The sequence below is a fragment of the Bos grunniens genome, chromosome 19, assembly GCF_055505025.1.
Source record: "Bos grunniens cultivar Pamir isolate PY7600 chromosome 19, Bosgru_T2T1.0, whole genome shotgun sequence".
In the NCBI taxonomy this organism is placed as follows: Eukaryota; Metazoa; Chordata; class Mammalia; order Artiodactyla; family Bovidae; genus Bos; species Bos grunniens.
In genome coordinates this window covers 54222248-54292534 of record NC_141183.1, presented here as the reverse complement: position 1 = coordinate 54292534, position 70287 = coordinate 54222248, and the positions used below count along the sequence as shown (strand labels likewise).

The following is a 70287-nucleotide window of genomic DNA, read 5'->3' as shown; positions in this document are numbered from 1 at the left end:
AAATGATAGTATGCTGCCCACAAGCCTGGAGACTCCAGAGCAGTTGGACCTGAAGGCTCATGATGCTGACTCCTACTTACCTCACCACCAGCCCATCAGAAGAACCTCCAGGAGCTGATCATGCCCTCTTTGAACAATTACTATAAAACTTACTATCTTCCCTAAGTGTGGACACATGGTTTTGAGGGCATTCGCCCACTGTAGCTCCCTTTCCCTGGCATAATAACAAAGCTATCCTAGTCTACTTCACCTGAACTCTGTCTCTGAGATTTGATTTGGCACCAGTATACAGAGAAGTTGGGCTTTTGGCATCAAATTTGGCACCCAACTTGGGGCTGACTCAGAGACAGTCCCAGGGAGGGATCCCTAGAGGCCAGATTGTCTAGGACTCTTGCTTGAAAGGCTGAGCCTTAGTCATACCAATCTGCTATCCTGGCAGCTGGAACTCCAGGGTGGAGGAGGGACCACCCTACCAGCTGCCAAGGCCCTTTTGCCTTGAGGATATTCCTCTCTTCCTCTAGCTTGAACAGCCCTGGACTTCCTACTCTGCAGAATTACTTTGAGAAAGCAGAAAAGATAGTGTCTGACATCCAGACACCTCTACCAGAACCTGGTAAATCCCAGGAGTGCACTCTCAGGCTCCTTCAACCTTGTCCCTTTGAGGAAATTTTGGTTCTCATTTGGGATTGTTCATTTCAGAAAGGAGATCCCGTCTGTAAGGCTCTGCTTGGACTAAGGTCACAGGCTTAGTGGGACTTGGAAGCAGCCACTCTGAGCTTTGTGCTGTCTGTTGTTTTCTGGAATAAACAGAAAACAACATCTTCCGTCTGCTGGCAGATTTTGTTTTGTTTTCAGTCCACTAGTGAGGGTTTTTTGATCAGTATGGGAAGTGCTTCTTCAATCAATATGGAAAGAGCTTCAGTTTCATCTGATAGCCCCCAGGGGAAATTTTTCACAGCTTGGATGACCTATAGTTATAAACCTATGACTAACAAAAGAAATTGTTTCCAAAATTTTTGGAAATTTTTTTCCAAAAGAAAAAAAAATTGTTTCCAAATCCAAGCTTGCTCTGCTTGCCACACAACAGGCCAGTGAATCAGAGAGACAAGGTGTGAGGCAAGGAATAAGCTTTATTCAGAAAACTAACTGACCAGGAAGGTGGCAGACTAATGTCTCATAGTAACCATCTTGTCAGGAAAGTTCTCTTATAGAGTAGAGACAGAGAGAAGCGGTGAGGAAACATAGTCAAAAGGTAGTATACAGAAGAAGAGGTAGAGAGGAAGTAAAGTAAAAAGGGTCTTCAGTCTTGCAAAACATCTCCTGGAAGGGTCAGCTTCCCACGTAATTTAACATACCAAGTGAACTTCATTAGGTTAATATCTTCTTTTGGGGTGTTTCACAGGCTGTTTGAAGCATCCCAAAGTTAGATACAGGTAATTTGGCTTGAGAAGTTTTGTCAGAAGAACTTAAAAGAAGTTTTTATAAACATAATGGAATCATAAGTCACTGTGAAATAGTTATTTATTTAGCCAAAGTAACAATAAAGGAGTTCAAAGGCAAATACAGAGCACTTAAATGGTAAAGAAACTTAAAATCTGTTATCAAAGGCAGTTTAGCATCTTCAGAAAACTTGGCCATTTTAACAGAAAGAAAAGCCAAATTTGTATTTTGCACTAGCTTACTTTTAAAGTTCATTTACTCAACCAAACTTATTTTAAAGTTAGTCAATCCTGACTGATCATGGGGTCCATTTTCCACAAACCTTTCATCATTTAACTTATTTTAGCACAATTTCGGAGAAGGCAATGGCACCCCACTCTAGTACTCTTGCCTGGAAAATCCCACGGATGGAGGAGCCTGGTAGGCTTCGGTCCTTGGGGTCGCTAAGAGTCGGACACGACTGAGCGACTTCACTTTCACTTTTCACTTTCATGCATTGCAGAAGGAAATGGCAACCCACTCCAGTGTTCTTGCCTGGAGAATCCCAGGGACAGGGGAGCCTGGTGGGCTGCCATCTATGGGGTCGCACAGAGTTGGACACGACTGAAGCGACTTAGCAGCAGCAGCAGCAGCACAATTTTAGCTTGTTGTAGAATATCTGGAGAGATCTTAGAACATATATTTCTAAAAGTTCACTCAAAACTTTTTTCTCATTTGTATTTTCTTCCCTTAAATTTCTTTATCTAAAAAACTCTTATTTCATTTTCACTTCTTTAAAAGTTTCTTTACCTTGAGTTGGGCCACCACTCACCTGTGGGTGCATCAATTACTTTACTCATGTGTTACAAAGAGCATATACAGAGGCTCAAGATCTAGTGGAAGTAGACTAGTCCACCATCTTGGATCTAGTTGCTTATAAACAGCCTTTGTAATATCCCTGGATTATGTCATCCTTTCAAAGGTTGTACCCTGCCCACTACACTCCTATTTCATTTCCACCCTCAGAGGTTTTACTCCCATAATCTTCTGGGAAGCAGAGGAGTGATGGTCTATCTTTTGTAACTGCTTCAAGGCCGCGTAGGGCCATAGACCCTGCCTGTCAGGGAGTAAAAATCTCTAGATACCTGGTCTAGGGGCCCCAGGGGCAGGACAGCTCCTTGTTTTAATCTGTATGGGCTGGAGTCCTCACCTATTCGCATTTTGAAAATGAATCTTGAATTTGAAAATTAATTTTCAAAAACGAATTTTGAAAATCTTCACCCAACATCATTTTGATGTTGAACTATTGTAACTGCTTCCATATTCTTCCTATGAATCTCCTTGATAACTAAGACCTTTTTGTAACAGGATCAGAGTACAAAAGTATCTATAAATGACAAAAGAATCATGTTAAATATCTGATTAATTGATAAAGAAACTTGGACAATAATTATTCCTTAACCAAAAAAAAACCAGACACCTCAAAAGCAAATACAAACTACTTAAAGGCAAAGAAGCTCACAAAATCTGTTATCAAAAATGGCAGTCCAAGAAAATTTTTCTCTGAACAGGAAAAGAAAAGCCAAATCCAACTCTTAGTTAAATGATGAAAAGTTTGTGGAAAATGGACCCAAAAAGGGTTTTGTTCATAGTCAGTCAGGATTGACTAAGTTTAAAATACGTTTTACATGCTAGCAAAGTAATGCTCAAAATCCTTCAAGCTAGGCTTCAACAGTACATGAACCAAGAACTTCCAGATATACAAGCTGGATTTAGAAAAGGCAGAGGAACCAGATATCAAATTGCCAACATCCACTGGATCACAGAAAAAGCTAGAGAATTCCAGAAAAGCATCTACTTCTGCTTCATTGACTGTGCTAAAGCATTTGACTGTGTAGATCATAAGAAACTGTGGAAAATTCTTCCAGAGATGGGAATACCAGACCACCTTACATGTCTCCTGAGAAATCTGTATGCAGGTCAAGAAGCAACAGTTAGTACCAGAGATGGAACAATGGCCTGGTTGAAAATTGGGAAAGGAGTATGTCAAGGTTATATATTGCCACCCTGCTTATTTAACTTTTATACAGGGTACATCATGAGAAATGCCAGGCTGGATGAAGCACAAGCTGGAATCAAGATTGCTGGGAGAAATATCAATAACCTCAGATATGCAGATGACACCACCCTTATGGCATAAAGCAAAGAGGAACTAAAGAGCCTCTTGATGAAGGTGAAAGAGGAGAGTGAAAAAACTGGCTTAAAACTCAACATTCAAAAAACGAAGATCATGGCATCTGGTCCCATCACCTCATGGGAAATAGATGGGGAAACAGTGGAAACAGTGACAGACTTTATTTTCTTGGGCTCCAAAATCACTGTGGAAGGTGACTGCAACCATGAAATTAAAAGACACTTGCTCCTTGGAAGAAAAGCAATGACCAACCTAGACAACATATTAAAAAGCAGAGACATTATTTTGCCTACAAATGTCCGTATAGTCAAAGCTGCAGTTTTTCCAGTAGTCATGTACAGATGTGGGAGCTGGACAATAAAAAAGGCTGAGCGCTGAAGAATTTATGCTTTTGAACTTCGGTGCTGGAGAAGACTCTTGAGAGTCCCTGGGACTTCAAGGAGATCAAACCAGTCAATCCTAAAGGAAATCAACCCTGAATATTCATTGGAAGGAATATTCAGGGAAGGACTGAACAACAACAACACATTCCTAAAACAATTATTCCTAAAGTGTTTACCCAAAAGCTCCTAACTCACTTGCATTACTTAACACTGATGACTCTAAAAATGGCTATGTTAATCAAACCAACAATCTTAAACCACCTTCAATAACACATATCAATTCAGTACTGAATATTTCCCAGATCATGTGCTCCTAAAATTGAACTCGGCCTATTCTCTAGATGTGCTCAGTCATGTCCAACTCTTTGTGGTCCCATGGACTGTAGCCTGCCAGGCTTTCTCCTCCCACCTTCAATCTTTCCCAGCATCAGGGTTTTTTCCAATAAGTCGGCACTTTGCATCAGGTGGCCAAAGTATTGGAGATTCAGTTTCAGCATCAGTCCTTCCAATGAATATTCAGGACTGATTTCCTTTAGGACTGACCAGTTGGATCTCCTTACAGTCCAAGGGACTCTCAAGAGTCTTCTCCAACACCACAGTTCAAAAGCATCAATTCTTCAATGCTCAGCCTTCTTTATGGCCCAACTTTCATATTCATACATGACTACTGGAAAAACCATAGGTTTGATTATACATACATTTATAGGCAAAGTAATGTCTCTGCTTTCTAATATATTGTCTATGTTTGTCATTGCTTTTCTTCCAAGGAGCAAGCAAATGTGTACTGAAGAATAATCTCTTTAGCTACTTGGTAGCTTAATAATTAAAGATAAATGGTGTAGGTTTATTGAATCAGTGAGTCATTTCCAAGTCAAATAAGGTGCTGAAACAGTCATTTGTGAATATTGGCTCCCCCCCCCCACCTCTTTTTTTAAATCTGACTTTTTTCTTCTTTGAAAAAATTTTTAATTTATTTATTTTAATTGGAGGCTAATTACTTTACAATACTGTAGTGGTTTTTGCCATACATTGACATGAATCAGCCATGGGTGTACATTTGTTGTCCTTCCTGAACCCCCCTCCCACTTCCCTCCCCATCCCATCCCTCTGGGTCATCCCAGTGCACCGGCCCTTGGCAGAGAGAGACTAAAGTATTGTATTTAGGAAACAAAGAGTTTGGTGCCATACTGAGCTATTCTCCATAAGAAAGCCTGTGTTTTTAGAGTTGTGCATGATCAGAATTTTCTTGTTCAGTCGCTAAGTTGTGTCTGACTCTTTGTGATCCCAAGAAGGCACACCTTCTTGTCCCTCACTATTTCCCAGAGTTTGCTCAAGTTCATGTCCATTGAATCGGTGATGCTATCCAACAATCTCATCCTCTGCCTCCCTCTTCTCCTCCTGCCCTCAGTCTTTCCCAGCATCAGGGTCTTTTCCAACAGGTCAGCTTTTTCCATCAGGTGACCAAAGTATTGGAGCCTCTGCTTCAGCTTCACTTTCTGCCATTAGAGTGGTATCATCTGCATATCTGAGATTATTGATATTTCTCCCAGCAATCTTCATTCCAGCTTGTGCTTCATCCAGACCAGCATTTTGCAGGATGTACTCTGCATATATGAGTACATATGCACATATGAGTTTGAGCAAGCTCCAGGAGTTGGTGATGGACAGGGAAGCCCGGCGTGCTGCAGTCCATGGGGTTGCAAAGAGTCGGACACAGTTGAGCGACTGAACTGAACTGAACTCTGCATATAAGTTAAATAATCAGGGTGACAATATACAGCCTTGTCGTACTCTTTCCTAATTTGGAACCAATCCATTTGTTCCATGTAAGGTTCTACTTCTTGCTTCTTGACGCACATACAGGTTTCTGAGGAGTCAGGTAAGATGATCTGGTATTCCCTTCTCTTTAAGAATTTTCCACACTTTGTTGTGATCCACACAGTCAAAGGCCTTGGCAAAGTCAATGAAACAGAAGTAGATGTTTCTCTGGAATTCCCTTGCTTTCTCTATGATCCAGCGAATATTGGCAATTTGATCTCTATTCCTCTGCCTTTTCTAAACCCAGCTTGTACATCTGGAAGTTTTCAATTCAAGTATTACTGACACCTAGCTTGAAGGACGGAGAAGGCAATGACACCCCACTCTAGTACTCTTGCCTGGAAAATCCCATGGATGGAGGAGCCTGGAAGACTGCAGTCCATGGGGTCGCTGAGGGTCGGACACGACTGAGCGACTTCACTTTCACTTTTCACTTTCATGCATTGGAGAAGGAAATGGCAACCCACTCCAGTGTTCTTGCCTGGAGAATCCCAGGGACGGGGGAGCCTGGTGGGCTGCCATCTATGGGGTCACACAGAGTCAGACACAACTGATGTGACTTATCAGCTTAGCAGCAGCAGCAGCTTGAAGGATTTTGAGAGTAACCTTACTAGCATGGAGGAGAAGGTAATGGCACCCCACTCCAGTACTCTTGCCTGGAAAATCCCATGGATGGAGGAGCCTGGTGGGCTGCAGTCCATGGGGTTGCTAAGAGTCTTAGCAGCAGCAGCAGCATACTAGCATGGAAGTGAGGGCAATTGTCAGATAGTTTGAAACATTCTTTACCACTGCCCTTCTTTGGAATTGGGATGAAAAGTGACCTTTTCCAGTCCTGTGGCCACTCCTGGGTTTTCCAAATCTGATAACATATTGAGTGCAGCACTTTAATAGCATCATCTTTTAGGATTTTAAATAACTCATCTGGAATTCCATTATCTCCACTAGCTTTGTTTGTAGTAATGCTTCCTAAGGCCCAATTAACTTCACACTCCAGGATGTCTGGCTCTAGGTGAATGATCATACTACCATGGTTTTCTGGGTCATTAAGACCTTTTTTGTATAGTTCTTCTGTGTATTCTGGGCTTCCCTTTTGGCTCAGCTGGTAAAGAATCCGCCTTCAATGCAGGAGACCTGGGTTTGATCCATTGGGAAGATCCCCTGGAGAAGAGAACGGCTACACACTCCAGTATTCTGGCCTGGAGAATTCCATGGCCTGTATAGTATAGTCCATAGGGTCACAAAGAGTCAGACACAACTGAGCAACCTTCACTTTCATGTTCCCTTTCTGTGTATTCTTGTCACCTCTTCTTAATCTCTTCTGCTACTGTTAGGTTCTCACCGTTTCTGTCCTTTAGGTGCCCATCTTTGCATGAAATGTTCCCTTGGTATCTCCAGTTTTCTTGAAGAGATCTCTAGTCTTTAACATTCTATCATTTTCCTCTATTTCTTTGCATTGTTCATTTATAAAGGTCTTTCTATCTCTCCCGCTATTCTCTGGAACTCTGTATTTCCTTTCTCCCTTGCCTTTCACTTCTCTTCTTTTCCCAGCCCTTTGTAAGACCTCCTCAGACAATCACTTTGCCTTCTTGCATTTCTTTCTCTTTGGGATGGTTTTGGTCACTGCCTGCTATACGATGTTATGAACATCCATCCATGGTTCTTCAGACACTCTGTCTATCAGGTCTAATCCCTTGAATCTATTCATTACTTCCACTGTATAATCATAATGGATTTGATTTAGGTCATACCTGGATGGGCTAGTGGTTTTCCTGACTTTCTTCAATTTAAGTCTGAATTTTGCAATAAGGAGTTCTTGATCTGAGCTACAGGTAGCTCCAGGTCTTCTTTTCACTGGCTGTATAGAGCTTCTCCATCTTCTGTTACAAAGAATATAATCAATCTGATTTTGGCATTGACCATCTAGTGATGTCCATGTGTAGAGCTGACTCTTGTTTTATTGGAAGAGGGTGTTTGCTATGAACCATGTGTTCTCTTGACAAAACTCTGTTAGCCTTTGGCCTGTTTCATATTGTATTTCAAGGTCAAACTTGCCTGTTACTCCAGATATCTCTTGACTTTCTACTTTCGCATTCCAATCCCCTGTGATGAAAAGGACATCTCTTTTTTTGGTGTTAATTCTAGAAGGTCTTGATTCATCGAACCAGTCAACTTCAGCTTCTTCTGCATTAGTGATTGGGACATATATTTGGATTACTGTGAGGTTGAATGGTTTTCCTTGGAAATGAACCAAGATCATTCTCTCGTTTTTGAGATTGTAACTAAGTACTGCATTTTGCACACTTTTGTTGACCATGAAGGCAACTCCATTTTTTTAAGGGATTCTTGCCCACAGTAGTAGATATAATGATCATCTGAATTAAATTCACCCATTCCCTTCCTTTTTAGTTCACAGAATCCTAAGATGTTGATGTTCATTTTTGCCATCTACGGTTTGACCACTTCCAATTTATTTTGACTCATGGACCTAACATTCCAGGTTCCAATGGAATATTGTTTTTCATAGCTTTCTTAGCTTTCATAGTTTACTTTCACCACCAGACACATCCACAAATGAGAGTCATTTCCTCTTCAGCCCAACTGCTTCCTTCTTTCAGGAACAATCAGTAATTGCCCTCCACTCTTCTCCAGTAGCATGTTGGACACCTCCACCTAGCGGGGCTCAGCTTCTGGTGTCATATCTTTTTGTTTTTTCATATTGTTCATGAGGTTTTCATGGAAGAATACTGGAGTGGTTTGCCGTTCCCTCTTCCAGTGGACCATGTTTTGTTAGAACTCTTCACTATGAGCTGTCCATCTTGGTGGCCTTACACAGCATGGTTCATAGCTTCATTGAGTTATGCAAGCCTCTTCTTCACCATGACAAGGCTGTGACCTATGCTCTAGTAAATTGCTATCAGTCATAATTCTAGTTATTTTTAAATGTTGCACATAACAACAATAACTCATTTTCTTTTGTCAAATTGTGACCAAATGCTTAACTGTGACATTTTAAGTCTTTCTATGATTTATAGAGAGCTATTGTTGTATTATTAAAAATCTCAGGTTATGCTGGGGAACAGGTAAGGAAGAAAAAAAATCTTAAGGAAAAATGTGATAATTTCATTTAAAACAAGTTAACAGAAGGATTAAGAGGACTGGTTACTAAATGGACTGGTGAATATGGTTATAATTTTATGGATTTTGCCTGAAACATTACTGGTTTTGATCTGTGTTTTTCAAATATAGGGAAGCCCTTCCCCTCAAGTTGGTTATGATTTACAACAATTTGGTAAGCTAGGACTCTGTGAGTAAAACTGAGATATTTTTCTTTTCTGTCTATTCCCTTCAAAAATTAGAGATTCGTGGGTTCCGAGCAGCCTTAAAAGGAGAATGAGAAAGACTATCTCCTGGCGTGTGTTTGGGGGACTTCTGACAAAAGAAATCCACCTAGGCAAAATCTGATGGCATGCCTTTTGGAAATTTAGTCTGAGACTCCTTCAGAGGAATTACACTGGAGTCCATGTGGAAGAACATACAGAGTCAATGGACCAAACTTATTTTAAAAACAAATTAGTCTTGGCTGTACTTGATGAATGGCTTCCCAGGTGGCGCTAATGGTAAAGAACCTGTCTGCCAATTCCAAGAGACTTAAGAGATGCGAGTTAGATTCCTGGGTCCAGAAGATCCTCTGGGGGAGATCCTGGCAACCCACTCCAGTATTCTTGCCTGGAGAATCCCATGGATTCTCCTCTGTCCATGAGTCTTATAGACTCTGTCCGTAAGGTTGCAAAGAGTCAGACACAGCTGAAGCAACTTAGCACACCCACACGTATTTGATGAAAATGTGGGTAACTTTAGGAAAACTAGGTTTCACAATTTTAAATTCTAGTTTTGTTAATAAAGTTCTGTGTTTACCAAGACCCACTTTCCAGATAGTTCCTTGCTGTTATGTTATGCTGTTACAAGATTTTATTAAATTGTCAGAAGAACACTCCAAGTTTGTTTCTGAAACCTAACTTTGTAATCAATCTTTGGATAAAGATCAGATGCTGCAGGAGATTAACACCAAATTATGATCATCTAAATTTAAAGGCTCCCTTATGCTGGGGACAATTAAATCATTGTTACTGTTCAGTCACTCAGTCATGACCAACTCTTTGCAAGCCCATGGACTGCAGCATGCCAGGCTTCCCTGTCCTTAGCCATCTCCCAGAGCTTGCTCAAACTCATGTCCATTGAGTCAGTGATGCCATCCAACCATCTCCTCCTCTGTCATCCCCTTCTCCTCCTGCCTTCAATCTTTCCCAGCATCAGGGTCTTTTCCAATGAGTTGACTCTTCTCATCAGGTGGCCAAAGTATTAGAGCTTCAATTTCAGCATCAGTCCTCCCAGTGAATATTCAGGATTGGCTTCCTTCAGGATTGACTGATTTGATCTCCTTGCAGTCCAAGGGACTCTCAAGAGTCTTCTCTAACACCACAGTTCAAAAGCATCAATTCATCAGTGCTCACCCTTCTTTATGGTCCAACTGTCATATTAATGCATGACTACTAGGGAAAAAAAACCATAGCTTTGACTATATGGACCTCTGTTAGCAAAGTAATCTCTCTGCTTTTTAATACACTGTCTAGTTTTGTCATTGCTTTTCTTTCCAGGAGCAAGCATCTTTTAATTTCATGGCTGCAGGCACTGTCCACAGTGATTTTGGAGCCCTCTTAAGAAAATAAAGTCTCTGTGTTGATTTTATATCCTGCAACTTTACTATGTTCATTTAAACACATGAAAAGATGCTCAACATCACTCATTATCAGAGAAATGCAAATCAAAACCACAATGAGGTACCATTTCACGCCAGTCAGAATGGCTGTGATCCAAAAGTCTACAAGCAATAAATGCTGGAGAGGGTGTAGAGAAAAGGGAACCCTCTTACACTGTTGGTGGGAATGCAAACTAGTACAGCCACTATGGAGAACAGTGTGGAGATTCCTTAAAAAACTGGAAATAGAACTGCCATACGACCCAGCAATCCCACTACTGGGCATACAAACCTAGGAAACCAGAACTGAAAGAGACACGTGTACCCCAATGTTCATCGCAGCACTGTTTGTAATAGCCAGGACATGGAAGCAACCTAGATGTCCATCAGCAGATGAATGGATAAGAAAGCTGTGGTACATATACACAATGGAGTATTACTCAGCCATTAAAAAGAATACATTTGAATCAGTTCTAATGAGGTGGATGAAACTGAAGCCTATTATACAGAGTGAAGTAAGCCATAAAGAAAAACACCAATACAGTATACTAATGCATATATATGGAATTTAAAATGATGGTAATGATAACCCTGTATGCGAGACAGCAAAAGAGACACGGATGTGTAGAACAGTCGTTTGGACTCTGTGGGAGAGGGAAAGGGTGGGATGATGTGGGAGAATGGCATTGAAACATGTATAATATCACATATGAAACGAATCGCCAGTCCAGGTTCGATGCATGATACTGGATGCTTGGGGCTGGTGCACTGGGATGACCCAGAGGGATGGTACAGGGAAGGAGGTGGGAGGGTGGTTCGGGATGGGGAACACATGTACACCCGTGGCAGATTCATGTTGATGTATGGCAAAACCAATACAATATTGTAAAGTAATTAGCCTCCAATTAAAATAAATAAATTTTAAAAAGAAAAGAAAGTCTGTCATTGTTTCCATTGTTTCTCCACCTACTTGCCATGAAGTGATGTGACCGGATACCATAATCTTCATTTTTTGAATGTAGAGTTTTTAAGCCAGTCTTTTCAGTTGCCTTTTTAACCTTCACCAAGAGATTTTTAAAAATTCCTCGTTGCTTTCTGCCATAAGGGTGATGTCATCTGCTTATAAGAGGATACTGATATTTCTCCCAGCAATCTTGACTTCAGCTTGTGCTTCATCCAGCCCAGCATTTCGCATGATATACTCTGCACAGAAAAGCAGAGTGATAACATACAGCCTTGATGTACTCCTTTCCCAGTTTGGAACCAGTCTATTGTTTCATTCAGGTACTAACTATTGCTTCTTGACCTGCAGACAGTTTTCTCAGGAGGCAGGGAAGGTGGTCTGGTATTTCCATATCTTTCAGAATTTTCCAGTTGGTTGTGGTCAACACAGTCAAAGGCTTTAACATAGTCAATGAAGCAGATTTTTCTGGAATTCTTTTTTTTTCTATGATCCAAGAGATGTTGGCAATTTGATTTCTTGTTCCTCTGCATTTTCCAAACCCAGGTTGTACATCTGGAAGTTCTCAGTTCACGTACTGCTGAAGCCTAGCTTGAAGGATTTTGAGCATTACTTTGCTAGCATGTGTTCAGTTCAGTTCAGTTGCTCAGTCGTGTCCGACTCTTTGAGACCTCATGAATCGCAGCACTCCAGGCCTCCCTGTCCATCACCAACTCCTGGAGTTCACTCAGACTCACGTCCATCAAGTCAGTGATGCCGCATGCGAAATGAGTGCAATTGTGCGGTAGTTTGAGCATTCTTTGGCATTGCCTTTCTTTGGAATTGGAATGAAGACTGACCTTTTCCAATCCTGTGGCCACTGCTGAGTTTTCCAAATTTCCCTGGCATATTAAATGTAGCACTTTAATAGCATCATCTTCTAGGATTTGAAATAGCTCAACTGGAATTTCATCACCTCCACTAGCTTTGTTTGTAGTGATGCGTCCTACTCCACACTCCAGTATGTCTATTGATCACACCATCGTGGTTATCTGGGTCATTAAGACCTTTTTTTGTATAGCTCTTCTGTGTATTCTGGCCACTTCTTCTTAATCTCTTCTTCTGATAGGTTCATACCATTTCTGTCCTTTATTGTGCCCATCTTTGCATGAAATGTTCCCTTGGTATCTCTAATTTTCTTGAAGCCATCTCTAATCTTTCCCATTCTACAGTTTTCCTCTATTTTTTTGCATTGTTCACTTAGGAAAGTGTTCTTATCTCTCCTTGCTAACCTTTGGAACTCTGCATTCAGATGGATATATCTTTCCTTTGGCTTTCACTTCTCTTCTTTTCTCAGCTGTTTGTAAAGCCTCATCAAACAACTGTTTTCCCTTTCTTTTTCTTAGGGATGGTTTTGATCACAGCCTCCTGTGCAATGTTACAAGCCTCCATCCATAGTTCATTAGGAACTCTGTCTATCAGATCTAATCCCTTGAATCTGTTTATCAATTTCACTGTATAATTGCAAAGGATTTGATTTACGTCATACCTGAATGGGCTAGTGGTTTTCCCTACTTCCTTCAACTTAAATCTGAATTCTGCAATAAGGAGTTCTTGATCTGAGTCACAGTCAGCTCCTGGTCTTGTTTTTGCTGACTATATAGAGCTTTTCCATCTTCGGCTAGAGAAAATGTAATCAGTCTGATTTTGACATTGACCATCTGGTGATGTTCATGTATAGAGTCTTCTCTTGTGTTGTTGGAAGAGGGTGTTTGCTATGACCAGTGCATTCTCTTGGCAAAACTCTATTAGCCTTTGCTCTGCTTCATTTCGTATTCCAAGGCTAACCTTGCCTGTTACGCCAGGTATCTCTTGACTTCCTACTTTTGCATTCCAGTCCCCTATAATGAAAAGGACATCTTTTTTTGGTGTTAGTTCTAGAAGGTCTTGAATTCACAGAATCATTCAACTTCAGCTTCTTTGGCATTAGTAGTTGGGGCATAGATTTAGATTTCTGTGATATTGAATGGTTTTCCTTGGAAATGAACTCACAGAAAAAAATCATTCTGTTGTTTTTGAGATTGAACCCAAGTACTGCATTTTGGACTCTGTTTTCCATGAAGTCACTCCATTTTTTCAAAGGGATTCTTGACCACAGTCATAGACATAATGGTCATCTGAATTAAATTCACCCATTCCCATCCATTTTGGTTCACTGATTCCTAAAATGTTGATGTTCACTCTTGCCATCTCCTGTTTGACCTCGATTCATAGACCTAACATTCCAGATTCCTATGCAATGTTGTTCTTTAAAGCGTCAGACTTTACTTTCACCACTGGACACATCCACAACTGGGCATTCTTTCCACTTTGACTCAGCCTCTTCATTCCTTCTGGAGCAATTTCTCCCTTCTTCTCCAGTATCATATTGGGCACCTACCAACCTGGGGAGTTCATGTTTCAGTATCATATCTTTTTTGCCTTTTCACACTGTTCATGTGGTTCTTAGGACAAGAATGCTGAAGTGGTTTACCATTCCCTTCTTCAGTGGACCACGTTTTGTCAGAACTCTCCACCATGACCCGTCTGTCTTGGGTGGCCCTACATAGCATGGCTCATATTTTCATAAAGGCTGTGGTCCATGTAATCAGTTTGGTTAGTTTTCTGTGATGGTGGTTTTCATTCTGTCTGCCCTATGATAGATGAGGATAAGAGACTTATGGAAGCTTCCTAATGGGAGGGACTGGCTGTGGGGAAAACTAGATTTTGCTCTAGTGGGCAAGGTCATGCTCAGTTCAGTTCAGCTCAGTCATTCAGTCATGTCCGACTCTTTGCGATCCCATGAATCACAGCATGCCAGGCCTCCCTGTCCATCACCAACTCCTGGAGTTCACTCAGACTCATGTCCATAGAGTCCGTGATGTCATCCAGGTATCTCATCTTCTGTCATCCCCTTCTCCTCCTGCCCCCAATCCCTCCCATCATCAGAGTCTTTTCCAATGACTCAACTCTTCTCCTGAGGTGGCCAAAGTACTGGAGTTTCAGCTTAAGCATCATTCCTTCCAAGGAACACCCACGACTGATCTCCTTTAGAATGGACTGGTTGGATCTCTTTGCAGTCCAAGGGACTCGCAAGAGTCTTCTCCAACACCACAGTTCAAAAGCATCAATTCTTTGGCTAGTTCTGTGTAAAATGCCATTGGTAATTTGATAGGGATCGGATTGAATCTGTAGATTGCATTTGGTAATATCAGTTCAGTTCAGTTCAGTCGCTCAGTTGTGTCCAGCTCTTTGCGACCCCATGAATCACAGCACGCCAGGCCTCCCTATCCAGCACCAACTCCCAGAGTTCACTCAAACTCATGTCCATCGAGTCAGTGATGCCATCCAGCCAGCTCATCCTCTGTTGTCCCCTTCTCCTCCTGCCCTCAATCCCTCCCAGCATCAGGCCATGCTCAGTAACTCTTTAATCCCATTTTCTGCTGATGAGTGGGACTGTGTTCCCTCCCTGTCGTTTGGCCTAAGGCCAAACTGTGGTAGGGATAATGGTGACCTCCTCCAAAAGGATTTATGCCAGCATGCTGCACCTCCCAGTACTGCAGTCAGCGTCCCTGACCCCATAGCAGGCCACTGGTGACCCATGCCTCCACTGGAGAATCCCAAACACTCACAGGCAAGTCTGGCTCTGTCCCTTGTGGGGTCACCGCTCCTTTCTCCTGGGTCCTGGTATGCACAAGGCTTTGTGTGTGCCCTCCAAGTCTGTTTCCCCAGTCCTATGGAAGTTCTGTAATCAAATCCCACTGGATTTGAAAGTCAGATTCCCTGGGGGTTCTCAGTCCCCTTTGGATGCCCAGGTTGGGAAATCTGGTGTGGGCCTGGAACTTTCACAACAGTGCCAGAACTTCTTTGGTATAATTGTTCTCCAGTTTGTGGGTCACCTGTTTGGTAGCGCTATATAGGGGCTAATGGCAACCTCCTCCAAGAGTGAAACAGGAATCCCAGCTCTTGGCAGCGCTGAAGAATGGAACCCACGAACACCCAAACACTCACTGTAGCAAGTGAAAAGGGTTTATTAGAGGGGAGGAAAGCACAAAGATCTTGGCAAAGACACTAAGAGGGGGTAAAAAGTCCCCCAAAGGTGGAACTTACAGCAGTTTTTATAGCTTCAATCTGTAGATTTTTGGTTGGCTCCTGTCCTTAAATCATGTTATTTTTAACCAATCAGCTTAAAGGTCAAGATGCTTAACTTAAGTCTCTGTGGCTTCTCTTGATACTCAGATTAAGTCACCACCCTTTTTCATGCTCCCTGGCCACTTTACAATGGGCCAAATGTATAGGATTAAGATTAATGAAATAACACCCCAAAAGATGTCCTTTTCATTATAGGGGACTGGAATGCAAAAGTAGGAAGTCAAGAAACACCTGGAGTAACAGGCAAATTTGACCTTGGAATACGGAATGAAGCAGGGCAAAGACTAATAGAGTTTTGCCAAGAGAACACACTGGTCATAACAAACACCCTCTTCCAACAACACAAGAGAAGACTCTACACATGGACATCACCGAAATCAGATTGATTATATTATTTGCAGCCAAAGATGGAGAAACTCTATACAGTCAGCAAAAACAAGACCAGGAGCTGACTGTGGCTCAGATCATGAACTCCTTATTGCCAAATTCAGACTTAAATTGAAGAAAGTAGGGAAAACCACTAGACCATTCAGGTATGACCTAAATCAAATCCCTTATGATTATACAGTGGAAGTGAGAAATAGATTTAAGGGCCTAGATCTGATAGATAGAGTGCCTGATGAATTATGGAATGAGGTTCGTGACATTGTACAGGAGACAGGGATCAAGACCATCCCCATGGAAAAGAAATGCAAAAAAGCAAAATGGCTGTCTGGGGAGGCCTTACAAATAGCTGTGAAAAGAAGAGAAGTGAAAAGCAAAGGAGAAAAGAAAAGATATAAGCATCTGAATGCAGAGTTCCAAAGAATAGCAAGGAGAGATAAGAAAGCCTTCTTCAGCAATCAATGCAAAGAAATAGAGGAAAACAACAGAATGGGAAAGACCAGAGATCTCTTCAAGAAAATTAGAGATACCAAGGGAACATTTCATGCAAAGATGGGCTCGATAAAGGACAGAAATGGTATGGACCTAACAGAAGCAGAAGATATTAAGAAGAGGTGGCAAGAATACACAGAACTGTACAAAAAAGATCTTCATGACCCAGATAATCACGATGGTGTGATCACTCACCTAGAGCCAGACATCCTGGAATGTGAAGTCAAGTGGGCCTTAGGAAGCATCACTACGAACAAAGCTAGTGGAGGTGATGGAATTCCAGTTGAGCTATTTCAAATCCTGAAAGATGATGCTGTGAAAGTGCTGCACTCAATATGCCAGCTAATTTGGAAAACTCAGCAGTGGCCACAGGACTGGAAAAGGTCAGTTTTCATTCCAGTCCCAAAGAAAGGCAATGCCAAAGAATGCTCAAACTACCGCACAATTGCACTCATCTCACACGCTAGTAAAGTAATGCTCAAAATTCTCCAAGCCAGGCTTCAGCAATATGTGAACTGTGAACCTCCTGATGTTGAAGCTGGTTTTAGAAAAGGCAGAGGAACCAAAGATCAAATTGCCAACATCCGCTGGATCATGGAAAAAGCAAGAGAGTTCCAGAAAAACATCTATTTCTGCTTTATTGACTATGCCAAAGCCTTTGACTGTGTGGATCACAATAAACTGTGGAAAATTCTGAAAGAGATGGGAATCCCAGGCCACCTGATCTGCCTCTTGAGAAATCTGTATGCAGGTCAGGAAGCAACAGTTAGAACTGGACATGGAACAACAGACTGGTTCCAAAGAGGAAAAGGAGTATGTCAAGGCTGTATATTGTCACCCTGCTTATTTAACTTCTATGCAGAGTACATCATGAGAAACGCTGGGCTAGAAGAAGCACAAGCTGGAATCAAGATTGCCGGGAGAAGTATCAATAACCTCAGATATGCAGATGACACCACCCTTATGGCAGAAAGTGAAGAGGAACTCAAAAGCCTCTTGATGAAAGTGAAAGAGGAGAGTGAAAAAGTCGACTTAAAGCTCAACATTCAGAAAACGAAGATCATGGCATCTGGTCCCATCACTTCATGGGAAATAGATGGGGAAACAGTGGAAACAGTGTCAGACTTTATTTTTGGGGCTCCAAAATCACTGCAGATGGTGACTGCAGCCATGAAATTAAAAGATGCTTACTCCTTGGAAGGAAAGTCATGACCAACCTAGATAGCATATTGAAAAGCAGAGACATTACTTTGCCAACAAAGTCCGTCTAGTCAAGGCTATGGTTTTTCCAGTGGTCATGTATGGATGTGAGAGTTGGACTGTGAAGAAAGTTGAGCACTGAAAAATTATGCTTTTGAAGTGTGGTGTTGGACAAGACTCTTGAGAGTCCCTTGGACTGCAAGGAGATCCAACCAGTCCATCCTAAAGGAGATTAATCCTGGGTGTTCATTGGAAGGACTGATGCTAAAGCTGAAAGTCCAGTACTTTGGCCACCTGATGCAAAGAGTTAACTCATTGGAAAAGACACTGATGCTGGGAAGGATTGGGGGCAGGAGGAGAAAGGGATGACAGAGGATGAGATGGCTAGATGGCATCACTGACTCGATGAATGTGAGTCTGAGTGAACTCCAGGAGTTGGTGATGGACAGGGAGGGCTGGCATGCTGCGATTCATGGGGTCGCAAAGAGTCAGACACGACTGAGCGACTGAGCTGAACTGAACTGAACTGATGCAGGACATTACAAAGCAAGAGAGACGATTTAGAATAAAAGGGTCAAAAAGCAATAAGAGTAAAATAAGGCTTCCAATGAGGACCAGGGGTTTCCACAAGATGGAGGCTGATTTCCAGCTCCATAAGCCAGTCCCAAAAGGAGGAGTGGAATCAGCCATCTCCTGGACTTGACTTTTCATATCTTGAAGAGAATCAGACACATTTTGTGAGTAATCATGTATATGTACACAACATTCTGTATGAATTATGGCACGGATTCCTCCCTGTGCAGCCATTAATATATCTAATGCCATTCTATTTTGGAGTACAGCTTTGCGCAGTAAAGCTTGTTCTGAATTTAAGGCAGCAATCGCCATCGTACTATCATTTAAAGCTTGTCTTGTAAAATTAGTCAAGGCTTCTACACTGAGCCTTATGTCAGTGGTGCCAAGTGACGGCACAAATATTACAGCTAGGTAGTTATAGTGGAACCAAGATCGTGTCCAAAGGGCCCAGATAAGTATCTCTTTTAACGCAAGATGCTCAGACACATACTACCCTATTTTGTTCTTCTTAATGTAATAATGACCTCTCAAATGCCTTTAGATTGGACACAGGATAATGTTTTCATTTCATGGGCACATTATTATGCAATGTTCCAAAACTGGTCAGACTCTTGGGTCTGTAGAGCCCTACCATCATCCTCCATTCACGGACTGCCTTGGTTAGTGTCACCCTTAGATGGACCTAATTTTCAAAAGGTGTGTCATTCTATTCAAGAAGATCAAGCCAAAAATTTAAATGTCCTTAACATGACTTTATTGACTTGGTATAATAATATGAATGGACTGGGACACAATTTTCATTTTTATTATGGTCAAACAGAAAGAGATACTTATAGCTATTATATAAAAGAAACAACCAATACTAGCCATGCCCACAGAGAAATTAAAACTACACGATATATTGCCCAACAAATATACCAAATTTGGCACCAGGATATGTGGATAACTCCAGAAAAGGGACGATAAAACAGCTCCCATTTGCTGGGGACAAAATAATCATACCAAGTTATATCCTGACAGTATTAAACCTTTAGGATTCTTACCAAAGTCTTTATGTAATCAAGCAATAATAGCAAATCACATGAGCTCAGCAGATTCAGTCATATGGCCAGGGACCGATTGGGTCACTGTAGAGGACTCATGCCACTCACTGTGTCTCCCAGGGCTGCTGCTGCCGGAGGCCCAGTCCCTGCAGTAGGCCACCTCTGACCTGTGCCTCCGCAGGAGATCCTCAAACACACAAAGACAGGCCTGGCTCAGTCTCTGTTTTGCCTGTTTTACAAAATTACTGCTTATTACATAACCACACGTGTGACTGAGCTTTTGATAGAATGATGACATATAGTTCCATATGAGATCAATGATTGTAATAGTGTAACTCTGGCCATGGGAAGAAGGAACAAGAGGGAATATTTTCCTGGACCACAAGAGGCTAGTGAGACAGGTGGTCTGGAGCCTTTTGACAGTGTTAATGAGGCCTAGTCTAATATTAGCAGCATATTGAGTGGCCTATCAGGGAAATCTTTGCCAGACCTGGGAATAAGCATTCTTAGCACCGTGAAAGGGGTGAGAGAAATAAACAGTCAAGAGCAGCCTTGGGGCAAAGCCCTGGTTCCCCATCACTGGATAAACACATCTTTGACCTATTCTGCAATACTGAAACCCTCTCCGGGTAATGGTTAAAAACAGTATGCTGCCATAGGCATGTAGACCCCAGACCAGTTGAACCTAAAGAATGACAGTGTAGACTGCTGCTTCCCTCACTACCAATCCATCGGAAGAATGCCCATGAGCTGATCACACCCTCTTTGAACAATTACTATAAAACTTCTCACTATCTTCCCCAAGTGGGGACACGTGGTTTTGAGAGCATTAGCCCACTGTGGCCCCCTTTGCTTGACAAAACAGTAAAGCTATCCTTTTATACTTCACCCCAAACTCCATCTCTGAGATTTGATTTGCCACAGCTGTACAGAGAAGCTGAGCGTTTGGCATCAGGTATTTCCTGATGCTGCTATTACTAAAATGTCTTGAACTCTCTGTGCTGACGTATAAGAAACTGTTGGCCTTTTTAGACTGGACTACTTGTCTTCCTGTCTCTATTTCTCAGGCCAGTTCCCTGATGGGGAGGCATCTAACTGTGCTAAACCAATATAACTAGACTGAGATAAGTCCATGAACACATGTCATCACATGTCAGCAAAGCTCTGAAAATGCTAATTAGTCTCAGGACAGTTAAAAGTCCACTGTGATGCCTCCAGGTCTGCTTCACACCCAGAGCAAAAGGAGGACCAGCTCAGTCTGGAGCTGACAATGTCCCATCTCTGCCCATTCCAAAAAAATTCAAACCTAAGACATATCGCATCATAACTTGACCAAGAGCCAGGGACAGTCAGACCTGTAACCCTGACTCCAGTAGCTCACTATATGCACATAGGAAGATAGTGTTATCCTACACAGTCTTCCAGAAGGAATTTCCATCTTGTAATTGTTCAGAACCAACTACGTCAAGATTCACCTACAGATACAGCTTCATTAATTCGTAAAGCATGAAACCCAAAGGTGAGAGCCTTGAGAATCATGCACCAAAGTTCAGGGAATGGTCAGACAAAGAAAAACTTGGCTGAAAAGCAGAAATGTCTTTCAAAGAAAACAAGAAGAGCCTGCAGGCCCTCACTTGCCTTTCCTGGACAGCTGCCTTCTTTTGAGATGCCCAGCTCATTTGTCTAGATTCATCACAAGAGAAGCAGCTTCTAACTACCTTGCATCAGCCAGAGAAAAGGAATATCACTTTTTGGAAGGTAAATTCAAGGGACTGGTTTTGGGGTGATGAATTCCTGACAGTTCCCTAGAGTATTTCCAATGCTAAGTATAATTTTATAAAGAAGTTTATATTTTAATTTGTCTGTCTGTAAAATCCATTTTCATGAAGTTTTGTATTCTTTAAACCCTCCTGTTTCATTCCTATAATGATCTAATGAACTGGATGGTGTATAACATTATAATCGGGCTTTAAATCAATAATGCCTTGAATATTGGTGTTTTTTAATGGCTCAGCCTGTAGAAGGTATGAAGTCATAGAATCCTAGGAATCATCTAAGCCAACCACTGGTTTTGCAACTAGAGTATACAAGGAAACAGAAGGTGAAGTGACTAATCCAGAGCCACACAGTGACAGAGACAGGAATTTAATCTACCCCTGACAACAAGTCCAGGGCTCTTGTCACTTCTCTGGTGGCCAAAATGGGACTGTATTTTGAAATTTTGACCATCCAAAAAGTGAACATTTGAAAACTATTGTAAACCTCAGAGATGAATCTATTGGCTTCCACAATGATAGGATGAAAAGTAAAAGAGAAATCAAAAGGACAGTGGATAAAGGAATGGGGAATAAGCCATTTAATTGTTCCTAATTTTAAGAGCTAAAGTGACAAGCCTGCTCAGAGACTGGAGTTTTGCCTTCCACGACTGCAGCAGGACCACATAGTTAAACTGGAAAATGAGAAGAGGGTTTGTCTCATCCAGGGTCAGTGACAGTGTACCAGCCAATCCCTGCCACTCAGCAGTTTCCTCCTGCGTGAGCCCGGAGTCCCAGGGTGTTTCCTGCTGAACCTGAATCTCCTCCAAGCCACATGCCAGCCCCTCAAAATCTCTCTTTCTGGGCCTTTCCCTGAAACTAATTCCTGATAGATGGTATAAAAGACAACCAAACCCTGCCATTTGGCAGCTTCCTCGTGCATCTGTCTAGAGTCACAGGGAGTTTCCTGCTGAACCTGAGTCTCCTGCGAGCCGCATCAGCCCCTCAGAATCTTTCCTTCTGGGCTTTTCTCTGAGATTAACTCTTGATAGACGGTATAAAAGGCCGGCTCCTCCAAGCAGAGAAACTCCCTCTGGCTGCCACAGGAGGCCAAGGCACTCAATAGGTAAGACTCATTGACTTCAATTTTTCCTGGTGTCTGCAAAGTCGATGATGAAATTTCCTAAAGGCTTCTCAGAAAGCTTGGTACAGTAAGTCTCCTGCATAGGAACCTTCAAGTTCTGAACTTTCAGAGATGGGAAGGTGCGTGTTATCAACGGCAGGTGTTAGTGAACTTGCCCCTTGCCCTCAATCTCCTCTATGTTGGCAGTCCTTCAGCTCTGCCATCTCCCACCTCCTCGCCCTCCTCCGGTGAGTAACTCTTCTTGCCTGTTCACTCGGTGCCAGTCATTGCATGCCAGCTGTTGTACTGTCCCGCTGTGCTTTTCAAGGTACTGTACTGTAAGGTTTCGGATGTTCTATTGTGTTTGCTTTTTATGTGTTATTTGTGTGAACAGTGTTATAAACCTACTAGAGTACAGTGTCATGTAGCCGATTGTGTTAGTTGGGTACCTAGGCTAACTTTGTGGGACTTATGAACAAATTGGACTTACAAATATGCTCTCAGAATGGAACTCATTCGTGTACAGCGGGCTTATAGTACTGAATTTGGACTTGTCATCATCCAGCATTTTCTAGTGCCAGATTCAGCTGCCACCCTGAAAGGTCATCCCTGTTCAGTGTAAGGGAGAATATTATTGAATTCATTGTGGGGAAAAGAGGCCTTTCTGAGTCTAAAAACAGAGTCATAGAATTGTAAACTTTTAGGGCTTGAAGGTACCATATTACTCTCATCCATCCTGTTTGGGAAATAAAGCCTAAGAGAGACCATGTGTCCCAGACACTCAGAAAGTTGGGGGGAAATAATACAGAATGATGCTTCATATGGTATTCTTGAGACTGATGCAATACAATATGATCTATAGTGAAAATTTTGTGGTGTATAAAGTATTGTCTATCATAGCCAGGCATATCATATCTTTATCTTATTTTTAATCGGTATTATCTCATGCTATCTACAGAAGACCTGAACATCTAGTTAACCCTGAATGTCTGCTTAAGTGTCTCCAATGTCCTGTGGACACTTGGTTGTTAATCAGATTTACGAATTGCAGCAGTATTTAAATGTGTTTCATCTGGGGAGAATACAGAATGGTTGAATCATATTTTTTTTTATGGAATTGGGTAACCCTGGACTTCCCAGGTGGCTCAGTGGTATAGAATCCACCTGCCAATGCAGGAGATGGAGGTTCGATCCCTGGATAAGAAAGCTCCCCTGGAGTAGGAAATGGCCACCCACTGCAGTTTTCTTGCCTGGGAAATTCCAAGGACAGAGGCGCCTGGTGGGCTACAGTCCATGGGGTTGCAAAGAGTCAGACACAAAAGAGTGACTGAGAAGGCAGGCACATAACCCTATGGCTTAGGGGGATTTTTTCCTGCTGTAGAGAGCTTGATAGAGCTCTCTCTTTTCCATTTTCCTCTTGATACTGGAGCCGCTCAAAAGATCAAATAGAGTATTCCTGGGGGTGATGGGGAGTCTGTTGGTTTTCCTTCTGGCTCATCCCACCACCCTCAACAGAGCACTCACCATTCCTTTCTCAGGGCTTCCTGCAGCCCTTTTGGTGACTTCCCAGCAAAGTCTGAGAGCCCGACTCTGGGAGGTCATGGTACTCAGTGTGGTCTGTAGACCAGCAGCATTGATATCACCTCCATGCTTGTTGGAAGTGCAGGCTTTCAGGCCCCTTCTGAGTTAGAATCTGCATTTAACAAGGTCCCCCAGTGATCGGTAGCCACATTAAGGTGGGAGGAGCCTATTAAGGGACCACCACCATCCTCTCTCTCTGTACCATCCAGATGCTGAACTCCTCTGCCCTGGGAATTTCATTCATTCAGTGTGTACGCAACACCTATTACATGCCAACGTTAGGCTTGGGCACTGAAAAAACAGAAGACAGTTCTTGAGGAGCCCGAGGTCTGGTAGGGGAGACACATGAAAACAGTGATACCAAATGTGAATAAAGTACTCTGGGAAGACAGAAAAAATGACCTCACTTTGCCTGGAGAAATCTGGTACACTTCACAGAGAACGTGGCTTTTGGCCTGGGTTTTGAAGGATGAATAGTTTATTTGGCCAAGCAGACTTTGCATAGGAAAGAGTGTGAGTAAGAAGCAGGGGACTGTGGAAGCGCCTGGCATTTTAGAGGCAGAGGTTGTGGTTTTGTCTCCAGATAATGCTTCATGTCTCAGGAAAAGCTTTAAGCTTTGATGCAACCCAAGGGGCCTGGAAAATGATTTCTTCCTTGAGCATGATGATAAGAACGTGGGTAAAAATCCAGATGTCCCAGAAGCCTCTTGGCTCTGGCTGCAGACAGTGTTCCTCTGGGACCTTTCTGCACACCCGTTTCCCAACGGCATGACCTTGTGTTTGCTGGGCTCGGTGTTCTCTCCCTTGTGCTTCCTTCACACCTACCAGGAAAGATGATTCAGAGATGAAAAATAACTTAGCTTTGGCTTTGAGGTTCCTTCCCATCACTTTTGCTGGCTTCCTTGGTGGCTCAGACGGTAAAAGCGTCTGCCTACAATGTGGGAGACCCGGGTTCAATCCCTGGGTCAGGAAGATCCCTGGAGAAGGAAATGGCAACCCACTCCAGTATTTTTGCCTGGAAAATCCCATAGATGGGATTTTCCATCTATGGGAACCTGGTAGGCTACAGTCCATGGGGTCGCAAAGAGTCTGACACGACTGAGTGACTTCACTTCACTTCACTTCCCATCACTTTTCAGTGGGGGGAGTATGAAGGGGGTTTCAAGGAAAGGAGAGGAGAAATGAGTCTCTGAGGACTTTTCCCTGTTCAGATTTCTCAACTTTTATTTCTTGGCCTATGATATTTTTCTTCCTCAGTCTATCTCAGCTGATGCCCTTTTCCACAGGCTAACCTTTCACTTTTTGTATTTGATATCATGACACACATTAGTCATTGAAAGAATAATATAATGAATACTTGTATGTGCCTCAGCTCTCTTTAAAAATCAATGATATGGTGGCTGCCAGGGCCTGGGAGAAAGGGGGATGGGAGAGTTGGTGTTTAGTGGGTACAGAGATTCAGTTTTGCAAGATGAAATAGTTCTAAAGATCAGTTGTACGATAATGTAAATACATTTATCATTACTATACTCTCTGGTTAAAATGATTAAGGTGGTAAATTTTATGCTATGTGTTTTTACCACAACTTAAAATAATATCGATGATGCTTTTACTCCAAATCATCACCTGTGTTTGCCTGAAAAGGCAGATTTCTGCTGGCTCAGTGGTGTCCCTGAATCACAAAGAGGAGGACTGCGTTTCTTCTCAAGGCCCCAGAGGTGTAAGGACAGGAGCCCCCTGAGGAGTCTAACTGTTTTTCTCTTGGGAAGAAAACTGTGCCAGGGAGAATCCTGGCCAGAGAGGTATTTAGTCATACTTTGCCCTTTCTTTTCCTACAGTTAGCTTACAGAAAGCACATCCAAGATGAAAATCATCCAGGGGATCATCCAAGGTCAGAGAGAAAGAGTGACAGAGTGTAATGGAGGCTGAAACTTACCTGTACAGATACATGGTTCATCTTTTCTGGAGATTATCTGGAGGCAGTGCCTGGGTGGTCTTTCAGGCAAAGCCCCAGAACCACAATTTCTCTTGGGGAGCTTTGAGTAGACACGGAGTGGGCAGCCAATCTGAGGTCGTTTCTGGAGTCTGTCTGTTGAATGCAGACTACAGGGAGAACTTGTGCACTCTTAAGAAGAACAGAGTCTAGATACATGATCGTTCCACCTGGACACCATGGGTGCCTCCCAGGCTGGAGCTAGAATCTCCTCAAATGATACTCTGGGTCTGTTCCACAAAACCTAATAAACACTCTGAGCCCCAAAGCCCCTTATCAGCAAACAAAGCTGCCCGATTTTAATCTGATGACTTAGTTTAAATCATGAGTTAAAGTTCATGATGAAGGCGTTGATCTAAGAGCAGGAATCTCTCCAGGCAACCTGGGACACAGCTGTGAGCTCTGCCACAACTTTCATTCTCATGCTCCATCAAGTCAGTTCTTGAGGGAGGGTGAAGCCCTGCCAGGCCCTGAAGGAAGGAACTGGGTGTCCTCCTCTGAGGCTCACTCCCCTGGGGCTGGGCCAGAGCAGGATGGCTTCCAGGGAGCAATACATCCTGAGGGGACAGAGGAAGGGGACTCCAAAGATGTGTTTTAGGCTTGGTAACAGCATGTGTTACTGGTCACAAGACGGGTTCAGGATCTTGGGTCAGAATCAGACATCCTGGATCACCTGGTCCAACCGTCTCACTCAATTGGGCCAGGGGCCCAGAGATGTTAAGTAACCTGCCCAATATCACAGAGCTAGTTAGGGCAATGCATAAGTACAACTCAGGCCCTTCTGACCCCAAAGCCTAAGTCCTTTTCCTTCTACTATGGCCCCTTTTATCTCCCAGTACTTAGCATGTGCTGGGCTGTGCTTAGTCACTCAGTTGTGTCCGACTCTTTGTGACCCTATGGACTCTAGCCCGCCAGGCTTCTCTGTCCATGGGGATTCTCCAGGCAAAAATACTGGAGTGGGTTACCATGCCCTTCTCCAGGGGATCTTCCCAACCAAGGGATTGAACCCAGGTCTCCCACATTTCAGGCAGGTTCTTTACCGTCTGAGCCACCAGGGCAGCCCAAGCATGGGTCTGCACATATTGTAAAAAAAACTGCCTGCCAGTGAAGAAGATGCAAGAGGTGAGGGTTTGTTCTCTGGCTTGGGAAGATCCCCTGGAGAAGGAAATGGCAACTCACGCCAGTATTCTTGCCTGGGAAATCCCATCGACAGAGGAGCCTGGTGGGCTACAATCCGTGGGGTCACAAGAGTTGGACGTGACTAATGACTAAACCACAACCAGCATGGTCCAGTGCTTAGTTAGTTACTATGGTTTCCCCTCCTTTGCTCTCATGTTAGGGTGTCTGGTGTTCTCTGGGCTTTCCCTGCTTTCTCATCCTCTTTCTCTGAGTCAGTCCTACCCACAGGGATCCTGCAAGGCTCACACCCTCATCTGGGGTCTTGTTTCAGCGATGTGGGTCTGTCTCCAACTTCCAGTCTTTTTGGCTTCCGTGACCTTATTCGAGGTTGCAGCATCTGACACAATTGGTAAGTGCCACCCTGCACTGGTTTCCTGGGGCTGCGGTTACAGAGGACCACAGTCTGGGTGGTTTAAGACAAGAGATTTCGTCTCCTCCAGTTCAGGAGGCTAGAAGTCCAAAATCAAGGTGTTAGTGGCCCATGCTGCTCTGAAGGCTCAAGGGGAGAATACTTCCTTGCCTCTTCCTGGTGGCTCCCAGCCATCCTTGACTTACAGCTGCATCACTCCAACACAGCCTGCTTCTCTGGGTGGGTCCTCTTGCGTGTCCTTGCCCCTTGTGATAAAGCCACTAGTCAGCGGATATAGAGCACCCTCTAATCCCGGGCCCTTATGACTTCTTCTTAAAGTCACATTCTAAGGTTTTAGATGGACATGTATTTTGGAGGGACACTATTTAAGCCACTACACTCCCCTTGTTCAAAGACTTCATCCTGATTCCCCCACCACTCCAGACCCTAATAGGAATGCAAAGAAGGAAACCCACCTCTACTCTAAGCCATCTCCTTCCCTATCTCGGGATCCTGATGATTAGCTAAGCCCTTTGAGGGATTTGTGTATGGGTCCACCTCACCAAGAAGCAAACAAATCCCACAGTCCAGTATCCAGATCCAGTCTGAGTGGTCACACATCTTAATCCCATCACTGGATCCAGCCAGCCCTCTATCCGCAGGTTATGCATCAGCAGATTCAATCATCAGTAGATTGAAAGTATTTTATTTTTAAGATTCCAAGGACTTCCCTGGTGATCCAGTGGCTAAGATTCCATGCTCCCAGTGCTGGGGATCTGGGTTTGATCCCTGCTCAAGGAACTAGATCCCACATGCTGCAGCTAGAAGTTCAAATGCCGCAACTAAAGATGCTACGTGTTGCAACCAGCACAGCCAAATAAATAAATATATATATATATTTTTTTAAGATTCCAGAAAACACACCCTCAAAAAAAAATGCACTCTGGCAGCTATTTACATGAAATTTACGTTGCATTAAGTATTATAAGTTATCTAGAAATGATAACTTATGATTTAAAGTATATAGGATGATGTGATAGATTTACAAATACATTTTATATAAAGGACATGAGCATTCTGGGGGTTCCTGGAACAAATCCCCTGCGGATACTGAGGGATGACTGTATTCTAGTGGACTCCTAAAGAGCAACATTGATAACCTATTGAGGATCAGAGAATATTCTTCTCATTCTTGGCTTTTCCTCCGGAGGAATGTTTCCTAATCTTGACCTCTTCCTGCTCAGATTTGAAGAGTGGGGATAATAGCAGAGAAAGAGGGGGACAGAGCAAAGGGCTTCTCCAAAGAGTGGCGTCTGATACCTTATTCCTTGTTTCCCTCTCCAAGCACAGGCCGCGAGCACCACCACCATCTCTGATGCTGTGAGTAAGGTCAAGATCCAGGTCAACAAGGCCTTCCTGGATTCCCGGACCAGGTGGGTGAGACACACACACCACGCACATTCCTTCCTGGGCTTCCTGTTAAGGACAAGTGGGTCTAAACCAGTCCTGACAGGCCAGTAAGCCAAAGCAGTTATACAGCCTGCCCTCCCACCCCTCGCCTGCGAGCAGGGGCCAAGCAGGAGTAAGAGCCCGCGGCTCCTAAAATCCTCAGCCTCGAAGTTTCCTCGAAGGGGATGTCTCATCTGATCTCATGAGCACTTTCTTTCCTGTAGTTAAGTGATTCCTTGGGTCGTGCCTTCCAGAGTCTCAGAAAACCGGTCAGTAGTTTTTTGTTCATTCAGCATGACTTAGATCAAGCCCTTAGAAACAGAAGCTAAGATCTGCATTCACATACGGGTGACTTACCGGGGAGCACTCTCAGGAAGCTCTAGTGGAGCAAAGGAGTGAGGCCAGATGGGTAAAAAGAAGGCCGACAAGCAGGGATGTGGTTTAAGGCCCAGCCCCAGCTGACCCTGCAGGGAGATCCAGAGTGTGGGCTGCATCTCAGAGCCTGTCCTACCTTGAGCAAGGCAGCAGAGCGTTCACCTGCCAAAGGTGTCCTTGACTCAGCCAGATGTGCTGCAAGCTTGGTACTGGGGCTGGGGTGGGGTGTGGGGGCGGGTAGAGCGTATATCCCACTGTGTGACTCCCAGGCATTCAGACAGGCAGCTCCCCTGACTCAGAAGCCATTGCCCAAGAAAGTTAGAGGCACGAGCCATCAGCTGCAGCTGCACCCGCAGCAGCCAGGGGAGGGGCCCAAAGGCCACTGGGGGAACATACAGGACACTGGCAGAGTCAGCTACCTCCCAACCCGGGGAGGGGCTGGGCTTCCCAGAATAAGCAGTGCAGACTGTGTCCCTGCCCTCAGAAAGCACATGCTTTAGCCAGAGAGGCAGACAAACCAGAGTAATCACTTCATGGAGCTGAAAACCACATTGCTCATTCCTCTTGCTGTCTTTTTACTCATCTTGGGGTTTCACTCCCCCTTGGCCCTTTCATAAACTCTCAAGAGGTCCCCCAACTTCTTGGCTGACTTTTAGAGGACAAGATGTGCTCTGATCTCTTCTAGTCCCAAGAACAGCATCCTTTCAGGAACTCAAATATCAGCAGAAGAAGATGAAGCCCCGAGCCTCTCACTTTCCTCTGCTCAGAGCTGTTGTAGACTTCAGAGAGAAGGAAGGGTCCACAGTCTGTCGTCCCTCTTTCCCAGGCTTCTTGCCATCCCCCAGCCCAGGTTTCTGACTCTTAGGGGTTAAGCTGAGGGAAAGAAGGAGAGATATAGAATGACAAAGCCTAAATCACTTGGATAATATAGTGCCTGGAGGTGGGATGGGGAGATCAGAAGTCCTTCCCTCCTTGGGCACTTTCGGCTCTCACACACTCTGCTGCCAAGTCTCTGACCCAGAGAAGTATCTAACCAGTAGCTCACAGCTCCAAGTCGCAGCCCGGGAGCTTGTGGCTCCCTCCCTAGTCCTTCCGTATATCATCTTGACCCAGGTCCCCTTTAAAGAGGCTCCAGAAGACCAAACAGTTTTTCAAGGCAGGACCCTGGTGTGTCTCCCTTTGCTTGGCAAAGCAATAAAGTTATCCTTTTCTACTTTACCCAAAACTGTCTCTGGGATTTGATTCGGGACCACTGTACAAAGAGGGGCTTCCCAGGTGGCTCAATGGTAAAGAATCTACCTACCAATGCAGGAGACGCTGGTTCCATCCCTGGGTCAGGAAGATCCCCTGAAGAAGGAAATGGCAACCCACTCCAGTATTCTTCCTTGGAGAATCCCCTGGACCAAAAAAAAAAAACAAAACAAACAGAGCCTGATGGGCTACAGTCCATGGGTCCCAAAGAGTCAGACATGACTGAGCACGCACACACGGGTTAGAGGACTAAAAGCTTTGCCCTGCCGCTGGAGGATGTGTGGATCAGGGCCCTGCGCCGGCCTGTCTGGCTTACTCTGCTGTTAGGGGCGCAGTGTCAGCCACCTCCTCTTTTCTTGTTTTCTTTAGGCTCTTTGGGCAGGTGTCAACCACCAGCCACAACTCCAGGACACACAGCAGCACCCTCTTCTTTTTCACTTTTTTTTAAATTAATTTTTATTGGCGTATAGTTGCTGTACAATGTTGTGTTAGTTTCTGCTGTACAGCACAGTGAATCAGCTATATGTATCATATATCCACTCCTTTCTGGATTTCCTTCCCAATTAGGTCAGCACAGGTCATTGAGTAGAGTTCCCTGTGCTCTACCCTCAGTTCTCATTAGTAACCTATTTTATACATAAGAGTGTATATATGTCAGTCCCAGTCTCCCAATTTGTAACATCCTCCCCCTTGGTATCCATAAGTTTGTTCTCTATATCTGTGACTCTGTTTCTGCTTTGCCAATAAGCTCATCTGTATCGTTTTTCTAGATTCCACATGTAAGTGATATTATACAATATTTTTCCTCTTTCTGACTTACTTCACCCTGTATGACAAAGGTAAAAATCTGTCTCTAGGTAAAAATATGGAACCTTTCACAAATTTGCTTGTCGTCCTTGTGCAGGGGCCATGCTAATCCTTTCTGTATAGTCCCAATTTTAGGATATGTGCTGCCAAAGTGAGCACCTGTCCTCCTTGTAAGGACCTTGTCACGGGACTGAGAGCAAAGAGGAAGCCCCACAGTGGTGGGAGGGAAACGTCCGGTTTTTCAGCCACTGTCTCCCAATGAACCTTCTCTCTCCCTCCTAATGTCAACCCTTTTATAGCCCAAGGTGGGGGGAGACTAAAAGCCACAAAATCCATGTTCAGCACCTCCTTTTTGAGTCATGCTGCCCAGGATGAGCAGCTCTGCCTTGGAACTCATCCCCACTGGTTAGTTCCTGGATTCAGGGACCTCGTGGAGACATAATCACATTTAAACATTTTTTTCACAAGCAAACAAACACTCCAGTGCCCCACAAACTGTGATGAGGACAATGAAGGAAATAAACAGAGCAGTGGCTGCTACTCTAGTTGCAGAAAGCAGGGAAGCCTGATGGAGGATGAGAAGGAACAGGCCATGTAGCGAGCCAGGGGCTAGCATTACAGGGCCTGGGGGCAGTGCAGGCAAAGGTTCTGAGGCAGGAAAGAGCTTCAGGTGCTTAGGACACGGAAAGAAGGCCATGCTGGTGGTGGCGGTAGGAAAAGAGGACACACAGGTGGAGCCTGAGAGTCAGAGGGTCAGAGGCAGAGCAGTGGCTTGGAGGGGCTGGGGGAGAAGGGGAGGTCTCAGGCATGACAGTTCATGGGTGTGGGGTCTCCTTTGCAGGTGATGAAAATGTTTGGGAGCTAGACAGAGGCAAAGCTCATATAATGCTATGAGCATGTACACTATAAGACCATGGATTCAGGAACGCCACAGGGTGAGCCAAGAAAGTGCTTAAATCAGAGTAGCCTGGTCTGCTTTTCATTCGAAAAAGCTCCCTCCTGCAGCCAGGTGGAGAATGGATGGGAGGAGGACAGGAGGGGAGGCCGTAGTCTGCTGCAACCATCCAGGTAGGGGAGGGTGAGGACTAGGAGGAGGCCAGAGGCCTGGAGATGGAAAAAGAGTTCCTCCACAGCCCTGCCTGCTCCCCCGGAGCCCAGGTCGGCCTGCTTGTCCAAGTCACCCCTCCGGCTGAGACACCAGGCCCCTGCATGCTAGAAGTAGAGTTAACGACTTGATCCACAGGGACAGGCCAGTAGTCACATCCTGTGAAGTGTATCCCAAAAGCAAGGTTGTCTTCCTGAGAGTTTAAGCCACTTCCAAAATTTCAGATCATCTGACAGGACCCCTCATCTCACACAGGAGTGGGGAGAGGGTTCTCATGCAGGACTTCACCCACCTCACCTTGCTTAGTAGTAGAAGTCTATTTCCTCTCTGTTTTTCCAGACTGACCTCATTCTATTGACCTGTCTTCAATTCTGTCTTCTTATGTCCACCTGACTGCTGGGTCTAGCCAACAAGCTTTTTATTTCAGTTAAGGTATTTCCAGGTCTATAATTTCGACTTGTTGTTTTCTTTTTTTTAATAAATTCTACTCTTTTTTTCAAACTTTAACTTTTTATTTTGTACTGGAGTATAGCCGATTAACCATGTTGTGGTCGTTTCAGATGAACCGCGAAGGGACTCAGCCCTACATAATAAATTCTACTTTTGTGGAATGGTCTGGGTTTTATTTTTCCATTTAAGAAAAACTTAAAATTGATTATTAAACCATTTTATGACAGCGGATTTTAAATCATTTTAAAATCTTTATCAGATGTCTCCAGCATCTGGTTCACGCCAGTATTGGCATCAATTGGTTGCCCCCAAGGCTCCGTGAGAGGGGGTTCCACAGTCAAGGGCTCCTCAGTCGGAATCGTACATCCGGGGACTTAGGCGTATTTGGTTTCCCCAACTGAGCCGCAAGCCGCCAATGCAGCGGCAACCCTCTGATTCTAATTCAGGAAGCTCTCAGGTCCATCTGCCTGCCTTCCCTCAGAAACAGACTGCACCAAGCTTAAAGACACACTGCAGCTTCCTCCTCCCAGAGGCGGTTTTCCAGAGGCATCCGAGGACAGCTGACTAAAAGTCCTGAGAGCACAGACGTGGGGGGCTCCTGCTTGCTGCCCACACCCCCATGGCTCCCCCACTGCTCTCCACTGTAGGCTGAAGACGACCTTGAGCTCTGAGGCACCCACCACCCAACAGCTCTCAGAGTACTTCAAGCACGCCAAGGGCCGGACCCGCACGGCCATTCGCAACGGGCAGGTGTGGGAGGAGTCCTTAAAGAGGCTGAGGCGGGACACAGCCCTGACCAACGTCACAGGTATGGAAATCCCACCAGCCCCCCAGTGGCAGGAAGGGCTCGTCTCCCTGGGGGAAAGAGCAGAAGCCATCAAGACTGCAGCTCCTATTGGGAGCCCTCTTCTCTCTCCCTCAGAGCAAAGAGGGGCTGGGAGGACAGTCAGGTTAGTGCTCTTTCGGCAGAGAAAGGAACTCGGGCCCAGCAAGGTCACATTGCCAACTCCAAATGAGGCGACATTCGTGCCCTTTGGCATAATACCAGCTGTAAGGCCTCTGTCCAGAGGAAGAACTAAAGTCAATAAACATGGGATCCCTGTCTCAAACCACAGTGCCACCACTTCCGCCTGTAAAAAGGACATTTAATCCACCTGTGTCAGGGGAGATTTACTGGGATTATGTCACGGATGAGGAACTGTCCCTCTTGTTCTGAATACTGTGGAGCTGAAACAATGAGCTTGCCAATTGATCATGAGCTCCTCGACCCCTCCACCCCACCCCTGGCCAAATGTCACAGTTCATGGACGGTCATGGAGGAAGGGGATTGATCTTGACGGAAGGAAGAGACTGCAGGTTCTTGCTGGGAAAACTTCAAGTGAGGGAAGATACCTGGCCTAGGACATGGGAAAATTCCAAAGTTCCCAAAGGAAGGAAGGAAACCAGGACAAGGTAGGGAGAAGGAGGGAGCGCTTTGAACTCGATGAGACTCAAAAGGTGCTGGGGCTTGAACCTTGGCCCCTGCCCATTTCTGCAGATGAGCCCCCTGAAGAAGCCCCCCAGGGCTGGATCCCCCTGACTCCTTTTCCCTGCAGGTACCAGAATGGAGTACAGGCTGCTCTAGGATTTGGGCGGCTCTCTCTTCTGTGCACTCATGAAGGCCTCTGATACCTAAAACAACCCACTGTTACCTCCCCCCACCCCCGCCCAAGACCACAGGGCTCCTCACTTAAAAATGGCCAGTCCCTTCCCAATATCTTTCCATTTAGATTCTTGTGTGCTTAGTACTTTAGAGGTCAGTGGAACTTTTTTACTTTTTTTTTTTTTTTTTGCAATGCCATGTGGCATTTGAGATCTTAGTTCCCCAACCAGGGGGTGAACTCTTAACCCCTATGGTGGAAGTGTGGAGTCTAAACCACTGAACCACCAGGGACATACCCATCAGTGGAGCTTTAGAAGAAAAGTAATCTTATCAAACTAACTCATACTAACATGCACCTAACCTCTCAGGGGGTACTTTTATTCTAAAAGAAAAGTCCATTGATTCAAATAATCTGATAGACCAAGAATTACTAACAGTTCTGGAGATACTACTAATCTGTGCTGCCTTGGACAAGTCTTGGGAACCCTGTGATCTCAGTTTCTTCTCTGTAAAATGAGAATTAAAAGTTTTACCTTAATGAGTTGTCAGGATTAAAGGTGAAACCCCTTGAGAAACGCTTGCTTAGAATGTAAAATGTATTCTCCCAAAAATCAGGTCCAAAAGATAAACCTCCCCTCAGGGCCTCGGAATGGAGGAAGAACCCAGGCACAGGAAGGATAGAGGGTTTTCTGACACCACCTTGCCCTGTGGCATCTCTTCTCTTTCAGACCCTAGCCTGGACTTGACTGCACTCTCCTGGGAGGTGGGCTGCGGTGCCCCGGTTCCTCTGGTGAAATGTGATGAAAACAGCCCTTACCGCACCATCACGGGGGACTGTAATAACAGGTGAGCGGCCATGGGGGTGTGTAGTGGGCAGGGTGGCCCACCTGCCCCACCCAGCCCAGCCAGAGGCTTGGCTCCTTGGGCACTACAGGCAGGACTCCCACGACCTCACCCTCCCAGGCCAGCGTCCCTCTGGAATCCGTTCTGTTGGAACCTGCCTCACTTTCCCAACTTGTCTAAAGAGACCACCGTATATCCGGCTGGAAGGAGCGCCTTTCCCGGGGGCGGAGGAGCCCGGAGCCTTCGGGGATGGGAGTGGTCCAGACCACCTCACACAGGAGAGGCACCTCCTCCGCATCCAGTCTCCCTGGGGCAGAGGCTCCCGTCCTTCCCCGGGGGATCCCCGTAGGATGTGCGGAGAAGCAGACCCGGGAGCCAGCCGAACGAGGCTGAGGGCCAGCCTTGCCGTTTCAGGAGGAGCCCCGCACTGGGCGCCGCCAACAGGGCGCTGGCGCGCTGGCTGCCGGCGGAGTACGAGGACGGGCTCGCCCTGCCCTTCGGCTGGACGCAGAGGAAGACGCGCAACGGCTTCCGCGTCCCGCTGGTGAGCGCGGCCGCGGGGAGGGGGCGAACCCCGAGCTGGCGCGGGCACATGGAGTCAGAGGGGAAGGGAGGCGCCCCGCTAAGTCCCCAAGCAGAGGACGCAGACACGGGCGCGAGGAGAGACAGACGCGCGGGAGAACCACACCCGGGGAGACACGGAGATGGGGACTCGCTCCCTCGTGGTGTTCCGGAAAACGCCACTAGAGGGCTGCAGATCCCGCGTCCCGAGCCCAGCCACGTGGTGGTCATGGCCCAGCCGCCATCAAGCCAAGTACCCCGGGGTCTCCCAAGCAGATGGCCTCCCTGCGCCATCCTGCTGGCGCTTGTCCTGCCGCAGCCCCTGGAGTGCATCAGCTGTTGTTTGCCTGGAGGTCCCATCTATTGGCCTCATCTGAGTTGGCAGGCCCTCCCCAGAGCCCCTCTGTTCCTGGTTCCAGACACCTGGCACCTCCTCCGTGGCATTTACTTAAGGGACAGCCTTTGTTTACCCTCTTTGAGTGAAAAGGGCATTGGCCTTGAAACCATCAAGTCATACAGACCTGGCCCTTTGTAGCTGCAGGAAGTGGGTGATTGCTCTCACCCCTCTTGGACTCAGAACGGGAGTAATGCCACCCACTTCAGAGCTTGTCCTGAAGAGGAAGTGTACCTGTTACGTCATGGGTACTCAGTGTACTGCGTTCAATCTGAATCTTCAAAGCACCTTTTCTTCCCTCTCCTTCTGTCTCCATCTGTAGGCCCGGGAGGTATCCAACAAAATTGTAGGCTACCTGGACGAAGAGGGTGTTCTGGACCAAAACAGGTCCCTGCTCTTCATGCAGTGGGGTCAGATTGTGGACCACGACCTGGACTTCGCCCCGGAAACGGAACTGGGGAGCAATGAGCACTCTAAAACCCAGTGTGAGGAGTACTGTATCCAGGGAGACAACTGCTTCCCCATCATGGTAGGCCCCTGCAGCGGGGGGCCCCTGGCAAACTGCTTGCCTCCCTGGTGTAGCAGGTGTTCCCAGCCCATCAGCCAGGACCTCCTGGAGATCCTGAATGCTGATCTGACAGCTTCCCAAGCCTCTCACATTCTATTCACTCATTCGCCCACTTATTTAGTAAGTAGACATCCATCATCTGCCATCATCAGGCAACACACTAAGCACTTGACATTCAAAGGTGAACGAGACAGCATCCCTTCCCTCCAGGACAGAGGACCTGTGTGGGAAATGGACAAGTAATCACTAGTGGCAAAACTGGGAAGCTCTGGAGAGGGTTTTCTTCATCCCTGGCCCAGCAGCCCTGATGTCACCGGGGGTCTTATTAGAAATGTAAAATCTCAAACCGCACCCCAAACATTGGGAAGCAGGATCTACATTTTATCCAGATCCCCAGGAGAGTCATTGTATACCCAGTAAATTTTTGGAATGCCACCGTGAGTCATCATTGGCGTCCAGGAAGGCTACTCTCAGAAAGAGCTGAAACGTGATGCATGAGTCAGAACGAGCAGCAGGGACTTATGGGAATTTCCAACAGGAAGGGAAAGTAATTTGCAGTGGCGCACCTTTCGTCTTATTCGTGGGTTTTACAGTGAGAGCGTGATTTATTCACTCAAGCATATCAAGAATATGTGTTGTGTTATGAAGAACACGGGCTTCCCAGGTGGCACTTATGCCAATGCAGGAGACATAAGAGACATGGAGTCGATCCCTGGATTGGGAAGATCTCCTGAAGAAGGGCATGGCAACCCACTCCAGTTTTCTTATCTGGAGAATCCCATGAACAGAGAAGCCTGAAGGCTACTGTCCATAGAGTCGAAAAGAGGCGGACACAACTGAAGCGACTTAGCGCAGCACAGCACGTGAAGAACATAAGCTGTGGAGTAAGGTCAACCTAGATCTGAGTCCCACATCTTTCCCCTTCAGTTTGTAAGTTCTTGGGCAAATTACTTAACCTTTTGGAGCCTCAGTTTTCTCATAAAGTGGGACAGAATTACCTACCTTACAGGATTTTATGAGGACCAAAGTGAGATAAAGTATGCACGATACCAAGCACATGGTAGGTTCAAAATAAATAAATGGTAGCTGTTGTTAGTAGTAATTATTAACAAACTCTTTCCTGCCTCATGTCCTGCTTCCCTGTGCCCAGATCTCAGGACTCCCTCGCAACCAAAAATTTGGAGCTTTTCCTCTTGGCCCTTTTACACAGCAGGAGGTAGTGAACTTCAGGGTCCTGGGGGCCCAGGATGTAGCGTCAGCACGAGGCCTCTGGAGCCAGTGTCTGGCACCAGGGTCCCAGGAGGGCACCATCAGCATCTTTGCCAGCTGCATCCAGACCTACCCTGGGGAGAGGCTGCCGGCTGTACCACCTCTGCAGTCACCCACCCCCATCTCTCTGCAGTTCCCGAAAAATGATCCCAAGTTGAAGACTCAAGGGAAATGCATGCCTTTCTTCCGAGCCGGGTTTGTCTGCCCCACTCCACCTTACCAGTCGTTGGCCCGAGAACAGATCAATGCTGTGACCTCCTTCCTGGACGCCAGCTTAGTGTACGGCTCTGAGCCCAGTCTGGCCAGCCGTCTCCGGAACCTCAGCAGCCCGCTGGGCCTCATGGCTGTCAACCAAGAAGCCTGGGACCACGGGCTGGCCTACCTGCCCTTTAACAACAAGAAGCCGAGCCCCTGTGAGTTCATCAACACCACCGCCCGTGTGCCCTGTTTCCTGGCGGGTGAGTCTAGGCTGGGAATAGAGGGGCCCAAGGACAAAGGGATTATCCTGGGGACTGAGAGCAGAGAGAGGCTGGAAGAGCTTCTCAAGGGTGCTGGGTGGCTTCCAAGCACTGGAGGCTTCTTCTCATTGTCTTCTGGAAAAATAACACACTGAAAGCCACCACTGCCGCAGGCACTGGTCCAGGACTGGCAGAAGGGCCCAGACAAATACGGGATCTAGGAACATGTGTTCAGTGTATGTAAAAAAAAAAAAAAAAGAATTATGAAAATCCAGAAAAGCACAAAGAAAATAAGAAAATCCACAAAATCCCACTACTCACAGATAATCATCGTTGACATTTTAAGCCCTATCTTTCCAGCTTTTTTCCTATCATAGATCTTGCTCTACATTGTTTTACACAATTGGGGTCATACTAGAGTGCGGCTCTGTAATCCGATGTTTTCTCTTCACCTATCATGTCTTTAAATATTTTTTCTTCTACATCATGATCTTTAATGGTTACCTGGCATTCCATGGCATATGTTTATCATAATTTATTTTACCAACCCTATTTGGAGACGTTTAAGTCATTTTTAGCTTTTCTGTGATTTTGTTGCTGTTTTTAAGGTCGTGAGCATCCTTGTTGATGAATCCTTGTGCTGATTTTCAATAAGTTTACTAAGATAACTTCCTAGAGGAGGAAGTTCTATATAAATCAAAAGGAATGTATATTTTTAAGGCTTTTTATAATCTTGGCACAGAGGCCCCACTCCATGCAGCCTATGCAACTGAAGCCTCCAATTCTCATTCTAGGGGCTCATTCCTGGTCCTCTCTGCCTTTGGCTTCCAGAGGTCTTATCTCTTCCAAAAATCCAGTCTTCTAGGATGAAGCCCACTCAGACATGGCAGAAGGCCCAGGTCTCTTGCTAGATCCCTGGGATTCTGTGTCCACACACATCTCACATCAGTCCAGACACAAAACCAAGCCCTTCCTGCTTTCCATAAAAATATCCACTAAGACCAAGCATTTGTGAATTTCACAGACTTTCCTGACGATTAGAGGACACAAAAAGAAGCCCCCTGTAAAGCACCTGGTCTTTCACCATCTACACGACCCTCTCCTCCCAACAGCCCCCATCTCTAGATTCGTCTCCTTATTACATGGAATAATTTAACCCTTCCCAGGTTCCTGCCCTCAAACTTGCATTCCTAAAACCGTCAGAGTTGCTCTGAACAATAAAAAGCCCCTCAATCATTTGTAGGTCCTGCTTAGAAGGCAATTTGGATTTAATTAGCAAAATTTTACTTCTTAATGTCATTTGTAGTCTTTACCACAGTCTAGTTGGGGGGTCAACCTTATTATCCCCATTTTCACAGATATGAAGACTGAGGTTTAGAAACATTAAGTAACTTGTCCAAAGTCACAGAACTAAAAGGTGTGTGTGCAGAGCTGGGATTCAAATCTGTAAATCACAACTCAGCTCTCTTTCCAGCTTAAATTAACTATAAGGAGGGACTTAAGAGAGCTTCCCGCTGGAGCACCATCATGTATTTCTTTGCATAGGTTACTGGGTTCAGGGGCTGCTCGGGGTGAACCCACCTTCCTGCCTTCTGGGCTTTCAGGAGATTTTCGAGCCTCAGAGCAGATTCTGCTGGCCACTGCCCACACCCTCCTTCTCCGGGAGCACAACCGGCTGGCCAGAGAACTAAAGAAACTCAACCCTCACTGGAATGGAGAGAAGCTCTACCAGGAAGCCCGGAAAATCCTGGGAGCCTTCATACAGGTGAGAAGCCCGGGAGCACTGCCTGTACACCAGCCTCGCTCACTCACCCGGCTCTGCCTTCTGCCTGCTGCCAGACCTCCATCCCCGCTTCCTCTGCTCTCCTGCTTCTTTCCCACTGTCTCACTCTTGTAAACCCTCCCTTCTGTTTCTTCAGCTTCTCTGCCCCAAAATGAATCCCTGGATTCGGGGTGTCAGCAGGTCATTCATATATTGGTCACTCAGTGTGCCCCCTCAGGTGCCGTCACTGGGACCACTGGTTCCATCACTCCTGGGATGGTTCCATCACCATTATTTTCCATCACCATTATCTTTTAATCCCACACCTAAGCCACAGGTCACAGACACGAGTCAATTGCTATTGTTGATCAACTGATTGACTAGAATAGACTTAGAAAGGTGGATATGTTGACATTAACCATACACATTTTTTAAAAAAACATTTTATTTAAAAATACTTGTAGATGCTTAGGGAGTTGTAGCCCCCAAAATGTACATGCACCTAGTCTCCCCCAATGCTAACATTTTGCATAGCTATGGTACAATTGCAAAAGCCTGAAGTTAACATTGATATGAATCATAAAGTTTAATAGATTTCACCAATAATAAATGCAGTCAATTCGTGTGTGGTGTGTATATGTGTGTGTGTGTAGCTTCATGCAATTGTATCATGAAAAATGTTTAATTTCATGTAACCACCACCACAATAAAGACACTTAGCTCTTCCGTCACCACACTACTCCCTTGTGCTACTTTTTTACCAGCTGTAGCTCAGCTGGTAAAGAATCTGCCTGCAGTTCAGGAGACCTGGGTTCGATCCCTGGGTTGGAAAGATCCCCTGGGGAAGGGAAAGGTTACCCACTCCAGTATTCTGGCCTGGAGAATTCCATGGACTGTATAGTCCATGGGATGGCAGAGTCGAACACGACTGAACGACTTTCACTTCACTCGCCCTTTCTGATAGGTATGTAATGATACTGCATTGTGATTTTCCTTTGCATTTACCTGATGGCTGATCACACTGAACATCTTTTCACATGCTTTTTTTCTTTTTTTTTTGCCATCTGGATATCCTCTTCAGTAAAACTTTGGTTCATGTATTTTGCCTGTTTCCTTTTTTTTGTTTGCTTTTATTTTGTTTGTTTTTTGGCTGCCTTGGGTCTTAGTTGCGGCACGTGAGATCTTTCACTGTGAAAGATCTGTGAGCTCAGCAGTTTCGGTGCACCAGGGTAGTTGTCCGCAGTGGGAGCTTAGTGCACAGACCAGGACTGGAACCCGAGGCACCTGCACTGGAAGCATTGGAAGGTGGATTCTTAACCACCGGACCACCGGGGAAGTCCCTATTTTGCCCATTTTCAAATTAGAGTTTGTATTTTGATGTTGAGTTTTCAGTGTGTATTAGTCACTCAGTCGTGTCTGACTCTTTGCAACCCCATGGACTATAACCTGCCAGGCTCCTCTGTCCATGGACTTCCCCAGGCAAGAATACTGGAGTGGGTTACCATTCCCTTCTCCAGGGGATCTTCCTGACCCAGGGATCAAACCTGGGTGTCTTGCATTGCATGAAGATTCTTTACTATCTGAACCATCAGGGAAGCCAGTTCTTTTTACATTCTAGCTATGAGTCTTTTGTCAGATATGTGACTGTAAATATTTTCTCCCGGTCTGTACTTTGTCTTTTCATTCTCTTAATAGAGTTCTTTGCAGAGTAAGGGTTTTCATTTTAATGAAGTCAAATTTATCCATTTTTTCCTTTCACGTATTGTGCTTTTGGTGTCAAGTCCCAGTTCTTTCCCTGAGTCTTAGGTCCCAAAGATTTATCTCCTGGTTTTATTTTTCTAGACGTTTTATGGTTTTATCATTTACATTTAAGTTCATGATCCTTTTGAGGTTAATTTTTGTATAAAGCATAAGGTTTAGGTCAGGGTTTATTGAGGGGCAGGGTGACTATGAATTTCTGATTGCTCCAGCACAACTTATAGAAAGGCTATCTTTCTCCTTTTGAATTGCTTTTGCTCTTTTGTCAAAAATTATTAATATTTGGGCATATTTATATCAATCTATTTCTAGATTGCCCTTTCTATTCCACTAATCTATATGTCTATGCCTATACCAGTACCAGTGTTCAATAACTGTAGTTATATGATAAGACTTAACATTAGGAAAAATGACTCTTCTCACTTTACTCTTCTTTTTCAAAATTATTTTGGCTATCGTTAGTGTCTTCACCTTTCCATATACATTTTAAAACATGCTTATCCATATCTACAAGGAAGTCTTGCTGAGATTTTGATAAGAATTGTATTAAACCTTAGATCAATTTAGGGACAATTGAAATCCTTACTATGTTGAGTTTTCCAATACATAAACAGTGTGTGTGTGTGTGTGTTAGTCGCTCAGTCATGTCTGACTCTGTGACCCCATGGACTGTAGCCCACCAGGCTCCTCTGTTCATGGGGATTGTCCAGGCAAGAATACTGGAGTGGGTTGACATGCCCTCCTCCAGGGGAATCTTCCCAACCCAGGGATCAAACCCAGGTCTCCCGCATTGCAGGCAGATTCTTTACCATCAGGGAAGCCCATAAACATAGTATGTCTCTCCAAATGTTTAGATTTTCCTTGATTTATTTCATCAGCATTTTATAATTTTAATCATACAGATCCTATACATGCTTGTTACATACCTGACTATTAACTTCCTTTGGAAGAATTGTAAATGGTATTACATCTCTTATTTCAGTTTCCACATATTCATTATCAGTGTGTAACAATGTAATTGATTTTTACGTGTTGATTCTGTATCCTATGACCTTGCTAAGCTCAGTTCTAGGAATCTGTAGATTCCTTGGGATTTTCTACAGATAGTTGTGTCATCTATAAATAATTAGTTATATTCCTTCTTTTCTAATTTGTGTGTTTTTCATTTCTTTATCTTGCCTTATTACAGGCAAGAAAAGTATAAGTTCCAGTACTATACTGAGTAAGAGTGGTGACAGCAGACAGTCTCATCTTCCCAACAGTAAAAGAAAAGCATTCAAGGTTTACCATTAAGTATGTTAATTGTGAAGTTTTTGTAAGTGCTGTATATGAAGTTGAGGGAGTTCTGCTCTTCCCTAGTGTACTGAAAGTTTTTAAATGAACAGATGTGGGGTTTTGTCAAGTGGTTTTTCTGCATAGATTTATATAATTATATGACTTTTCTTCTTTAGTCTATTCTGGTTGCTTTAGGTTCATTTTGCTCTTACTGCTAGTTTATTGAGGTGAGAACTTAGATTATTGATCTGAGAGCTTTCTTCTTTTCTAATGTAAGGATTAGAAGTGATATAAATGTCTCTTGGCACTGTTAATTGTATCCCACAAATGTCAATACACTGTGTTTTCATTTTAATTCAATATGTATGTTTTGTTGTTACTTCCTTTCTCTTTGACCTGTAGGTTATTTAGAAGTATATTATTTTATTTCCAAGTGTTCAGAGATTTCACTGCTGCCTTTCTGTTACCGATTGCTAGTTTGATTCCATCATTGTCAGATAATATACTCTATACGATCTCAATTCTTTCAAATGTGTTAAGGTTTACTTTGTAACTCTGGTACAGTTATCTTGTTGAATGTTCCACAGATCCTTAAGAAGAGCTTGCGCATTCTGCTATTGGGTGGAATGTTACCTATTACATTGTTCCTTCCTTTCTGAGGTCCTAGCCTCCTTCTGTTATCATTTCTTTATATTTAAAGAGTTTCTTTTAGCCATTCTCTGAGGATAGGTCTGCTCACAGTAAATGCCCTTCCTTTCCTTCATCTGAGAATGTCTTTATTTCCCTTTTATTCCAGAGGAATAGTGTTACCAGATACTAGATTCAAGGTTGACAGTTCTTTTCTTTCAGCACTTGAAAAATGTTGTGCCACTTCCCTCTTGCCTCCATGGTTTCAAATGAGAAATTCACTGCTATTCAAATTGAAAGTGAAGGTCGCTCAGTCGTGTCCTACTTTTTGTGACCTCATGAACTATACAGTCCATGGAATTCTCTGGGCCAGAATACTGGAGTGGGTAGCCTTTCCCTCCTCCAGGGGATCTCCCAACCCAGGGATCGAACCCAGGTGTCCCACTTTCCAGGCGGATTCTTTACCAGCTGAGCCACCAGGGAAGCCCAAGAAAACTGGAGTAGGTAGCCTATCCCCTCCAGGGGATCTTCCCGACCCAGGAATGGAACCAGGGTCTCCTGTATTGCAGGCGGATTCTTTACCAACTGAGCTATGAGGGAAGCTATTCAAGTTGGTGTTCCTTTGTAGGTAATATATCATTTCTCCTTGGCTGTTTTTAAGAATTTTTGTGTTTAGTTTTCACAAACTTAATTATGATGTGTCTTACAGTAGATTTCTTTGGGTTTATTCTGTTTGAAATTCAACTTCTTATATATGTTAATGTATGTCTGTCACTAATTTTGGGGGGGGGTGGTTCAGACATTATTTCTTCAAATACTATTTCAGTCCCATCCAATTTCTCTTCTAATTCCATTAATGTGAACATTGGATTTTTTGTTATTGTGCCACTGAACAGGGAGGCTCTGGTTTGTTTGACTTTTTGTTTGTTTTTGCTTTTTTTTTTAGTCTATTTTCTTTCTGTTTTTCAGATTGACTAATTTCTATTGATCTGTCTTCAATTCTATCCTGCCATGTCCACCTTACTACTGGGTCTAGTCAACAAGTTTTTATTTGAGTTAGTTATATCTCAGTTATATCCTATTCTTAGTTCACCTTAGTTTGCGTGAACTCCAGGAGTTGGTGATGGACAGGGAGGCCTGGCGTGCTGCAATTCATGGGGTTGAAAAGAGTTGGACACGACGGAGCAACTGAACTGAACTGAACTGAACTGACTGATTCGCCTTATTGGAGAAGGCAATGGCAACCCACTCCAGTACTCTTGCCTGGAAAATCCCATGGGCGGAGGAGCCTGGTAGGCTGCAGTCCATGGGGTCCGAAGAGTCGGACACAACTGAGCGACTCCACTTTCACTTTTCACTTTCATGCATTGGAGAAGGAAATGACAACCCACTCCAGTGTTCTTGCCTGGAGAATCCCAGGGACGGGGGAGTCTGGTGGGCTGCCGTCTATGGGGTCGCACAGAGTCAGATACAACTGACGCGACTTAGCAGCAGCAGCATTCTCAGTTATATAGTTTCAATTTGTTCCTTTTTTATATAAATTCTACTTCTTTCATTGGAGAAAGAAATGGCAACCCACTCCAGTATTCTTGCCTGGAGAATCCCATCGATAGAGCAGCCTGGCAGGCTACAGTCCATGGGGTTGCAAAGAGTTGAACACGACTGAAGTGACTTAGCACTTCTTTTATGGAATGTTCTGTTTTTTCATTTAAGATAACTTAAAATTGATTATTGAGGCATTTTAATGACAGCTGCTTTAAAATCTTTATCAGATGATTCCAACATCTGATTCATGCCAGTATTGGCGTCAGTTTATTATCTTTTCTCATTCAACTTTGGCTTTCCTGGTTCTTGGTATTATGGGTGATTTTCAATTTTACCCTGAACAGTTTAGTTATTATGTTAGGAGACTCCTGATCCTATTTAAATCTTCTATTTAGGCACATATTATTTAATAATAAGTTACCCCATGTAGGTTTGGTTGTAGGTTCTGGCAAGCTTTTGCAAGCTTTACTTCCAATGAGAGTTTAGCTTTCTAAGCCCTTACAATGCTATTCTGGTCTGCTTCATTCTTCTTCATTCTTCTGGGGTCCCCACCCAATCCCTGCTGACTCTGTCTGCAGGGCAGGAAGGTACTTTCTTGGCTGCCTTCTGTTGCTGAGTAACTTTCTAGCGTTATGGGTTAACCTTCTAGAATTATAGAAGCTACTATGCCTGAGTCTCTATGCCACTGGGTGAAGAACAGAGACACGGGGCTTCACTGCTGCAGGCAGATCGTGGGGTGGGTTGTGAATCAACAGTTGAGATGGCTAATGGCTTGAATTGTGAAGCAGATTTGGGGACTCTTTACTAGGTTTTTGCTGAACTTCCCCCTAGGCAGGTCCTCTGGAGAAGGAGAGAGAAGGTTTTTCTTAACTGCTCTTGTCTATTTCTATTAGAGGTTGAAGATGGCCATCCTCCTATGGACCTAATCTGGGGTATGCAGGAACTCACCATTGTGTCATTCCTTGACAAGGTCTTTAGCTAGTCCATCTTACCAGCTTTTGGAGTCTATTTAGTGCTGTCTGTTGGATAATTTCCAGGGCGTTTAGTTCTATTTAGTGGAGGACACATTTAGGTTTATTTAGTTACAGTCAGTAAGGAAAACTGAGTGAACTCCACCTTGTTTTGGAACCAGAAGCCCCATGCACATATTTTTAACCATCCAAGAGAACTATTTCCATTCATTTCTTAGCAAAATCTCCACAGTTCAACACTTATTTTTTAAAAAAATTTAGACCCATAAATCTTGCTGCTGGAGATATGTATAGGAAATCAAAGGATAAAACTTACCTACCTGAAGGCTATCTGAGTTGAGGCTTTTATTAGTTTGCTTGGGCTGCCATAACAGAGTAATGCAGACCGGGTGGCTTACACAACAGAAAGGTATTTTCTCACAGTTCTGGAGACTGGAAATCCAAGATTAAGGAGTTAGCAGATTTGATTTCTCCTGAAGCCTTTCTCCTTGGCTTGGCCACCTTCACTGTATGTTTTTCTCATGTGATTTTTCCCCCTGTGTGCATCTCTCTTATAAGGACACTAGTCTTATTGGATTAGGGCTCCATCCTTATGACGTCATTTAACCTTAATTACCTCTTTACAGGCCCTGTCTCCAAATACAGTCACAGGAGAGAGTTAGAGCTTCAGCATAGGGTTTCTTGGACTACAAGAAAAAGAAACCCACTCGGGATAATTGAGATGTTCAGTATTGGTTCACCCTACTCATGTATCAGATGGAAGCTCCTAAAGGTTTCTCCTGGAACCCCAGGGAAATGAGTGTAGTGTAGTCGGGCCTCAGCAAGGGTGAGAGCCAGAGACTAGAAACCATTTGGAATTAAGATAAGTCATTCTCACTGTCTCTCCCTCCCCTCTTCTCTCCTCACATCTCTCTTTCTCTGCGGACGGGTTTTCTCTGCGTTTCTGCTCACGGTAGAAAATGACAATCCGTCTGTCCCCTCCGATCGAGCACCATCAGAAACAGTCCAGGATAGCTGCATCTGAAATCTAAATTCCTGAGCAAGAGAATCTGACTAACCAGCTTAGTCTGGGGCCCCGGTCAGGCCGGTCCACTGTGACCAGGGGCAGGGTTCCGTCTCCTGCTGCCTCCCAGAGCCTGAGGAGCAGGCGGCCTGCTCCAAGGATGGTGTCCCCAGAGTGTGTGCTGCTGAAGGAATGGGAAGGACCCGTGAGGACAAGAGAATATTATACACGTTCAGTGAGCTAGATAGAAACGTGAGAGATGTTAGGTGGAAAAGCAGAATGCATTTCACATAAACGTTTTCTAGGATTACGACCAAGTTAAAATATGTATACCATAAAGATTAGAAAGAATAAACAATTAACATAATTATCATGTTGTGGGATGGCATGACATTTTATTTTTTCAAAAATTTCTCAGTTTATTTTAGTTCACTCTTCTGAGCAAAATAAAACAAGACACTGACCTCTCCATGGAGCAGCACTTCTTTCAGAATGGGGGATTGAATGAACTCCCCTTGGTTACCCTGTGACTCATTCCTGTGGTTCTCCATTCCTCTTGCCCTGGCCTGTGGGAAAAAGTTTAATAATATAATTTTATGTTAAAGTGATACACAGAGACTGTGATGTTAGCTTCATCATAAATTTAGAGCAAAGATGGCCAAGAGAGTACATTTCAAATGTCAAATTCAAGTGACTGATCAGTAGAGCCTATATTGAGACAGATCATGGAAGATCAGCAGAAAGTATGTCATGATCAATTAGTAATGTCTGCTAGGGCTACGGAGAAGGCAATGGCACCCCACTCCAGTACTTTTGCCTAGAAAATCCCATGGACGGAGGAGCCTGGTAGGCTGCAGTCCATGGGGTCGCTAAGAGTCGGACACGACTGAGCGACTTCACTTTCACTTTTCACTTTCATGCAACGGAGAAGGAAATGGCAACCCACTCCAGTGTTCTTGCCTGGAGAATCCCAGGGACAGGGGAGCCTGGCGGGCTGCCATCTATGGGGTTGCACAGAGTCGGACACGACTGAAGTGACGCAGCAGCACAGCAGCAGCTAGGGCTATGGGAAGGAGAATTGGACATATGCAACACATAAGACACATATGCAATCCATTTGCCATCCTTGATTTTTGACCACTCATCCTTGGCTCCAACTTCACTCCTCAAAGGTTTGAGTCTTCTCACATCCTTTTTTTCATGACTTGTTTTTCCTTGCAGATCATCACCTTTAGGGACTACCTACCCATTGTGCTAGGTAGTGAGATGCAGAAGTGGATCCCGCCCTACCAAGGCTATAATAACTCTGTGGATCCCCGAATTTCCAATGTCTTCACCTTTGCCTTCCGCTTTGGCCACATGGAGGTTCCCTCCACTGTGTCCCGCCTGGATGAGAATTACCAGCCATGGGGTCCGGAAGCAGAGCTCCCCCTGCACACCCTCTTCTTCAACACCTGGAGGATAATCAAAGATGGTATGTCCTTTCGGGGATGCACTATCACCTGGCTGTCTCACTCTGCAGCCTGCTTCTAGAAAAACCTGGCATGGAAGTCAGGCTTCCACCACTTCCTGTGCAACCTTGGGCAAGTGACTGCACCTCACTGAGCCTCAGTTTCTTCGTTTGTAAAATGGGGACACTAATAATATCTATCTCACTAGGATATTAAAAATGAAATATATACATAAAGTGCCCTACAGTGGTTCCTGACACACAGGAGGTGATCACTAAATATTAGTTATTATTCTTTCTTTCCTGCACTGTCCTTTAAGGTGCCGAGTTTTCCCTGCTTCCTTTCCCTCCCTCAGGCTTCCCTGACCCTTGCAGAAAGAATTCCTGTGTCTAATAAATAAATAGGGCTTCCCCGGATAGCTCAAATGATAAACAATCTGCCTGCTATGCAGGAGACCTGGGTTTGATCCCTGAGTCGGGAAGATCCCCTGGAGAAGGGCAATGGCAACCCACTCCAGTATTCTTTCCTGGAGAATTCCATGGACAGAGGAGCCTGCCGGGCTACAGTCCACGGGGTCACAAAGAGTCAGACATGACTGAGCAGCTGACACACACGCACAGTAAATAAATTGCTCTTTTCTGCTCCTCTCTACCGCTTTCCACCTCCATTAAGTGCCAAAGGTTGGACCCCGCTCTCCTTTATCCTGGGCTGGGCTGTGTTGAAACTGGCTTTTACTTAAGGCCTGACAAGTCAGGGCATTTTTCTAGAGATTTCTGCCATCTCTTCTCATGGTGCACAGTTTCTTGGGGGACCATATGGAGGAGAAGGAGCCAGCTCTCTGAACTGGAGCTTGGAAGAAACCCTGAATCTTATGCTCACGCATCACCACAGGATGGCAGGCAGTGTGGACGGGCCTCCAACCCCCAGCACACCCTGTGGGCCGCGCTGTGTTCTTTCCTCAGTTCCAGCCCCAGAGGGGCAGTTGGCCCGTCTTTCACCTGAGAAAGAGAAACTGTCAGGAGGAGGGCGTGCCTGGCAATGGAAGATGTCCCCAGCTGCCCCACCCCCAGCATGACCTCTGGGTCTCCCTTGCAGGTGGAATTGACCCTCTGGTGCGGGGTCTGCTGGCCAAGAAGTCCAAACTGATGAATCAGGATAAAATGGTGACGAGTGAGCTGCGCAACAAGCTTTTCCAGCCCACTCACAAGATCCACGGCTTTGACCTGGCTGCTATCAACTTACAGCGTTGCCGAGACCATGGGATGCCTGGTGAGTGGGCCCAGGGTCCAACCAGGCCTGGGGAATGTTTTGCTACTTTCTGGGGTTCCCAGGGACTCTCCTCTATATCCCTGAGGAGCTGATCAATTCTAAAACAGAAGGCAGAGATGCCTGTTTTAAAAACACACCTGTGAAATGGCATCTTCCAGTCTCCCTAAGACAGAGACCAGAGAACATATCTGGTACTATGCCTGGTACTAGGCTCCTCAAATGAAAGCGATCAACCACTGATTTGTGAAAGCAGTTTAAAAGTCCAGAAAATATTAAGAAAAGGAGAATAGAGGGAAAGCGATGACTACTGGACCTTCCTAAATGTAGAACTTTAACAGCCAGACTGTCTGGGTTCAAATTCTAGTTGTGTGACCTTAGACAAGTGACTTAACATCCCTGTTCTTCAGTTTATATATGTGTACAGGGCTTAGAGCAGTGCCTGGACCCACAGTAAGCACCACGTATCCTGCTAGCTCCCTTGAAGCCCAAGTGCTGCAAGGTGGAACAGTGGCTCACTGCCTCCCTGTTCCCAGAGGCTGGGAACACACTGTCTGGGGCTGATGGAGCTGGAATGGGCATGTCCTCAAAGGGCATTAGACAGCTTCCACCTCTCTGCCCTAGGGTACAACTCCTGGAGGGGCTTCTGTGGCCTCTCACAGCCCAAGACGCTGAAGGGGCTGCAGACCGTGCTGAAGAACAAGATACTGGCTAAGAAGTTAATGGATCTCTATAAGACCCCCGACAACATTGACATCTGGATTGGAGGCAACGCTGAGCCCATGGTAGAAAGGGGCCGGGTGGGGCCACTCCTGGCCTGCCTCCTAGGGAGGCAATTCCAGCAGATACGTGATGGGGACAGGTGAGTGAGACCTCATCGGGGAGGGCAGGTGGAGAGGCCCTTCTTGGAGGTGGGCATTGGGGTGGGCGTCCTGCAGGACCGATGCCAGACCTCGGCATGTTCCCGGGGACCTCCTCCCTTCCCCTTTGGCAGAATGGGAAAGGGCCAGCAGCTGGGCTGCATGGAGACCCTGCTTGTGTCTCTGCAGGTTCTGGTGGGAGAACCCTGGGGTCTTCACTGAGAAGCAGCGGGACTCTCTACAGAAAGTGTCCTTCTCACGCCTCATCTGTGACAACACCCACATCACGAAGGTCCCGCTGCATGCCTTCCAGGCCAACAACTACCCACATGACTTTGTGGATTGCTCAACCGTTGATAAGCTGGATCTCTCACCCTGGGCCTCCAGGGAGAATTAGGGGCCCGGACTCCACCCTCCCACACTGTGCAGTAGAGCTCCCCTTGGCCACAATGCCATTTCAAGTAGACTCAGTGACCTGGCCCCTTCGGGCTCCGTACCCCGCCCCAGACCTTCTGTCCAGCCGAGTCTCTCTGCACGCCCCCCAAGCACACCTAGCTCAAGCCCAAGGCAGCCGCCTCGCCGCTCCAGCTCTTCCCATTGAATCCCACATCCTCTCCGTCTTCAGAAACCCTCCTTCTGTCAAGACTTCCACCCTCCAAAATGCCTTCTGATCTTGCTTGCCAGATGTCACCCATCCTTTCCCCAAAAAAGTCTTGGCTGAGGCTGTGGCCTTGACACCCGTATCTCTCCTCCCCTTGAACTAGATTGTAAACTTCTTGAGCTTGGCCTTCAACCTGCTTCCAAGTGTGCCCTGGGGCCCCCAGCGTAGTCCTTGGCACACAGTGAGTGCTCAGTAAACACCTGATGATTGAACACAGATGCTGGCGATGACCTTGTTCCCCTCTGGAAGGCAGGCCTTGGAATCACTGCCAAATGAGCAACGGTGTTTACAGCTCGGACATGTCTCACCACAAAGGGGTCACGTGCGTGAGTCTAGGCAGTGAGAGGGCCCGGTTTGGTGCTCTCAGCTTCAAAGCGCTCTCAAAGAAAAGGAGGGAAGGGGCTCCTGCGCAAAGAAGGCATGGCTGTGGGGTGGCAGGAGAACTTTCAGGGCATCGCCACAGGGGTAGAGAAATCCAAGCCAGAGCTCATTTGGGGGAATTCCCTGGCGGTCCAGTGATTAGGACTCCACACTTCCACTGCAGGGGACACAGGTTCAATCCCTGGTCAGGAAACTAAGATTCCAGCATACCATGATGTGCAGTTAAAAAAAAAAAAGTTAATTTCTTTTCTAGGGGTCCTTCAGGGAAATACCCCCTTATTCTAGGTTAGTCCTGGGGGCCTGTGAGGCCTCTGACCACAGATCCAGAATATTCCTAGTTTGCCACCCAATACACACTCATGAGTTCTTTCTCAAAGACCCTCCTGGGTCAGGTCAGCCCAGGGGGACCCCCAGGCCCTCTGACTGGCACGGCGGGGGCAGGAGGCCTGCAGCCATCCTACAGGAAAGCCTGGGAGCCGGAAGACCTGGGCGGCCCTGGCTCTGGGACCCCCTTCTTGGAGGCCTCAGATGAGTCCCTTAACCCCCCAGGACCCCTTCCTGTCCTCAGTGAGAAGGGGTTCAGCAAGGTTTCTCCCTCTTCGGGGAGGTGCTAATATCCGGGGCTCCCATGGGTACACAAGCCTCTCATCCTTTCAGGCCCCAGCTGTGGGTGTCCCCCTCCCCAAATGTGGGAAGAAGGGAGAGAACAGGAGGGAATCCACCACGCAGGCAGAGGGATCAAGTTCCAGGCACGCTCATCAGGGGAGTCTGCTCCTTCCCCTCCCTCAGCCCCACCTGCTGTCCTGGTCTGGACCCCTGGTGAAGGCAAGACTAAGGAGGCATCTACCGTCCTGGGGCCTCTGACCCACCGGGCCGGCTGACGGGGTCCCCAGGTGTCTTGTCACCTGGAAAGGGAACCACATTCCCATCAACCTCTTGCTCTTTCCTCTCCTGAGCACCCTCTGTTTCCCAACACTTGGCACAGGCCCGATGCAGAGCGAGCATGTAGCAAGCATAATACTTTCCGGGGCAGGGCACCAACAGAAGGGCTTGGTGCCCACGGTTCCCGCTCTCTGGTGGGAAGAGGGAACCAGTGAGGGAAGAGGGTCTGCTCAGTTTGGCCTGGCCCCTAGGCATCCAAGGACTGACGGCCTTCTATGTATGAATCAGCCCAAGGAGAACGCCTGGACGTCCTGACCTCCAGTTTAGAAAGGGCCCTGAAGCACAGACCACTCTTCAAGTTCAGAGCCCAGAGCAAGCCTCTTGCTGAGGGTCCAGCCCCACTGCAGACACAGAGCAAAGATCTCCATCTATGGTGCTTTATTATCATAATCATCAGGTATAAACAAATGGTATAAAAGGGCCCAGTTCCTCTCCAGGCAGCTCCTGTGAATAAGCAAGACAACAGGGTAAGGAAGAAAAAGGGGAGCCATGGACTGAGCCTGGCGAGCCTGGGCCCGTAACTCAACCCATGCGCAGCCCACTGCTAATAGCCACTCCTCCGGGGTCGTCACTCCTCCAGGGTCACTGCTTCACCTCTGATAACAGGACACAGTCAAGGTATAAGCTCCACAAGGGCAGAAATGGTGTCTGACTTTTTCTGTGTGTTTCCCATGCGGGCCACACTGCCTGGCAAGTAATGGGTGCTCAATAAACCCAATACTAGAGGATGCAATGGACCCTCTAAGAAGCCATGTCAGCAGTTATTTACAAAGGAAATTCAAGCTTAGCAAGGTCGAGGAACTTGTTCAAGGTCACACAGCTGGTAGGCTGCAGGATCTGAACCCAAGCAGTCTGGCTCCTTAGCCTGTACGTTTCACCAATCCACTCTGCTGCCTTCCACACACCTAGTATCAGCAAATACACACTCATGTATACACAGCACACAAAACACTACCCACGTTCACATGCAATACGCACAAAATGCAATTTCGATTCACTGTGCGCACGCACACACACACACACACACACACGAATGTCCAGTTGTTAGTGGTGTCTTTGGCTGGCACCCAGAACAGGGAGGGGCTCACCTAGAAAAGGGAGAGCTCTGTGGACCCAACCAGCCAGCCGAGAGATGCCCAGCCTCACTTCCCCACTGCCCTCCTTACCCTGCCTCTAGCGCCTTTCCCTCCAGGGAGCCAGGTTCAGTGCCGGCACCCTACTGCAGCGGACAAAGTCCCGAGGGAATCTGTTGGACATGAAGATGTTGTTCTTGGACACGAAGGTGATGCCTGTGTTGTCACAGATGATGCGGGGCAAGGAGATCTTGGCGAGGGCCTGCTGCTGCTTCTTGCTGAACACGCCCTTGTTCTGCCACCAGAACCTGCACGGGAACACCCACAGCCACTGTGCCTGAGGCCCTCCTGGGCTGGGAGGGCACCCACTGGCTGGAGCTGTTCCTGGCTGACAGAGGACCACGGTGGACAGCGGCCCCACAGCACAGGAGAGCTCCAGGCCCTCAGGCAGCCCAAGAGGGGATTCAAACAAATAGAGCCCCACTCACAGCTGCCCAGGTCCGCCCCCCCCCCAACCCGCTCCCACCCCAGCAGCCTCCAAGCATCACTAATGACAGACGGGCCCACTCTCCCATGAGACCCCGGGCCCTGGACAGGGCTACGTTCAGGCGGGGAGACGGGATGTACGGAGTGTGTCTCATTTGTCCACCCAGAGAGGGACACCTTGTTAAGAGTTTCCCCAAGGCACAGTTCATGCCAGGTGAGAACTGGGTGTGACAGAGGTCAGGCCCACAGTGGAATGAAAACAGGAGCGGCGGCCGAGGGGAAGCAAGGATGGGACCTTCCAATGGAGACTGGTGGCCCCGTGACCACGCCTGGGACCTGGAGAAGCAGTGACTAAGGGTGGCATTTTCTCTTGTCCCGCTCCTTGACAACCACAGATCCCTTCTTTTTGCACCCTCAACAGCTTCAGGGTACATCAGTGACGACCTTGAGGCTCCCCAGAACACACTGGAGAATCACGGACTCCTTCTAGCAGGAGGAAGCAAGGGGTCCCCCGAGGGGCAGGGGCAGGGGCAGGGCTGCGGGGCCTCCGCCCTCACCGGTCACCATCACGGAGCTTCCTGAACTGGGTCCCAATGAGGCAGGCGAGCAGCGGGCCCACGCGGCCATTTTTGTTCAAGGGCTCAGCTACGCCGCCTATCCAGATGTCAATGTTGTTGGGCGTCTGGTACAGTTTCATCAGCCTCCTCGCCAGGTCCAGGTTCCTCAGGACTGTGCCCAGCTCACCCACCGTGTTGGGCACTGGGAGCCCACAGAAGCGCCTCCAGGCGTTGTACCCTGTATGGGAGGAGTGGAGAGTGGTTGTGGGTGGGCCGCAGAAAGGCCGCCCTCCCAACACAGTGAGGCCACATACAGAGGTCCATGCAGGAAAGGAGGGCACAAAGGGGCTGCTTCCCGTCTACAAACCCCCCAGGGAATCCTCTGGCCTCCCTGGGAGCGTGGGCGCAGCTGGGTCTCTCCAGGAGCCTCTCTGTCTTCCCCTACCCTTCCCACTCTAAGGTAAATCCTAAATTGTCATCACTCCCGCTGGGTCCAAGAACAGGAGCATCTCCTTGCCCCTGTGGAGATCTCAGACCCGCGATGGGTGCAGTGTGTCTGGAAGGATCAGCCCCATACCAGCTGTCCCACAGCACAGGCATCAGCAGGATGGTAGGATGATCTGGGCTCCCATTCCAGCTCTGTCTCTTACTTGACTAGAGAACCCGGGCAGGTTCTGAATTTCTCCAAGCCTCAGTTTCCTCATCGTAAAATGGTGGTGGTTTAATCGCTAAGTTGTGTCCAACTCTTTCGACCCCATGGACTGAATCCATGGGATTCTCCAGGTGAGAATACTGGAGTGGGTTGCCATTTCTTTCTCCACATCAGTAAAATGGAAGTGATAATAATCTCTTCCCTCAGAATCCACACAAAATGAAGCAAAATAGATGGAGGTAGGTTTTCAGGGTAGTAGGGGCTCATTGTTATTATGGAGATGCCCTAAATTGGGGGGTTTCAGCAACACAATTTAGGGCATCACCGTAATAATATCAAGCCCCTACTGCCCTGAAAACCTACCTCCATCTATTTTGCTTCATTTTATGTGGATTCTGAGAGGAAGAGATTATTGGGGGGGGGGGGGGGTTCCAGCAACACAACAGAGAAGGCAATGGCACCCCACTCCAGTACTCTTGCCTGGAAAATCCCATGGACTGAGGAGCCTGGTAGGCTGAAGTCCGTGGGGTCGCTAAGAGTCGGACACGACTGAGGGACTTCACTTTCACTTTTCCCTTTCATGCATTGGAGAAGGAAATGGCAACCCACTCCAATGTTCTTGCCTGGAGAATCCCAGGGATGGGGGAGCCTGGTGGGCTGCCATCTATGGGGTCGCACAGAGTCGGACACAACTGACGCGACTTAGCAGCAGCAACACAAAGTAGGTGGAAGGTGCTGGAAACGGGGCAGAGGGGCCCAGGGGCCTGACTTCAGGCTGCATCCTAAGAGCAAGGTTCTGAGGGTTGGCGGTGGGGGTGGGGTGCCCCGGTAGCTGGGGGCACTGGAGAGGACAGGCGCTGGATTGGGAGGTGGGTGGGCCCGTGAGGCCAGGGCAGCCCCCTCACCAGGGAGGCCGTGGTCGCGGCTGCGCTGCATGTTGAGCGCAGGCAAGTCCAGCCCGATCCTCATGACTTGCTCAAACAGCCGCTCTCGGATCTCATCCACCGCGATTTGGTTCTGGCGGTTCAGCTTCGCAGGGGTGGCCATGAGGCCCCGCAGGATGGGGTCGATGCCACCTGGAGCAAGAGGAGCACGCTGGGGGAAGGTCCGGCTCGGTATCGGAGCTCAGACTGCAAGGAGCCGGACCCAGGGGCAGTGGCGGAGAGCGCTGAGCAAATGTGGCTCCTGGCGCCAAGGTCCCGGGTGGGCAGATCCTCACTGAGGCTCTGTGGTCTCGGGGATAAAGCCATTCAAACTCGTCAGGCTCAGATGCTCCCAGCCCTCCTGGGTCCCTGAGGATCCCAACGCACAGGAAGGAGCCAGCTCCCTGTAAGCTGTCTCACCCCACTCTCTGTTGTTCGATGTGCAAGCAGAGTCAAGTGAACCAGGCCGGAAATCAGATGCCCAGAAGACAGAAGGAAAGACAATTCATTCCGCCCTAGCTCCCTGTGACCAAGTCCACGCCCACCCCACCGGCTGCCAGTTCACTCCCTCACTTCCTGATAGCGTCTTGCTCACCTTCGAGCACAACCCTCCAGCTGGCAAAAAAGACTCTGCTGAGCGGCACGCGGGGGTTGGGCTGCATAGGTTGGTATCGACTGTTCAGGCGGAACATGAAGGGTTGGATGAGGGTGTGGCCGTAGCGGAAGGCGTTGGTGAAGACGTTGGAGATGCGCGGGTCCACCGAGTCGTTGTAGGAGCAGTAGGGGCGCAGGTACTTCCGCATGGCCTCCGGCCCCAGCACCAGGGGCAGGTAATCCCGGTAAGTGATGATCTAAAGGAAAGTCACTCAGAGTGGCCTCTCCACTCACCCCTCCCTGCGGATTCTTCACCTGCTCCTGACTCGGCGGGATCCCTCCCTCGTCTAAGGCCAAGGATTTGCCTCCCACAGTACTGGACCTGGGTCCCACAGAGTGGGACCAAGTGGCATAAACAGGGCTCAAGTGCTTGCCTGCTGTGTGACCTTAGGCCAGTTATTAACCTCTCTGAGCCTCAGTTCCTCAAATGTAAATTACGGGTAATTATGCTGCACTGTGCCTTAGAGGATGAAATAATAAAAGGTTCTGTGAGTCCTTTCATAGCTCCCTTGCCCTTGAGTTATTCCTGTCTCATTTCTCTTAACTAGCATACTAGCTGGAGAAGGCAATGGCAACCCACTCCAGTGCTCTTGCCTGGAGAATCCCATGGACGGAGGGCCTGGTAGGCTGCAGTCCATGGGGTCGCTAAGAGTCGGACACGACTGAGCGACTTCACTTTCACTTTTCACTTTCCTGCACTGGAGAAGGAAATGGCAACCCACTCCAGTATTCTTGCCTGGAGAATCCCAGGGACGGGAGCGTGGTGGGCCGCTGTCTATGGGGTCGCACAGAGTCGGACACGACTGACGTGACTTAGCAGCAGCAGCAGCATACTAGCTCCTTGAGGGCAAGGGTTGGATCTCATTTCTCTTGAAATTACTCAGTAGGCAACAAAGTGCCTGGCCCACAGTAGGGTTCAATCTAGTGTCTGCAGAAGGAAGGGAGGCAAAATGGAAAAGGGCCACCCTAGGTGATTTCTCGCAGTGAAAAGGGAGGAGAGGGAACAGACACACTCTAGATTCTAGACTCTGGAATCTCAGAGTTAAACAAATCTCATTTAAATTCTTTGTGCCAGTGGAAAACTGGTCACCCTGGTAACCCTCAGCACCAGCAACTCTCTCCAGTCCAAAGTTGAGGAGTATTAACAAGCGGTGTGTGTGTGTGTGTATGTGTGTGTGTGTGTGTGTGTGGTGTGTGCGCTCAAGTGCATGTTCATGACCTGGGAGAGGATGAGGATGCTGGAGCATCAAAACTTGGGAGAAAAGGAATCCCTTGGCAGTCCAGTGGTTTGGACTCTGCATTTCCACTGCAGGGGGTTCAGGTTCAATCCCTTGTTGGGTGACTAAGATTCCAAAAGCTAAGTAGCTCAGCCAGTAAATAAATAAAGCATTTAAATATTTCCCCCCAAATTGGGAGAACACCCCTCAGGGATAAGCGAGGACAAGGAGAGGGGGTGAGCTGGGATAGAGCCGTAAAGAAGAGGGAGTGTGTAAAGGAGCCAAGAGTGACAACGTGATGAAGGAAAGGAGAAGAATTTACGGAACGCCTACTGTACGCCTGGTGGCTCAGCTGCTAAAGAATCCGCCTGCAGTGCGGGAAACCTGGGTTCGATCCCTGGGTTGGGAAGATCTCCTGGAGAAGGGAAAGGCTACCCACTCCAGTATTCTGGCCTGGAGAATTCCATGGACTGTGTAGTCCGTGGGGTCACAAAGAACCGGACACGACTGAGCGACTTCCACTTTCACTGTGTGCCAAGCATTTTAGACTCACCTGTTTAAACCTGTCAGTATTATTCCTGGTAGACAGGAAAGTAGAAAGGAGAGCAAGCCTGGGAATGAGGGGATGAAAGGCAAGTGACCCTTGTCAGGCACGTAGTATCTGCCAGGTGTTTTCACATAGCTCATACGGGTTAATTTGCACAGCTAAGATGCGGCAGAGGCACTTTGGCATCCCAAGTCTGCTGACCCCTGGCATCACAGATGCCCAGGACTGCCTACCTGGACCATGGCTCCCACGATCTTTCGGGCTTCCTGATAGAGCCTCTCTCCATTCCAGTGGGCGTTCAGGCGCTTGAGCTCTTTGGCCAGCCGGTTGTGCTCCCGCACAAAGAGTGTGTGCATGGAGGTGAGCTCAGGCATCTCACTCGCACGGGAGTCCCCTTGGGGAAGCAAAAGCTACTGTCATTCCTAAGACCTCCCTCCCAGAAAGGACTTGCTCCACTGAAACTCCCTCTGGGGCCAAGGCCTCAAATGCTGCTCATCTCCACTCAACATTTCACGCCATGCTCAGTCTGCACCCCATCTAGGAGGCCTCCCTTGATTCCCTGGTCCACCATAGCAGCTCTTCAGTGCTGGCCGGGGATGCTCATCTACTAAGCATCAGATCTGACACAAGACTTGCCACCTCCCCATACCTGAGACTGCTGGCACCTGGAGGACAAGGACCATGGCTTGTGCCTTTTTGTATCTGACCCTCCCACCCAACATACACACAAACACATGGGGTTTAACACACTGCCTGGGACAAAATAGGAGATCCATGAGCACTGCTTGATTGACATTTTCTTGATTCAGGGAAGGCCAAAAAAAGTAGCATGCATGTTGGCTGTCCCTGTCTTCCTGCCCATGTCAGACACAGCAAATGATCACAGCCTTTACTCCTGATAAAATTAGATGCAGACTTCCCTGGCGGTCCAGTGGTTAAGAATCTGCCTGCCAATGCAGGGGACATGGGTGTGACCCCCGGTCTGGGAAGATCCCACATGCCATGGAGCAACTAAGCCCGTGTGCCACAACTACCGAAGTCTGCGTGCCCTAGAGCCTGTGCTTCACAACAAAAGAAGCCACCACAGTCAGAAGCCCACACACTGTGACTAGAGGAGTTCCCACTTGCCACAACTAGAGAAAGCCTGCACATAGCAGTGAAGCACTGAAGACCCAGCGCAGCCGAAAATAAAAATTAATTAAAAATTAATATAAAAAAAGAAATTGGACGCAACCTCAGAATCCTTCTTAACACAGGACTCTAGAAAGCCACTACCACCTGCTCAGAGCTGCCATGCCCACCTTACTACATGCTAACTCTGCAGCCTGCTTGGGAGAGAGAGTCAGGGCACAGGATGTTTAAAGGCCACACCTGTTCAAAAGAACCAAGAGTGACCCTCTGATCCCTCTAGTCCTCCCCTAACCCTGGGGAGCGGTTAGGGGAGGACTAGACACTGGGTTCAGTCCTCCCCAGCTCTAAAAGTCGGTGGCAAGGAAATTCCCTGAGAGTAGCTTTTCCTTCTCATTACTTTACAAGAGGTCAAGATCATCTGGGCCGGGGACACGTGACTCAACACCATGTGGAGGCAGAGGACTGCTGCTCTTTCTCCACTTGCCCAGAAAAGTCCACAGTGGGGCTGACCTTGATTCTCCTCCCCAGGGCCCAGCCAGCAGAGCCATCATGAGGAGAGGTTGAGAGGGCAGAGAGAAGGGCCTCAGACCCACTGCTGGGTTCATAGTTAAAAACACTGTATCAAGTAAAATTTCTGGGCATGGCCACCATCACTGCCCCAACCTTATCCCCAGGACTGCCAGTTGTCTAAATCAAAAATCCTACCCTCTTTCATTACAGGAATCAAGGTGGGTAAGGTGGTGATGTTCTGAAACAGCTCTGTCCCACAGAAATTCTGCACTGATGAACACGTTCTACATTTGAGCTGTCCTGTATAGAAGCCATTAGCCTCTGGGGCTACTGAACACTTGAAATGAGCACTTGAAAGGTAGCTAGCACAGTGGAGCAAGCTTGTTTTTAATTTAAGCTAAATTACATATAAATGAAAATAGCCATGTGTGCCTAGTGTCTGCCATATTGGCTACTGTTGTTCTAGAGGGTTGAGGGAGCCATGTTGCTCTCTGTCTCTTTGGTTTCCTGTCCCTGGAGGATTCAGCTTTCCCCTCTCGCAGAGCCCAAATGGAAAGGGAGCAACAGAGAAAGGGCTAGATAGATGCAGCCAGGCGCCTTGGCCACCCCTGAGTCTCCTTCTTAAATTTGGGGGGTTTGTTCTTGTCGTTTTGGGGGTTTGCTTTTGTTTTGCCTTTCTGGCTCCATCCAACTTGTTACCAAGGCAACAGCCTATTCACATCCTGTAAGTTGGTGAGGGAAGTCTCTGAATGCTAACCCCACATGGGGCTCTGCAATAGGCTCGCCGTGGCTCCAGTAGGGGGCGCCCTGCATCAGTCCAGGTCCCTGCCCAGGACTGACCTGCCAGGAAGCAGGGGATGTTCGCAGAGCGGTTGGTGAGGCGGCAGGGGTCATGGCGCAGGGTGTCGAAGGGCAGCAGGGCCCGGCCGTTGTCCTGGAAGCGGGTGTTGACGGCCAGCAGCCCCAGCTGGTTGGTCAGGTTGCGCAGCCTCATGGCCAAGGGGTCCTCGCTGCCGTAGACCATGCTGGCGTCCACGAAGGAGGTGAGCGCGTTGATCTGGTTGCGGATGGTGATGTTGCTATGGGTGCAGGCAGGGCTGGAGCGGAAGAAAGGGATGCAGTCCTGCTGGTTCTTGATGCGGGGGTCATTGGGCGGGATCTGAGGTGCAGAGAGAGAGGCCCCGCAGGCTCGCCGCGGCCAGAGACAGAGGTCAGGAGTGGCTCTCTCTGGTCCACCCGCCTTTTTAGGCCCTGAATTCCCGCCAGGGAAGCCGTCTGGAACCCAGGACCAGAGCGGGCAACCCAGACAGTAAACAGAGCCCCTCGGGCCCCTTAGCTGGCAGGAAGGCTTCTCAAGGCCCCCGAGGGATGAGCCTTAGGTTCCACCGGCAGAGTGTCTCTGAGCTGGAGGGGCGGTGACTGGAGGGCCGGCATGGGGGACCTGGGCACTTCTGGAGGTGCGCTAGCCAGTCCTCCGACCCTCCCCCTCAACCTCCTTTCTCTCCTCTCCTCTGACTCTGTTCCTCTCTCCTCGGGTCTCTGGCTCTCTCTCTGTCCTCTCCGGCGGCCTCCTCTTCTTTCCCTTCCCCCTTTTGTCTCTCTGGCTCTCACTCCGGCCCCTGTCTGCTTCTGTCCGCCTCTCTCTGGGACCCTCCTTCTTTCCTTCTCTCCCCTGCTACCCACTCTGCACGTGTCCACTCTCAGCCCCGCCGCAACCCCACTACCAAGCTCTGTGTGATGTGGGCTGGGGGGCCCCCCGAGTCGGGAGGGAAGACGACTGAGCCCCTGGCGCTTGCACACAGAAGTCTGAGGGGCAGTGGGAAGGTCCTCAGCACAGAGAGGGTGGGAGATGGTGGGGGGTGGAGGGGAGAGGGCGGTCAGGGCCAGGCTTGCTGGGACCCAGGGAAGGAAAGCTGGGCAGGAAGGGAGATGGCCCCTTCGGGGAACGATGCCCCCCTCCCCCGGCTCAGCGGGCTGCAGGGTGGGGCCGGGAGGAAGCACCTTGAGCGGGAAGCAAGGCGGCTGCTGCAGGCAGCTGGTCTCGCAGTTGATGCCGGTGAGGAAGGAGACGCGGGCGGCCGGTTCGGGGGAGAAGTCGAGGTCGTGGTCGAGCAGCTGGCCCCACTGCATGAACATGAGTGAGCGCTGCTGGTCCGGAGTCAGCTTCTCCGTGGGGAAGCGCACGATCTCATTGGACACGGCGCGAGCCTGTGGGACACCGGGCGTCAGGGGCCGTTGTCTCGGCCGGGCTGCTCTCCCTCCACCCGGCTGGGACTCACCAGGGGAACTGGGAAGCCGTTGCGCTTGACCCGGGGCGTCCAGCCGAAGGGCAGCGAGAAGCCATCCTCATACTCCGCCGGCAGCCAGCGTACAAAGGCGCGGTTGGAAGCCCCCAGAGTGGGGCTGCGCCTGGAGGGCAGGAACACGGTGCTGACACCCCTTGGTAGGGTCTCCAGCCTCCAGCCACCGCCCGCCCATCGATGGCCGGCCCCCAGCGGCCGCACCTGTTGTTGCACTGCCCGGTGATGGTTCGGTACTCGTCCTTCTCTGGGCAGCTCACCCCCAGGTCCTGGTGGGCGCAGCCGCTAGTCTTGGACAGCAGGTTCAGCTGGGCTGGGGTCAGCACGTCTGTGGACCGGGCAAAGTAGGAGGAAAGTGGGAGCTGTGCCCCTGTTTTCTACCCACTGCTGGGGAGCCTTGCTTGGGAGATGTGGTCTGAGGACATAGTAGGGGGATGCTAGGATACCCCCCGGAAGGAGGGATTGGGAGACCCACAGGGGTTGAGTGAGGCGCTGGAATAGTAGCCGGAACTGTACCTGTGACATTGAAGCGGCCTGGCCACAGGGCCCTCAGCTTCCTCTCCAGCAGGCTGAGGGCCACGTGCAGGTAGTCAGCTGCCCTCACAGCGGTCCTGGTGGCCGCCACTGGCTGCTTGAAGTAGGACAGGAGTTCCATGGGGCTGGCCAAGCCACTGTGAAGCCGCTGCTTGATGCTGCTTGAGGGAAGGAGGGGTGAGCCCAGAGAAAGGACGGGGAGACACTCAGCAGGGCCCCAGCCCAGAGCTGTGGGCTCGAAAGACCCAGAGCTGGGAAGCAGGTTTGTCTTTGTAAACATGGTTTGGACCTGGGAGTCCAAAGATGAGGCCATGGGAGGCATGGTCTTGAAGACATCTTCACACCCAAAGACAGAAAGACCGCCCGGCAGAGGGCCCCACCTCCAGCCGCACGTTCCCCGCTGCCTGTTCCTTCTCTAAAAGGCCGGGGACAGCCTCACCCAGAAGCCCCACCTTTCCCGCCGCTCCTTGTAGACTTTGTCCACTAGCCGCTTGGCCTCCTCCATGCAGGTCAGCACCACCGAGGTATCCACTTCCCCTGGGGCAGCTGCCCAGAACAGAGGTCAGGAGGTCAGGAATGGACCCAAAGTCCCCATGGGGCCCCAGAGCCCGGCTGGCTTACAAGGAGGAAAGGAATCCCGGGGACTCGGAACTACCCTTAACACGCCACCTTTTCCCTTCTTTCTGAACTGTTACCTGGAGGGACACCCTCCGAGGGCTGGAGCATGATCAGAACTGCCAGGAGTCCCGCCGAGCCCAGGAGCAGCCTCATCTCTGCAACAAGACCCCGTGCCCACGAAGTGTGCAAAGCCCACAGTGCGCTGGGGAGACAAGCGCCCCACAGCCGCCTCCTCCCAGGCCCCTCACCCCCTCCTTCTCACCCAGTGCCCCCGCAGTGGGTTCTGCCTACAGACAGAGTCTAGGACCCTACCTCTGAAGTTCCAGGGCTCCACCTGGCATTGGCATCACCTCTTAGCTGAACCTGGGCTTTTATGTTCTCCAGGCTGGGGGAGGGCTGGGGCAGGTGGGTCCCGCCCCTGGAAACTCAAGTCTCTCTCCAACCCCACTGGGGCCAGGGAGCACAGAAAGAACCCCCTCACGTGGGAGCAACAGGCAGTGGAGGAGGGACCAAAACCGGCTCCAGCCCGTGAACTTGGCACTCCTCCAGAGAACCTCAGCTCCCATGTGTGCTAGACCAGTGCTGTCCCCAAAGCGTGAAAAATTTACCCCCCCTCCAAAATTCTGGTTCAACTGAGTATCCAGGGTTCCTTTGCAAGGGATGAAAGTTAGGAACCGACAGCCCAGGGAATAATGGGAAACAGAAATTGGAGTGATGATGGCCCGATCTGCCTCCGGACACCGTTCCCCCACGCTCAATAGTAACCAGGCCCCTGGGGCCAACCATGGTGGGCAGCCCCTCATTCTTGGAGCAGGCTAAGGGGACAGGAAATCTGACTGGAGATCGTTGAGCTTTACAGGAAAGAGGAACGTGGGGACTATGGTCTGAGGACCAAGGTAACTTCCTCTATCCCTCTCCTCATCGCCTTTCCTCTTGGCTCTTGGTAGCGGACTGCCTCCAACAACCCCTCCATCTGCTCCCAGATTTCAGGAACCAGGAGAGAACAGAGCTGGCTGTGGTTAGTGGTCAGCTGGGTGACGCAGCCCAGACCCAGAGGAAGGCTGGCAAAGGGAGTGCCGGTGGGAAAGGTGCCCTACAACTCATGACAGTGTTCATCCGCCTTCCTGTGCCCTCGTCAGGCTGGGCACATGCCAACCATGGCCCCCATGTCCTGTTCGGTCTACCCACACCTCCTACCTCCAGACACCCTCCTGCACTCACTCTTGTCATCTATCGCCAGACCACTTCTTGGCCTAGAAACAAGGGACAGCAAACATCTTCCCGGTGTACCTTCCCACCTGCTAGGAAGACCCACGAGAAAGGGGCCATTCTTCCAGGGCTTGCTATGTGTGAACCTGGACAAGTGGCTCTTCATGAATCAGCTTCTAGAATTTTATAGGCTTTTGAAAAATACTTTTTTTTTTAACCCTGTAATGTATTTCCATTCATGAAATGTTATAGAATAAATAAATAAACTATTTACAAACAGGTGAGATTGTGGGTAATTTTTTTTCTTTCCAGCTTTGTCATCTTTCACAAAATAAAAAAAAAGAAGGAAAATAATTTCCCATATTCCTAGCACTGACTAATCCTCCCATTTCATAATTTGATATGTAGATGTAGGTATAATATGTATTTTATTTATTTATTACTTCATTTTGGCTGCACTGGGTCTTTGTTGCTGCTTGTGGGCTTTCTCTGCTTGCGGCAAACAGGGGCTACTTTCCAGTTGCGTTGCACAGGCTTCTCATTGCAGTGGCTTCTCTTGTCGTAGCTCATGGGTTCTAGGCGTGCAGGCTTGAGTAGTTGCAGCACGTGGGCTTAGTACTTGTAGAACACAGGCTGTAGAGCTCAGGCTTAGTAATTGTGGCTTTTGGGCTTTGTTGCCCCTTGGCATATAAAATCTTCCCAAACCAGGGGTGGAGCCCATGTCTTCTGCATTGGCAGGTGAATTCTTAACCACTGGACCACAGGGAAGTCCAATATGTATTTCAAACAGTGATAAGAACATACTTATCCCTGATGGTCCAGCGGTTAGCACTTGATATTTTCACTGCCGTGCCCTGGGTTCAACTCCTGGTCAGGGAACTAAGATTCTGCAAGATGCAAGGTATGATCAAAAAAATACCCAAAAAACCATACTTTAAATATTATTTTATAATCTGACTTCTGTGTCAATAAACAGATTTATTTCATTCTTATGTCTGCATAATATTTTGTATGAGATGCTATGTTTTATTCACTAATCCTCTCTTGTTAAGATACGTGGGTCATTTCCTATTTTCACTGTTAGAAGCAGTGCTGGGATCGTGATCCATGTAAATCTCCAGTCACCTCTTCAATTATTTCCTTAGGTAAAAAGTCCTGAAGGAAAATTGCTGCATACCTGGGTATCCACATTTTTAAAGCGTTCACCCTCCCAGCCGTGCTTGGAAGCACCCCATCACCCTTGTTAGCTCTGACAGTTAGTGTCCTTTTACTCTTTTAAGGGAATGGTCAGAGCCCAAGAGGGGAGAGACATTTAATACAAGCTCCTCATGCTCGCTTCGGCAGCACATATACTAATATTGGAACGATACAGAGAAGATTAGCATGGGCCCTGCGCAAGGATGACACGCAAATTCGTGAAGCGTTCCATATTTTTTAAGAGACACTGATGTATAAAACAGTGTTTTGGACTCTGTGGGAGAGGGAAAGGGTGGGATGATTTGGGAGAATGGCATTGAAATATGTATAATATCATATATGAAACGAGTCGCCAGTCCAGGTTCAATGCGCGATACTGGATGCTTGGGGCTGGTGCAATGGGACGACTCAGAGGGATGGTATGGGGAGGGAGGAGGGAAGAGGGTTCAGGATGGGGAACACATGTATACCTGTGGCGGATTCATTTCGATATATGGCAAAATCAATACAATATTGTAAAGTTAAAAAATAAAATTAAAAAAAAATACAAGCTCCTCTTAGCACAGATGAGGAAGACGGAGGTCTGGGAAGGAAATGACTTTGCTGATAGCAGCGATGTGACAGCTCGGAATAATCTACTGGTCAGATCTCTTGACTTACAAACAAGCGCTCTTTACCCAATGGCCTCTGAAGGCTTACTTCTGACCTTTCACCCAGCATTGTTCAACGAGCAGTTACCAAGCCGTTGCAAATGTCAGGTACCGTGCCCTCTAGTGAGCAAAGACCCTGACCTCAACGAGCACAGGAGGATGCGGACAGACAGCACCCCAACAACCCTGGGCAGAAGTCTTCAGGAGCACCGGAGAAGGCCTTTTTGAGGAATTAGTATTTGAGATTGCCTTGAAGAATGCTTAGAAGTTGGACACAGGAAGGAAGAGTGCTCTGGCCCCTGAGGATGACACAGCACAGCTCTGACACTGGTGGGCTTCATCTGGACGGTCCCAACATGGGGGAGAGGCTGGGGCAGGCTGAGGCTGATGAAGCAGGCTGAGGTCCAGGACACAACACTCTTGCTGACCTCCTGAGAAGTCCTTGTTCTGAAGGCTCCAGGGAGCCATGGAGGCCCTGAAGTGCGTGGGCAGAGTTCATTTTAGAAAGCTCACGTGGGCACTTCAGGGACCAGCCCAGAGGCCCAGTGCCAGGCATGAGGCAGTGATTCATAGGCATCAAGAGACCTGCCCTGATTTCTCACACACACGTGGCGATGAGGCAGTGAATTTTGAAAAACTGAAGCATTTTCAAAGAATGATACTAAAATGCCCTAAATTCCCGGTGTGGATGGGGGAGGATTCTCAGGATGGACCGTCCCAAACCGCCTGCCTTTGGCCCACGATGGGGGCTGTGGGCCTGCATTTGTGTGCAGAGGTTTAAGATGCTCTACGATGATGTGTGATGCTCTTTATGATGTTTGCAACCAATTAATAAAGGGCCAAATGACATCGTTGAAGGCTGACCAGTCTGTATCATTGTTGATTCCTCTTCTCTGCCCTGTTTGTCTGAATGCATGCAGGCTAAGTTGCTTCTGTCATGTCCAACCCTTTGCGACCCTATGGACTGTAACCCGGCAGGTTCCTCTGTCCATGGGATTCTCCAGGCAAGAATACTGGAGTGGGTTGCCAAGCCCTCCTCCAGGGGTTCTTCCCGAGCCGGGGACAGAACCCTTATCTCTTACGTCTCGTGCCTTGGCAGGCGGGTTCTTTACCACTGGTGCTACCTGGAAGCCCAGGTGTAACTGAGGCTCAGAGGGCTTCTCAGCGTGCAGAGTAACCAGAAGGAGAATGTGTCTGCCAGAAGAGAGACTTCTGACAAGACTCATGGCACAAATTATCCCTAGCTTCCCATCCTGGGGTAGCCTCTGGAAGGTGCTGCTGAGACTGCTACATTTTGACTACAGTCCTTTGTGGGAGACCCCCTCCACCCACACACACTGCCCTTCTCCGCACTTTACCTTCCCAAACATCCCCACTCCTAAGGTGAAGTCCAACGTCTGTGGGGTAACGGGCTCTCTCTGCTACTGCTTGCAAAAAAAGTTTATCCGTCTGTGGGGTAACGGGCTCTCTCTGCTACTGCTTGCAAAACAGTTTATTCTTTCTTAATGCTATTTAGGAAACAGTTCAGTTGGGATTACAGTGCATGTGTGGCTGGAGTGAAGGAGGTTATGGAAGATGGGGAGGGGGTAGGGACAGTGACCCCTCAAACACCCGAACTGCACCCCGTCCAAAGTCTTTGCTTTCTCTCTCCTTCAAGTTTTAAAATTAATATAGAAGTATGCAAGTAATTCATACCTGGATATGTTTTGAATAAAATTAAAATGTTGCAGGTCAGTTTCTGGATTAGATTATTGCATCATTTTCAATTATAGTCCCTTCCCCCTACTCTTGAGACATAAATACTGTTGTCATTTCTGTGTTTGTCCTTCCGAATCTTTTTACCTTACATTCATTTATGCAGGTAGATCTGTGGGAAATATTCTTGTTTGTTTGTTTTTCCATAAATGATATCACATTATACACACTGTTCAGCAGCGTGCTTCTCTCACTCAACAATACCTCTTGCAGATCTGTAATCATGTGTTACTTACAAAACTGTCTCACTTTAGACCCGAGAGACACAGGTTTGATCCCTGATCTGGGAAGATCCCCTGGAGTAGGAAATGGCAACCTGCCCCAGTATTCTTGCCTGGAAAATCCCATGCACAGAGGAGCTGTATGGGGTCACAGAATCAGACTGAGCGACGGAGCATGCACACTCGGTGTTCTTTAGATGATATACCACCGCTAGGCAACTCTTCATCATTGTTGGAGGCTGACACTTTTCCATTTTTCACTATTAAAAACAGTGCGGCAAGAGCCTCTTTGTGTGCACACGTGTGTTCTCCAGAGTAAAGACTGAGAAGTAGGGCATAGGTTTTATGCATTTTAAATGTTTAATAGGTATTTCCAAAAAAGTAAAATTCTTGTAGGCGAAGATCAGAATCACACTATTGGTTCAGGTTTTACTTCTTTGGTTAATAGTTTGTGCATCATTTTAGTTGTATTTAGTTCTGTAAATTTCCTGTTTGGTTTTCTCCATTTTCCTACTGATTATCACTCTTTTTATTGAAGTGCAAAGTTATTATCTGCTCTGGATAAACAGTAATCTGTCACCTGTTATGTGTGTTGCTAATATTTTTTTACAGTCTTGTCACTTTTCATTAATTTTTTGTAGGGTCTCAATTTTAAGGTGGTCTGATTTATCAATCTTTTCCTCTATGGATTTTTCTTTTCAGACTTAAGAGGATCTACCCTTTTTCAAAAATCATAAACTTATATATCCTCCTATATATTTTTCTGAAAGCTTTGTTGTTGCTGTTCAGTCTCTAAGTTGTGTCTGACTCTTTGTGACCCCGTGGACTGCACCACACCAGTCTTCCCTGTCCTTCACTATCTCTTGGAGTTTACTCAAACTCATGTCCATTAAGTCAGTGATGCTATCCAATCATCGCATCCTCTGTCGTCCCCTTCTCCTCCTGCCCTCAATCTTTCCCAGCATCAGAGTCTTTTCCAATGAGTCAGTTCTTCGCATCAGGTG

General features: G+C 47.2%; 2 protein-coding genes and 2 non-coding genes across 14 annotated transcripts; 2 read left to right on the top strand and 2 right to left on the bottom strand.

The window, feature by feature from the left end:
• Positions 1-22078: 22078 nt before the first annotated feature.
• On the top strand, positions 22079-51942 carry LPO (lactoperoxidase). 10 transcript variants are annotated; one of them, XM_086360753.1, is made up of 13 exons: positions 22079-22276; positions 27298-27375; positions 28721-28808; positions 33460-33620; positions 35183-35300; positions 35712-35841; positions 36575-36781; positions 38223-38547; positions 40152-40312; positions 48710-48962; positions 50035-50208; positions 50830-51067; positions 51255-51942. In XM_086360753.1, exons 2-13 carry the CDS (start codon positions 27300-27302, stop codon positions 51460-51462), a joined length of 2139 nt encoding a protein of 712 aa, XP_086216879.1. In that variant the 5' UTR covers positions 22079-22276; positions 27298-27299; the 3' UTR covers positions 51463-51942. The 10 variants fall into 10 exon arrangements, with proteins under 10 accessions (XP_086216879.1, XP_086216875.1, XP_086216881.1 ...); XM_086360749.1 differs by having other exon boundaries at positions 37971-38547; XM_086360755.1 differs by having other exon boundaries at positions 27255-27375.
• LOC147352714 (U6 spliceosomal RNA) lies at positions 31310-31416 on the bottom strand. Its single transcript, XR_015148522.1, has one exon. It is a non-coding gene; the product is annotated as a U6 spliceosomal RNA (small nuclear RNA).
• Positions 51943-53412: 1470 nt separating the features above from the next.
• On the bottom strand, positions 53413-64682 carry MPO (myeloperoxidase). Of its 2 annotated transcripts, XM_086360759.1 has the most exons (14): positions 64564-64682; positions 64329-64406; positions 64086-64179; positions 63616-63791; positions 63304-63427; positions 63079-63208; positions 62801-63007; positions 61640-61958; positions 59392-59552; positions 57336-57591; positions 56723-56893; positions 55166-55403; positions 54216-54430; positions 53413-53493 (listed from the first exon to the last, which is right to left on the bottom strand). In XM_086360759.1, exons 2-13 carry the CDS (start codon positions 64402-64404, stop codon positions 54223-54225), a joined length of 2160 nt encoding a protein of 719 aa, XP_086216885.1. In that variant the 5' UTR covers positions 64405-64406; positions 64564-64682; the 3' UTR covers positions 53413-53493; positions 54216-54222. The 2 variants fall into 2 exon arrangements, with proteins under 2 accessions (XP_086216885.1, XP_086216886.1); XM_086360760.1 differs by lacking the exon at positions 64564-64682 and having other exon boundaries at positions 64329-64442.
• A 2106-nt stretch (positions 64683-66788) lies between these two features.
• On the top strand, positions 66789-66895 carry LOC147352711 (U6 spliceosomal RNA). The gene has a single exon (XR_015148510.1). It is a non-coding gene; the product is annotated as a U6 spliceosomal RNA (small nuclear RNA).
• The last annotated feature ends 3392 nt before the right edge of the window (positions 66896-70287 follow it).

Bases quoted from the DNA above. Each gene is read 5' to 3' on its own strand.
- MPO (XM_086360759.1), bottom strand. From the start codon at position 64,404: ATGAGGCTGCTCCTGGGCTCGGCGGGACTCCTGGCAGTTCTGATCATG. The intron at 63,792-64,085 runs GTGGGGCTTCTG...TCCCTCAAGCAG, and splicing joins TACAAGGAGCGGCGGGAAAG to CATCAAGCAGCGGCTTCACA. The intron at 56,894-57,335 runs GTGAGCAAGACG...CTCTTGCTCCAG, and splicing joins CTGGAGGGTTGTGCTCGAAG to GTGGCATCGACCCCATCCTG.
- LPO (XM_086360748.1), top strand. From the start codon at position 22,565: ATGCCAGCTGTTGTACTGTCCCGCTGTGCTTTTCAAG. The intron at 35,842-36,574 runs GTGAGCGCGGCC...CTCCATCTGTAG, and splicing joins ACGGCTTCCGCGTCCCGCTG to GCCCGGGAGGTATCCAACAA. The intron at 38,548-40,151 runs GTGAGTCTAGGC...CTGGGCTTTCAG, and splicing joins TGTGCCCTGTTTCCTGGCGG to GAGATTTTCGAGCCTCAGAG.